The sequence below is a fragment of the Silurus aristotelis genome (assembly GCF_946808225.1).
Source record: "Silurus aristotelis genome assembly, chromosome: 15".
Lineage (NCBI taxonomy): Eukaryota > Metazoa > Chordata > Actinopteri > Siluriformes > Siluridae > Silurus > Silurus aristotelis.
In genome coordinates, this window is record NC_139588.1 from 4,324,375 (window position 1) to 4,396,463 (window position 72,089).

Genomic DNA, 72,089 nt, shown 5'->3' on the forward strand with positions numbered 1-72,089 from the left:
TTAAGTTCGTTGACACGACCGTGGTGGGTCTCATCAGCAAGAATGATGAGTCAGCATACAGAGAGGAGGTGCAATGGTTAACAGCCTGGTGTGGAGCGAACAACCTGTCTCTGAACGTTGACAAAACTAAAGAGATGGTTGTTAACTTCAGGAGAACACAGAGTGCCCATTCTCCCCTGAACATCGATGGATCCTCCATGGAGATCGTCAAGAGCACCAAATTCCTTGGTGTTCACTTGGTGGATAATCTCACCTGGTCACTCAACACCAGCTCTATCACCAAAAAAAGCCCAGCAGCGTCTCTACTTTTTGAGAAGGCTGAGAAAAGCCCATCTCCCTCCCCCCATCCTGACCAGGTTCTACAGAGGGACCATTGAGAGCATCTTGAGCAGCTGCATCATCTCGGATTGCAAGACCATGCAGAGGATAGTGAGTCTCTCTCCCCTCTATCATGCACATTTACACCACACGCTCCATGCAACTGTGTAACTGATCTGTACAACCCAGACTCAACACACACCCGTACTCACTTCGCACACCCATGACTTCAGTACCACTCACATTACATTACTTCATTACCATAAACTTTTTAAATGCTTTTTTTGCACATCTTTTCTGAACTGCTTGTTGCAATATTGCTCTTTTGCACAACTTTTTTTTTTTACATTTTGGCTACTGTTCAATTTTGTTCACTTTGTCTTGTCACAACAGGTTTACTGGTGGAGCTATTTACTACATAGTAAGGTGTTTCTGTGATTGTTGTTTAATGTAGCATCAGGGTTCTGGAGGAATGTTGTTTCATTTCACTGTGTACTGCGTTATCTATATATGGTTGAAATGACAATAAGAGCTTCTTGACTCTTGACTTGGTAAAGTTTGTGTTCCACAAGGATCTGTCTTAAGCCCACTGCTTTTCTCTTTATATATGCTGCCTCTGGGTGAAGTTAAACATAAACATGGTATTCACTTCCATTGCTATGCTGATAATACACAGTTGTATATTTCAGCAAAGCCTGTGACATTAAACAGTAGATGCTTGATAACTTCCTTCTGCTCAACTCGGAAAAGACGGAAGTACTTTTACTAGGACATGCAGCTAGAAGTAAACTCTCCGATTATGTAGTACCCCTGGATGGGGTTTCTGTTTTAGTATGTACAGCAGTCAAAAACCTTTGTGTAATTATTGACTCTAGTCTTTCGTTTGAGGCTCATGTGAATAATATTACCAGAATCGCCTTCTTCTTGCTAAAATTAAAAAAATTGTTACAGGATGCAGAAAAACTAGTTCATGCTTTTGTTACATCTAGATTAGCAGCAGATCTGGAGGGATCATGTGTTCGATGAACTTGGATATTTGTATGCTGTCACCCCCTCCATCTCACACCTTTACTCAGGTTTGTTGATGGTGGTGTGGTGGCATCTCTTATCAAGTCTGTGTTACCTTCTGGTTCTCCCTTTTAGTTATGCTGCCATAACGAGTCTTGCTGGAGTCCCCAACTGTGCTGTGTAACTTTTATACAACAATAAGGAGACATAGTAATCCATGTCCTTCTCTCCCTGTCACCCCTCTTCTCTCTCTCTCTCTCTCTCTCTCTCTCTCTCTCTCTCTCTCTCTCTCTCTCTCTCTCTCTCTCTCTCTCTCTCTCTCTTTCCCCCTCTCTCTCTCTCTCTGTGTCGAGTTAAACATGCTCCTGAGGTTTCAGTGACCACTGTTCCTTCCCCTCTCCTCCTTTCGGATCTGCTCACTTCGTCCTGGCCTGCCTCTGGATGGTGTTCTCTTCGATTGGAGGCCACTCTGTGCAGCTGAGGATAGTTACTTATCAATGGCCTGGAGATCCATCAAATTCCGGAGTAAGAACAGGAGTTTTGAGGATTTGGATTATAGTCCATTATCCAATAGTCTGTGACACTGACACAGGACTACAGTTTAAATCTGATCACCATCACTGCACCTCAACATTGTTTATCTGTAATAAATGGACATTCGGTACCAGATGGTGGTAGAATACCTATTTTAAAAGGAAGGAGGAGCATAGAGTGACATATAAGAGTGGGGGTTGTTCCCACAAGTGGACTATGTTATATGCAGGAGATGCAACCTTAAAGAGATTGGAGACTATAACGTGTTAGCAAGGGACAGTGTAGCTAGACAGCATTGGATGGTGGTCTGTATAGTGGCATTGGAGGTGAAGAAGAAGAGGAGGAGCGTGAGGACTGAAAGAAGAATAAGATGGTGAAAACTGAAAGAGGAAGACTGTAGTGTGAGATTGTGGTGGTGAAGAGCTGCTGTATGATTGGGCAACTACAGAAGTGATAAGGGAGACAGCCAGGAAGATACTTGGCATGGCATGTGGAAAGAGAAAGGAAGACAAAGGAAAGCATAAGAAGAAAGAGGTTTGTGAAACAGAATTTAAAGATTAGAAAAGTATGAAGGAGTACATGGAGATGCAGCAACAGTTGAAGAAGGATGTGGCAAAAGCAAAGTAATAGGCATATGAAGAGATGTATGAGAAGTTGGACACCAAGGAAGGAGAAAAGGATTTGTAGTGATTGGCTAGACAGAGGGACCATGTCAGAAACAAGATGCAAGGCCAGATTATATTGTCAGAAACATGAGTAATTGGGCCCAAATGCAGCACACAACTAGGATATAATTAAGCAGTATTTAATGAAAGTAGCAAGCAGCAAAAACAAATTACAAATACAGTTCCAGGGTCAGAGCCGACCAACAGAGCAATGTGGGCAAAGGCAAAAACACAATCCGATAAACAGTCCTCAGTCCAAATACCAGGAAATCAGAGCAATGCAGACAAAAATTTGAGAAACCAAAAACAGTCTAAAGGTCAGTCATGACAAAGAAAGCAATACAAGCAGAGCAAAAACACAAACCAAAAACAAGTCCATAGTCGAAACCAGTAATCAGGATTGTTAGAGCAGGAACAGGGATCAGAGGCACGGTTGCAGGAATAACAAGATTCTAGAAGGTGTGAGGATGCCTGAGGAATGGAGAAGGAGTGTGCTGGAACCGATCTTTAAGAATAAGGGAAATGTGCAGACCTGCAGTAACCTCAGTGGAATAAAGTTGATCAGTCACACCATGAAGTTATGAGAAATAGTAGTGGAAGCCAGGCTGAGAGCAGAGGTGACCATTTGTGAGCAACAATATGGTTTCATGCTGAGGAAGAGCACTACAGATGCAATATTTGCTTTGAGAATGTTGATGGAAAAGTATAGAGAAGGTCAGAAGGAGTTGCATTGTGTGTTTGTGGATTTAGAGAAAGCGTACGACAGGGTGGAGAGGAGTTGTGGTATTGTGTAAAGAAGTCAGGTGTGTCTGAAAGCCTGCAATGACCAACTCTGTGTTCACAGAGATATTCAACCTTTCCCTGGAACAGCCTTTTGTCCCCTCGTGCAACAGTCCACCTTTGCTTGTGTCCCAAAGAAGCCCCAGCCTGCCTGCCTTAATGACTATCACCCTGTAGCCCTTACCTCAGTAGTAATAAAGTGCTTTGAAAGACTGGTCAGAGACTTCATTACTGCATCACTACCAAACACACTGGATCATCTACAGTTCACCTACCGCCAGAACCGCACTACTGAGGATGCCATTGCTCATCATCTTTACACAGTGATGAGCCACCTGGACTACAGAAAAGGGAATTATGCAAAAATGCTGTTTGTGGACTATAGTTCAGCATTCAACACCATAATTTTCCCCACACTCACATCTAAGTTGGAGGTCCTGGGACTCCTGGGACACCTGCGGCTATGTCAATGGATCTTTAACTTCCTGACAGACAGACCACAGACCGTACGAAGGGGCAAACACACCTAATCCACCATCACCCTCAACACTGGAGCTCTCCATGGTTGTGTTCTGAGCCCCCTGCTGTACTCACTGTACACATATGATTTTGTGGCCACAGGTGTGGCAGTGTCTGTACCATCTGAGATGCTTACGGGACTTTAAACTACCCTTTTAGGTGCTAAGGACCTTTTACATTTACATTGAATTTTTCCTCTTTAGCTCGAAGGACCATATAAGGATTTTCACTATCTGGTGTGCGCTGATCAGGGGATTGTACTCGCCCCAGCGTGTCAGTCAAAACAAGGTACAGGATTCAGAACACTCAACTTTACTGGGTATAGAATTGATCGTATATGAGGTGATTCTTGCTATCTTCTATTAGTTGCTGTTCGGTAGGTTGCGTGATGCAGAATGCATGCTGCTGCTCAGTGTTCTGGCCGTTTATACTCTTGATGGGGGATGGTGCACTGTGATGTCATAGGTAACTTGTCATTGCTTGGTAAACTGTATGACTGCCTCTAGTGGTAAATTGTGGAAATACAACTAATTAGGAATCCTTTCTAACACTGCTGCCCCCAAATATGCATAGCATATTTGCTCCTAAATCTTAGTTAATAGTCTGCCGGTTTGATCTTGGTGTCTTCCTCATCTGCTATCTCTGGTAAATTAATGAGAAGGGTAACTGGCCATGTGTATAATTGACCTTTAACATTGACCTCTGCAGACCTTCCTTGTCTATCTGCTCCAGGGAATGTCCTTAACACTCTCCCAAACAACCAAAGAGCTCGAGGTAACTGGGGATCAACAATCATAACAACAGACCCAACTGCAAGGGTTTTAGTCTCTGCATGCCATTTGTGTTGTAGATGGAGATTTGGTAAGTAGTGTCTCACAAAGCTTGACCAAAAATGATCAGTGAGAACTTGACTTTGTCTTCATCTACGTCGTCCTATGGATTCATCGGCAGGATGTCTGGCCGCCTCATGAAAGTTTTATATGACTTTTTTTTATTACAAAATGATAATTCTATAAATATAGTTTTTTATATTCATATTAACAATTTCATTAAAAACCATTAAAAAGTGCATTTCTTTAAAACGTAACAAAAATGTACACGACAAATCGTGTTTACAACAATATTACTTTTTACATCAAAATATTATAGCTTTCTAAAAATATGAATTTTTTAATTCATAAACATCATTTAATTAAAACCTGTTAAAAAGTGAAATACATGAAGGAAAAGGTGACAAGACAAATCATATTTTCACAAAACAATCGATTTTTTTTCACCCAACAAATATTTTTTATTATAAATTTTTATTTTCAAAACTTTCCTTAAAAACAATTAAAAGGTGCATTTATTAAAAATGAAAACAGTAACATGAAAAATCAACTTTTTATATTACAATAACAAATCATTTTAAAAAATATTCATTTTTATATTCATATGCATAATTTCTTTTAAAATCGTGTAAAAGTGCAATTCTTTCAAACAAAAAAAAAAAGATAATCATGACATGCCAAATTATTTTATTATTTTATTATTTTAATTATGTATATTATTTTACATAAAAATAATACTGTTTTCCAAACATAATTTGGCATGTCACGATTATCGTTTTTTTTTGTTTGAAAGAATTGCACTTTTACAATTTTTATAAAAAAAAAAAAAAATTATTATTATTTATACGGTTTTAATTATTTATACATTTAAACGTTTTTTTGTGAAATTATTTTTATGAATATGAAATATAATTATCTTTTAATTATTATATTTCATATTCATAAATATAATTTCACTAAAAAACGTTTAAATGTGCCAAACATGAAGGAAATACTGACAAGACAAATCATTTTCTCTCAAGAAAATAAGCTTCAAAATGTTTTTTATGAATAATAAAAAAAAAAAAAGTTTTTTAATATTACTTCTTTCATAAAATATTTATATATTTTGAAAATATTAATTTTCATACTCGTACATGTGTGGGGGAAAAATTGAACATGTGCGAACAAAAGGAAAATGGTTTTTCGAACTAACACTTATTTGCACATACAGCATGCAATTGACCACGATTCTTTTACATGTTTATAATGAAATATCATTATAAATCAAGTTTTGACAAAAATATAACTTTTTCTCAAAATATTTACAGTTATAATGAAAATATAATTTTTTTATAAATTTTTTTTTAATTTTTTAAAATTTCTTTTAAATTAAAAATTACTTTCTAAAGGCATTTTTATTCACTTTTTAGTGTTTTTAACAATTTTCCATGAAATTATGGTTATAATTTCATGGAAAATTGTTAAAAACACTAAAAAGTGAATAAAAATGCCTTTAGAAAGTAATTTTTAATTTAAAAGATATCAACAGCTTATGTTTGGCAAGGTCGTGTAAGTGCTGTCAAGAGTGAGCTTCTTAGGTGCTGAAATGCGATTCCGCAAGAACTAACGATTATTTGCACATACAGCATACAATTGACATGATTCTTTTACATGTTTATGATGAAATATGTCATAACAAATCATACATTTTATATACAAAAACAGTTTTAAGGTGCAACAAGTAAACGAAAAAAAGGTGAAATGACAAATTATTTTTAGTTATTATAAAATTATGAATTTTTTTTCTTAATCATAATTTCATGGAAAACGAAACGATGTTTTGTCAAATCATGTTTTGACAAAAATATAACTTTTTTGATAAAAAAAAAAAAGATTCTGAAAATATAAATTTGTCTATTCATTAGCATCATTTGCTGAATAAATGTAAACAGAGAAGTGACATTACAAATCAGGTTTTGACAAAAAATATAACCACAAAAAGACTTGATAGCTAATATAAAAATAGTAATTTAATAAAAAAAAAAAAAAAAAAAAAAGTTTTATAGGTGCAACAAGTAAATGAAAAAAATAAAAATTCCCCAACAGATTTGCTCTCCTCAGTGAAGCACCCGCTGAGAAACCTGAAAGAGCTATGGTTATAGGAGACTCTATTCTGAGGGACGTAAAATTAGCTAGACCTTTAGGGGCATCAGCAGCACAGGTTATGTGTATACCGGGAGCCAGGGTGCCGGACATAGCAGGTCAGCTTAGGTTTTTAGGAAAGCACAGGTTCTCTAAGATAGTTTTTCACACAGGAGCTAATGATATATGCCTTCGACAGTCAAAAGTTCCTAAGAGTAATATTATAGAGGTATGTAAATTATCGAAGGCAATGTCCGATGCAGTAACATGCTCTGGCCCCATTCCAATTCGACGTGGCGATGTAGCCTACAGCAGGATATGGTCGCTTAACTGCTGGATACATGGATAGATTTTCTGACCAATTTATGACATTTTTAATATAAATATTATAGTTATTTCAAAATATTCATTTTCATGTTCATAATCATAAATAAAAAAAATTGGCAAAAAGTGAATGAAAATGGCTTAGAAAGTCATAATTAATCATAAAACCAAAAAAAAAAAAGCCTTGTACGTGCTGTCAATAATGAGTTTCTTAGACACTGAAAATGCTAATGCGCAAGTCTCAGGCTTCTAGGACAAAGAGAAAGCGTTTTTTCGAACCAAGCGAATTTGCACAAACAGCATGCACTTGCCCATGATCATTTAACATGTTTATGATGAGATATGATATAACAAAACATTTTATGACCAAATTGACATTTTTCATATACATTTTATATTCCTTTCAAAAATAATAATAATTTCATAAAAACTGCAAAAAGTAAATGAAAATGGCTTATAAAGTCATAATTATCCCGGATAAATGGGAAAGGTTGCGTTAGAAAGGGCATCCAGTGTAAAAACATTTGACAAGTCAAACATGCGGATGGCGACCCCAAATGGCCGAAAAAGCCAAAAAAATTTTTATTGTGAAAATACAAATTTTCATATTCATAAGCACCTTTAAATATAAAACCGTTAAAAGTTTAAAAATTCAATGAGAAACGTGAAATGACCAAGTTTTTACAAGTTATTGTGAAAATATGAATTTTCATATTCATAAGCATCATTTCACTAAGAATCGTTAAATTGCAATCAATAAACGAAAAAGGTTTCATGATTAAACCATGTTTTGACTTAAAAATTTATTTTTAGGTAAATAGGTAAAACATGAATTTTTATATTCAAAGGAATAATTTAATGAAAACTAAAAAAAAGTGCAAAAATTCAATGAAATATGTGTTATGACAAATCAAGTTTAGTGAAATTGTGACTTTTCATATTCATAAGCATTATTAACTAAAAACCATTGAAAGTGCAAATATTCATTGCAAAATGGGATGAAAGAAATCTGCCTTTCTTTTATAATTTTGTTAATTGTTTTATTAAAATATTAAATTTTATACTCATAACCCTAATTTCACTAAGAAATACTGGAAGGCTGTACAGTCTGCTTCAGCTTTTGGTCTTCTGAATTATACTAAGCCTTTTCATCTTTATTTGCACGAACGTGGTGGTACGGCTGCAGAGATTCTAGCCCAGGAACACGGTGACAGATTCCGCCCTGTTGCGTATCTTTCCAAATCTTTAGACAACATAGCACAAGGGTTGCCCTCATGCTTGCGTGCAGTGGCTGCTGCGGCTGTCACATCCTTTGATACTGTACACCTCACATCAGGTAACAGCTATTTTACATAACCTTAACACACCTCAAGATATGACAGCACGAAGTAGATCTGGTTATGAAATCACGCTCTTGGCAACAGAAAGCGTAACCATTAAGCCTTCTTCTCAGAAGCATTCAGCTGTAGTAGCGCTGCATGATCTGCTAGACTTTTATTGACTTAGATGGTTTTGATGACGCACACGATTGCCTTAAACACACAGAACAAGAGACCTCTTGTAGGCCCGATCTTTTAGATATCGCCCTGGTATAGGGGGATTGCCTACATGTAGATAGATTACCTGATGAAATAGGTAAAGCTAAACCATTACCATACACCGAAACATGGAAGTGTTGCCGGTCTACTGGTAACCGCTGCTACTTTGGTCTGCTTTGTGTTCAAGAAAGGCTCAGGACACTTTCATTCAGTTTACCAGAGATCATTAGGTATCATTAGAGATGTAAATGGAAAAATGGCTCTGCCTAAACTAGCATTAATAGTGAAGCATTACCATGGTGAATCATTACCATGGAATGTCACACATTAGCATAGCTAAAGTCACACAGGCTATAAACTCATCAAACTGTATTGCTGATGTGTGATTTGCTGTGAAAACTAACATACATTGACCTGTACGACATGATGCGTGTACTTATCCTGAGCAACCTTTCCAACACCTTCAGATAGATTTCACACATATGCAACCTGTAGGAAATTTGAGATACCTGTTGGTTATAGTTGACAGATTCAGTCAGTGACCAGAAGCATTTGCATGCGTGACAGAGAATGCTAAAACAGTTGTAAAAATATAAACGAAAGAGATCATCTCTAGGTTTGGTATTCCTAGTGTGATTGAAAGTGATAACGGCACACCTTTTGCTTCTAAAGTAACACAACTTTTGCTAAAAGCTTATCAATTGATTGACATTTTAATATTCCCTATCACCCACATTCAGCTGGAGTGGTAGAGAGAACGAACAGAACCATTAGGGAACGTGTTACTAAAGCCTGCATTGAAACATGCTGAAATTGGACTGTTGTTCTCCCGGCAGTACTTTTGTCTGTTCAGTGTCTATAGAATATTTACGATGTTAGTATGTAAGGTAAACAGGGAGTCTTATCTGGGTTCACACATCTCCGGCTAGTATATCCTTTTGTCTAAACAGCAAACACTGACTCTAGGTCAGCTTTCTTTTCTCTGTGTATATATATATATATACGTTCTGCTGCCTGCAATTAACTGAAGAAGAAGCATTTGCTGTGTGCAGTGTGATTCTTCCCTGAATTCAGAAAGGCCTACGGGCATCGCAGGTCATATGGGAAAACTCTCCAAGAATTAAGTTTCGTTTGGGCATGATAAAAATCTAACAGTGATGGTGGATGACTACGTTTCTGCCCTAGTTAAAAAATTTAATTCTATTAGTGCTGATGTCTTACTAACTCTTCCTCTGCCTACAGAAAACCCAACACGCCATTTTGTGCCTAATCAGCATGTCCTGATATGAAGTCTGAAGCCTACCAAGGTCGGTGAGCTGAAGTATCTAGGTCCAGCGACTGTTCTAGCTGTAACCAGAACTAGAGTTCTGACTGATTATCACCCACAGTGTATACACGCAAGCAGGATCAAAACAGCAGCCTCTTAATCTGTGCACTAATTGGTCTGTTGGCCTAAGAAACCTGCCTAAGTGAGTATTCAGGGCTGAAATATTTGAGAGCACACGGAAAGATGATTTCTTTATAGCAGAAAGGGGGCCACCTCCGGGGTGAAGCTCTGACGCACTCGACTGTTTTGTTCAGCTTACCCTGATACCTAGGTCTAAATTCTATAACAATATGTGCATAGTTGAAATTACACTCCGAATTTTCCTTATTCTCTTTGAACACATCATTCAGAGAGAATAAACTGCTACGTATACCTAATAATACTGCTTATAGACATATTGAACAAGCACTGAGAAACAATTGTCTCATGATGTCTTGGAGAACGTGAAATAACTGCTGACAAAGTTTTTTGAGAAGATTAAGAATTTATTCATGAGTGTTGAACACTTCTTTGTTTTAGGATTGATTCTTGTATTGATTGTTCCGGATTCGCGTTTTCACCGCTTAAGAATCTCAATCTTGACAGCACTTATGTCTGGCAAGGGCCAAACATAAGATAATGATACGTTTTTAATGAAAAATTATTTTCTAAAGATTTTCTAAACTTTTTATAGTTTTTGACAGATTTTCATGAAATTATGATTATGAATATGAAAATTTATATTTTCATAATTACTACAAATATTTTGGGAAAAAGTAATATTTTTGTCAAAACATGATTTGTTATTGTTTTTTTGGTAAAAAGTGATTTGTTGTCACATTTTTCCCTTCAGTCATTGCACCTTATAGTTTTTCATAAAATTATGATCTGGAAAATTTAAATTCATATTTTTATAATAATTCATAATAATTTGTCATTTCACCTTTTATTTATTTCGTTTACTTTTTGCACCTATAAAACTGTTTTTATATATAAAATGTATATTTTTATATTAGCTATCATGTCTTTTTGTGCTTATATATTTTGTCAAAACCTGATTTGTAATGTCACTTCTCTGTTTACATTTATTCAGGAAATTATGCTAATGAATAGACAATTTTTTTTTGTTTTTCATTTACTTGTTGTACCTTGAAATTGTTTTATTATATAAAATTAATATTTTCATATTAGCTATCTTAGCTATCATGTCTTTTTGTGGTCATATTTATATTTAATAATTTTAATGAATATGAAAATTAATATTTTTGAAATAACAATTGTCATGAAAAATGTCATAATTTGGTAAGAAAATGGTTTGTAATATCATATCTGTAATATCAGTTTTTTATGAAATTATGATTTTAAATATGAAATTTTATTTCCATGGAATAACCAAAATATTTATTTACAAAATGCCATATTATTGTCAGAAAATGTTCTGTTATATCTAATTATAAACCTAAAATTATTATAGACAGGTTGATTAATGATTATAATTGAAATATTATTTATAATATAATCATATATTATAATATAATTATATAAAAATCTTTATATATTATTTTATTATATTATAATTTGATTATAATATAATCAAATATTATTAAGCACCCAAGAAGCTCATTGTTGACAGCAACTGTTTTATATAAAAAAAACCCTATGCTTATTAATATGATAAATCAATAACTGTTAAAACTCATAGCTTTATTTATGAAAAATATGTCGAAAAATAATTGTTCGTGTCAGTTTATTGTTTTTGTTTACTTATTGCAATATTTCATGATTTTCAATTAAATGATGCTTCTTTTCTTTTTATGAAAAATTTTCTTAATTTTGGCAAAACATGCTTGTTAGGTTTATATTTTTCTTTTGTGTAATAACGTTTTACGTTAATTCTTTAAACGATGCTTATGAATATACATTTTTTTAAATGAAAAAAAGGCATATTTTTGTCCAACCATAATGTCATGAAACCTGATTTAAAATTTTACCAATTAATTTAATATTTTTAATTAAAAAAAGTTCTATTTTTCTCAGACAATGGTTTTTCATGAAAGTTTTTCGCTTAGATATTGCACTTTTAAATTGTTTTCTATTAAATGATGCTTATAAATATGGTTATGTACCTAAATCCTTCAAACTAGCAGTTATCCACCCCCTAATTAAGAAACCTGACCTTGACCCATGTCAGCTGTCCAACTACAGGCCAATATCAAATCTCCCCTTTATATCCAAAATTTTAAAAAAAGGTTGTGGCACCGCAGTTCTGCTCACATCTACTTATGAATAACATTTTTGAAATGTATCAGTCAGGATTTTGGCCTCATCATAGCACAGAGACGGCGCTAGTTAAGGTGGTAAATGACCTGTTATTGGCCTCTGAACAGGGTTTTGTCTCTTTACTTGTTTTGCTCGACCTTAGTGCAGCTTTTGACACCATTGATCACACTATACTGCTTGCTAGACTTGAGAACGTTGTTGGAATAAAGGGAACAGCTCTCTCTTGGCTCAGGTCTTATTTGACTGATCGCTATCAGTTTGTTGATGTAAATGGTGAGTTCTCCACACTCTCTGTGGTAAAGTTTGGTGTTCCTCAAGGATCTGTCTTAGGCCCACTGCTTTTCTCTTTATATATGCTGCCTCTTGGTGAAATCATTCATAAACATGGTATTCGCTTCCATTGCTATGCTGATGATACACAGTTGTATATTTCAGCAAAGCCAGATGAGAGAGATCAGCTTAACAATGTTGAGAGGTGTGTAAAGGAGATTAGACAGTGGATGCTTGATAACTTTTTTCTGCTCAACTCAGATAAGATGGAAGTACTTTTACTAGCACCACATGCAGCTAGAAGCAAACTTTCCGATTACGTAGCATCTCTGGATGGTGTTTCTGTTTCAGTGACAGTGTACGGCTGTCAAATACCTTGGTGTTATTATTGACCCTAGTCTTTCCTTTGAGGCTCACATGAATAATATCACCAGGATTGCCTTCTTTCACCTAAGAAATATGGCTAAAATTAGAAATATGATGTCGTTACAGGATGCAGAAAAACTAGTTCATGCTTTTGTTACTTCTTTATTAAACTACTGTAACGCTTTACTGTCTGAGTGTGCGAGTGAGTGCATAAATAAGCTTCAGTTAGTCCAGAATGCAGCAGCAAGAGTCCTCACTAGATCTAGGAAATATGACCAATCACTCCTGATTTAATCAGTCTACACTGGCTCCAAATCAAATCTTGCATTGATTATAAAATACTACTACTGACGTATAAAGCACTTAACAGTCTTGCACCGCAGTATCTGAGTGAACTTCTGTACCAGTATGATCCTCCATGCCTACTTAGACCTTACACCTGGTACAGTGTTTTGTCTCCTCTAGTAGAGCAGGAGACATTGCGGTGAAATTTTGGATCTCAGATCTTAGGTTGGACTGGTTGAAATCTCCAGCAACAACGATAGCTCCTTCGGGATGTGCAGACTGCTGTTTGCTGATAGCTGCGTGCAGTTCCTCCATAGCTAGTTTCGCATTAGCATCCGGCGGAATGTACAACTCAGTCACAACAACGGCTAAGAATTCTCTCTGTAAATAAAAGGGTCCTGATGAACGAATGGTGCTCCAAAAACAACGTGGGCTTCATAAATTTTGGAGCAATTTTGAGGGCAAGGCTGGACTGTTAAGACGGGACGGTATCCATCCCACTCGGGAAGGTGCTGCTCTTATTTCTTGTAGTATAGGTCATAGTCTCAGAACAGTGACTGTCCAGAGCCAAGGCCAGGGAGCAGACAGACAGGCTAAACAGACCGTCTGCTAGCTACACAGAGTCATCACTCAGGATCCACCAAATTGAGACTGTGTCTGTCCCCTGAGCGAAACCAAAATGTAGGAATTCTCAGAAAGTTTCTGTTTCAGCGTGTACGGGTGTCAAAGACCTCGGTGTTATTATTGACCCTAGTCTTTCCTTTGAGGCTCACGTGAATAATATTACCAGGATTACCTTCTTTCACCTTAGAAATATTGCTAAAATAAAAAAATATGTCATTACAGTATGCAAAAATACTAGTTCAATCTTTTGTTACATCTTGATTAGACTACTTTACCGCTCTACTTTATGGGTGTTTAAGTAAGTGCATAAAAAGGCTTTAGAATGCAGCAGCAAGAGTTGTCACTAGATCTAGAAAATATGACCACATCACCCCTGTTTTAATCAGTCTACACTGGCTCCCAATCAAATCTTATATTAATTATAAAATGCTACTACTGATGTATAAAGCACTTAACGGTCTCTCAACGCAGTATCTGAGTGAACTTCTGTATCAGTATGATCCTCCAGGCCTGCATAGATCAAATGGTGCAGGCTATCTGTTGGTTCCTCAAATAACGAAGACTACAGCAGAGGGGGAGATCTTTCTCTTATAAAGCCCCACAGTTATGGAACAGCCTTCCATCAGTGTTCGGGACTCAGACACAGTCTCAGTGTTCAAGTCGAGGTTGAAAACACATTTATTTAGTCAAGCCTTTGATCAGTAGATTCTTTCTTAGGTAAAGGCGCAGATCTGGAGAGATCATGGATATAGAAAGGTTGGTGAACTGGGATATTTGTATGCTGTCATCCCCTCACATTTACATGTTCACTCAAGTTCGTTGACAGTGGTGTGCTGGGTCGTCTCTTATCCCAGAGATCCTCATGTCTGTGTTACCTTCTGGTTCTTCCTTGTAGTTATGCTGCCATAGCGAGTCCAAACTGCACAGTGATATTAATTAACTTTCATACAACAATAAGGACACTTAATAATCGATATTCTTCTCATTCTGTCACCCTCTTCTCTCTCTCTCTCTCTCTCTCTCTCTCTGTCTCGGTCGAGTTAAACATGCTCCTGAGGCTCCAGTGACCACTGTTCCTGCCCATCTCCCCTCCGTGGATCTTCCCACTTCGTCCAGGCCTGCCTCTGGATAGTGTTCTCTTTGACTGGCGGCCACTCTGTGCAGCTTGGGACGGTTTCTCATCAATACCTTGGGTGGTTCCATAAAATTCCGGTGTAAGAACGGGCACTTTGAGGATGGATTGGACTGTAGTTAATGTCAACAGTCTCCTACACTGACTCAGGACTACTTTTCGCTTCTGATCATCATCACTGCACCCCGCAACATCGTATATCTGCTAAAAATGGACATTTAGTGCAAGCCAGATGAGGATGGGTTCCCTCTTGAGTCTGGTTCCTCTCAAGGTTTCTTCCTTATGCTATCTAGGGGAGTTTTTCCTTGCCACAGTTGCCACCGGCTTGCTCATCAGGGACAAACTTACTTATTTATAACATATTCACTTTTAATCACCACATTATCTGTGTAAAGCTGCTTTAAGACAATGTTTATTGTTAAAAGGGATATACAAATAAAAATTAATTGAACTGAATTCATATTTTCACAATATTAAATTATTTTATGAAAAAGTCATATTTTTGTCAAAACACATATTTTCACAGTTACTCATATTTTTATGGTAAAGCTTAAAGTGTTTTTTTATGAAAATATGATTATGAATAGAAAATTATATATTTTACTAATTAATTGCATGTTTATGAAAAAACTTCATAATTATCTCAAAAAACGGTTTGTCATGTGAAAGTTTTACGTTTATGTATTACGCTTTTTAATGGTTTTTAATGAAATTATACTAATGGATATATTACATTTATATGAAAATTTAACTTTTTTAAAATTAAATTTTGGATATGAATATGAAATGTAATATTTTAATAAAAACAATAAATTTTTTATAAAAGAAAGTCAGATTTGTTTCAAACCATTGTTGCCATATCACTTTTTGCAATTAATATTTGCACTTTCAACGGTTTTTAGTTAGATGATGCTTATGAATATGAAAAGTTATAATTTCACTATAACTTGTAAAAACTTGATTTGTCATATGTTTTGATTTGTCATGTTTTTCTTTCAATTTTTGCACTTTTTTATAAAGTTTTTCAATAAATTATTCCTTTCAATATGAAAATGAATATTTTACCAATTAATTTCATATTTATATGAGAAAAGTCATATTTATGTCAAAACATGGTATTTCATATTTTCACAATAACTTGTTAAAACATGATTTGTCATGTCACGTTTTTCATAGAATTTTTGCACTTTTTAACAGTTTTTCATGAAATTATTCTAATAAATATGAGACTTTATATTTTCCCATTTAATTTCATATATTTATTTTTTTTAAGTTATTTTTCTCAGACCATGGTTTTTACTGTAAGTTTTTTTTTGCTTGCATATTGCACTTTTTAATGTTTTTTTCTTTAAATGATGCTTATAAATATGAAAATTCATATTTTCACAATAACGATTACATTTTTGTCAAAATATTTATATATATATATATATATATATATATATATATATATATATATATATATATATTCTTTTACAGTTTTCATGAAATTATTCCTTTGAATATAAAAATTCATATTTTAGCTATTAATTTAATATTTATAAGAAAAAAAGTAATTTTTGTGTAAAAACATGGTATATCATGAAACCTTTTTTGTTCATTGATTTTTACATCAATTTACCGATTCTTAGTGAAATGATGCTTATGAATATGAAAATTCATATTTTCACAATAACTTGTAAAAACTTGGTCATTTCACAGTACTCATTGAATTTTTGCACTTTTAACGGTTTTATATTAAAAGGTGCTTATGAATATAAAAATTCATATTTTCACAATAACTATCTACATTTTTTTATGAAAGTCATATTTTTTGTCAAAGCGTGATTTGTACTTTTTTGTTTTTCTCAAGACACTTTTTTGAAGGTTTTCCATGATCATATGCTTTATATTTTTACAATTTCTCATATTTTCATGGTAAAGGTTAACATATTTTTTTTTATTAAATTATGAACATATTTTTCTAAAAACTCTAATGTTTAAATGAAAATGTCATATAGCAAATCATTTTATAACTAGAATATCATATTTCATTATAAAAATGTAAAATTGTCATAGGCAAGTGCATGCTTTATGTGAAAATACGCTTGGTTCGAAAAACCGCTTTCTCCTTTTCCTAGAAGCCTGAGATTTGCAAAATCATTTTCAGTGCCTTAGAAGCTCATTCTTGACAGCATGTAGAATGCTTTGCCAAATATGTGTTGTTGGTTCGTTTTTGAATAACTAGGACTTTCTAACCCATTTTTTTTTTTATTAAATATTTATATGCAAAATGTAATATTTTGGTTGTTTTCTTTTACGTATTGTTTTCTTTTGATAACTCTCATGAAATTACACTTAATTATGAAAATATTAATTTTCATATCACATTTTTAATTTATTAAAACAGAACAGGGCTCAAGGACAGGATCCAGAACAGGCAGGATGATCAGGATCTGAACCAGGAACTAGAGCAGGCAGGACGGCAAGAATAATCTCAGGGGCTAGGAAGCCGGTAAAATAATCTGGCCCAGAACTAAACTCTTGATTGTCCTTACATACACCGGGAGGCGCGGGAAAAAAACGGCAAGAGGGCCGCCGACCCGGAAGTGTTAATTGAGGAACCGGAAGTGCGTGCCGCGCAACCGGAAGTGCATGCGGCGAAACCGGAAATGCACGCAGTGTGCCCGGGAGATCCTGACATAAACACCTTTTACACTTGTTTCGAGGCTGCAGCTAGCCACGCTAGCGGCGCTAGCGGCACAAACAGCGTGCATGAACACGTTCGCATGACGTGAGGAGGGCATTCAAGAGAAGGAAGGCAGCAGGACCAGATGGCATCACAGGTCGGGTTCTGAAAGCCTGCGCTAACCAGCTAGCACCGGTGTTCACTGAGATATTCAACCTCTCACTGGAACAGTCTGTGCCATCTGTCCCCTCATGTTTCAAACAGTCCACCATTGTTCCTGTCCCGAAGAATCCCCAGCCTTAACGACTACTGCCCTGTAGCCCTGACCTCAGTATAATAAAGTGCTTTGAAAGACTGGTCAGAGACTTCATCACTGCATCACTACCAGACACACTGGGCCCACTACAGTTCGTGTACTGTCAGAACCGTTCCATTGAGGACGCCATTGCTCATCTCCTCCACACAACATGAGACACCTGGACCAAAGAAATGGGAATTATACAAAGATGCTGTTTGTGGACTACAGTTCAGCATTTAACACCATAATTCCCTCCACACTCACCTCTAAGTTGGAGGGCCTGGGATTATATATCAAATCATGTTTTGATTTCCTGCATCCTATACTTTCTGTTGTCTCCGTTTTGTCTCGTTTTGCTTTCGGAAGAGAGCTTTATTCCCTGTTCGAGGGTTCGAAAGCAGTACGTGGAGACCATTCCATGTTTAGTCAGTCTTTCTCCGTTAGCGATAATTTTATATGTAAGAAGTATGAGCTAGTTTGCTATTTGACGGAGAAAATCTTCGCATTAGAGGAGCGTATCCAGAGTCTAGAAAGAAGTAGTGAGTGCGAGAGCTGTCTGCAGTTCTGCAGGGGAAAGTCTGAATGCCCTAGGTGTTAGCATTCCCTATTCCACTATGGTGGGTGACTGCTTAGCGGCATACTCGCAAAGCCAAAGCTAACGCTAAGGCTCGCCCATGGGAGCACCATTCCCCAACAGATTTGCTCTCCTCAGTGAAGCACCCGCTGAGAAACCTGAAAGAGCTATGGTTATAGGAGACTCTATTCTGAGGGACGTAAAATTAGCTAGACCTTTAGGGGCATCAGCAGCACAGGTTATGTGTATACCGGGAGCCAGGGTGCCGGACATAGCAGGTCAGCTTAGGTTTTTAGGAAAGCACAGATTCTCTAAGTTTTTCACACAGGAGCTAATGATATACACCTTCGACAGTCAAAAGTTCCTAAGAGTAATATTATAGAGGTATGTAAATTATCGAAGGCAATGTCCGATGCAGTAACATGCTCTGGCCCCCTTCCAATTTGACGTGGTGATGTAGCCTACAGCAGGATATGGTCGCTTAACTGCTGGATACATGGATGGATTTTCTGACCAATTTATGACATCTTTCATAGAAATATTATAGTTATTTAAAAAATATTCATTTTCATGTTCATAATCATAAATTTATTAAATTGGCAAAAAGTTAATGAAAATGGCTTAGAAAGTCATAATCATAAAACAAAACAGCAGCACATTTATTTATTTATTTTGAACCCCATTAGCTTCCACGAGTGGTCGCTAATCTTCCTGGGGTCCATTTTACAAAATCAAAACATATTATATACAATCACACTACACTTTTTACAATATGTTATTAAAAAAATAAATACAATTCAATTTGAGTCATTACACCTAATTTTCATTACAAATCATAAATTTTTTCACCATCTTTTTTAAATAATATCTGTTACTTATTTGTCTTTTACACATTGACAGTTGATTCCAAGCTACCGAGGCTCTAAATAGTACAGTTCTCCTCATACAATTTGACTGTGCAAAAGGAACAACTAAATCACCAGAGCTGACCTGCCGAGTAATATGTTGGTGGCAATACCCACTGTACACCAATTTATCCACAAAAAATCTGGGATTATTTTTATAGATGTCATTATGCATATAGCACAAAAGACTTATCTTTACCTTATCCTGTACCTTCAGCCATACTAATATAGTGTGCATCTCATTCACACTGGTCCTGTACGAACAGCCAAGAGCTATCCTGGCAGCTCTATTCTGTGCAAGTTGAAGTTTTTTCAAGTGCTCCTGTGTAGCACTGGACCAAATAACTGAGCAGTACTCCAGGTGTGACAAGACCAGAGACCGGACAACTGTTCTCATGACTGAGGGTGGACAAAACGGCACACACTTCCTAGACAAAGCAATGCCTCTGCCCATCCTGGAAACAATATGATTTATCTGATCAGTCCATGAGAGCTGATTATCCAGCTTGACACCCAAGAGTTTAATTTTAGTAAACTGCTCAACCAAAATTGTTTCAATAGTCAAATTTAGGTTACAAGGTTTATTTAACAAATGTTTAGTACCAAAAACGATACATTTGGTTTTGAAAATATTTTAAACTAATTTGTTCAAATTAACCAAGTTGATAATCAAATTTAATTGGTTTTGAAGGTTCAGACTTAAATTAGTGATTGAAGGAGATGCACAAAATAAACTTGCATCATCTGCATACAGTACAACTTCTGCATTTCTAACAACATGGGGCAAATCATTCACAAAAATTGAAATAAAAGTGGACCCAAACAGCTGCCCTGTGGAATACCGCATGATATACATTTACTGTCAGAAAAACTACCATTAAAAAATACTTGCTGAGTTCTGCCATTAAGATAACTCCTTATCAGTGAAACAGACAGTTGTGAGAACCCATAATACTTGAGCTTTGACAACAGAATATCATGGTCAATTACATCAAATGCAGCTGTAAAATCTAAAAGTACTGCACCAACAAGTCTTTTATCCTCCATATATGTAAGCCACTAAACAACCATATGCACTAATGCAGTGTTAGTTGAATGGCCTGGTCTATAGGCATGCTGTGAACTAGTGAGCAATTCATTTAATGTAAAGTACTCTAACTTACTAATAATGTCACCATCACTAGTCTTCATATACATATTCAAATTATTTGGCTTTTCACACATCAATTCCTGTAATACTTTCCACAATTGTTTGCTATCATTCATAGTATTGGAGATTTTTTGTCCATAATATGCTTTCTTTTTTATTATTTGTTATTTAATTTTGTACTTTTGTTTCTCAACTTGAGATAATGTGCTCTGTCTACATCACATTTTGATTTTAAGGCCAGATCTTTGACATTGTCCCTTTGCCTCATGAGGGACATTAGCTCTTCATCTAACCATGGAGCGCTGTTGATTTTTATAGATCTTTTCCGGAGAGGTGCATGTTTATCAACTATTTTACTAAAAGTGTCCATAAAAATGTTAAGAGAAGCATTTACATCCTCCTCCTGAAGAACTGCCGACCAATTTGAATTATTGATCTCATCAACGAACAGGCTGGGATTAAAGTTTTTATACGATCTACGATACGTGATCCTTCCACCAGATTTAGGAATTTTCATCATTATTGAAATTGCTATCAGGTTATGATCACTGCATCCTACCCCCACAGAAACTGCTCGTGAACATAAATCAGGAACATTAGTAAAAATATGATCTATACATGTTGATTTAGACGTATTATCCATAGCAATTCTTGTGGGTTGTGTCACCACCTGTTTGAGATTGCATACATTAGCCATTGTGATCAACATTTTATGTAATGAGCACTTTTTTGAAAACCAATCAATATTAAAATCCCCAAGCAGAAAGATATCCATATTTTCACATATTTTTTGTAAGTACTCTACATTTGAGTTTGGAGGTCTATAACAGCAACCAACCAGAAATGGCTTATTGAATGGAAGATTAATCTGTAACCATATTATTTCAATATCTCTGCACATTAAATCTGATTTAATTGTAGCAACAATATTCTCCTTTATATAAAACGCAACTCCCCCACCATTTTGATTTCTATCTCTTCTATATAATTTGTACTCATCAATAGTTAGCTGTGAGTTCTCAAAACTGTCATCTAGATGTGTTTCAGATAAGGCTAAAACATGAATATTTTCTGTTGAACAGATTCTTGTAATTTCATGAATCTTGTTTCGAAGACTACATATGTTTAAATGAGCTAAAAGTAAACCCTTCTTTGACAAATTTACAAATAAAGATGACATTTACAAAAGAAAAAAAACATCAATGAGACACAATTTAAGTTGGATAGTAAACATAGTTAGTTATTCTCTTTGTCCAATTGCAGGCCAAATAATGAGTTTATCATACCTTAGACTGGCTCTTTCACCTTTTTTTCTGGCTGCTATCAGTTTAGGCAGCAATTCCCTTCTTCTTTGCACCACATCTGAAAAGTCTTCGTTGATGTAAATATTTTGCCCTTTAATTTCTTCGCAGAAAAAAGGATACGCTGGCGATCTTTAAATCTCAGAAACTTAACAACAATTTTCCTCTGCTTTCTTCCTTCCTGGAACTGGCCCATCCGATATGCTCGCTCAATCTCAATTTTTGTACCATCGAGACCCAAATTCTCAGCTAGCACTTGTTGAATCTTGATTTCTAGACCACTTGCAGTTTCTCCTTTTTCCTCTGCAATCCCATCAATTAGAAGATTGGATCTCCTGTACTGATTATCAATGTAGTCCAACTTATTAAATAAATCATCAATCTCCTGCTTTGACTTTGTAATGCTGCTTTCAAATGATTTGATTTTTACATCAATGTCTATATATCCTTTTTTCATATCTTCCATGATGCCTTGAGTGAATTGTAGGCTTGTTTTCAACTCCTGGACATCTCTGATAACACCATCCAACCTTTTTGTGTTTCCATCCATGATTATTTGAATAAAACTCTTAAAGTTTTCTTGTTGCTGTTGTAACATGTCCTTGTAGAATTCTTTCTGCTGATCCAGTAACTGGGTCTGATGATGCTGTTGTGACCATGAGTACACTGTCATGGTCACAAAAGCATTATCATCAGGCATTGCTTTAGATTTAGGAGGCATGATTACTTACTCTTACCACGATGTACCAAGTTGGATGTTAATGTGAGGATATCTCTTCAGGCCTAACAAGGCCAGAAGCCTCCAAAGCGCAGTACAAAATGTTGCAAATTACAAAGTTCTTTACAACTCGATGTTCTCAAAATCCACTGTATATGATCAAAGTGCATATATTGAGCAAATCTCAAACTTGATGCAATGGTCCTTAATGCGATTAAGTAGATTTTTAATAGATTGTAAGCATCCAAAAACTCAGAGAAAAGGCATGGCAGCCATCTTGTGTTGAGGTCAAAAGCTACATATTTGGCAAAGCCTTGTACATGTTGTCAATGATGAGTTTCGTAGACCCTGAAAAAGCGATTCCGCAAGTCTCAGGCTTCTAGGACAAAGAGAAAGCGTTTTTTCGAACCAAGCGAATTTGCATAAACATCATGCACTTGCCCATGATCATTTTACATGTTTATGATGAGATATCATCATATCATCAGACTTTTTCTGACAAAATTATCAAATTTTTTATATAAATTTTATATTCCTTTCAAAAATATAAATTTTCATATTTAAAAATCATAATTTCATAAAAACTGCAAAAAGTGAATGAAAATGGCTTAGAAAGTCATAATTAGCCCGGATCAATGGGGAGGGTTGCGTTAGGAAGGGCATCCATACGGTGGCCGAGGAGTGCAAAACACATTAACAAATCCGAAAACAAATTAACAAATCCAAAAACAAAACAACAAATCCAAAAACAAAACAACAAATCCAAAAACAAATTACCAAATCCAAAAACAAATTAACAAACCCAAAAACAAATTAACAAATCCAAAAACAAATTAACAAACCCAAAAACAAATTAACAAATCCATAAACAAATTAACAAATCCAAAAACAAAACAATAAATCCGAAAACAAATTAACAAATTAAAACACAAAACAACAAATCCAAAAACACACTAACAAATCCGAAAACAAATTAACAAATTAGAAAACACTTACAAATCCAAAAACAAAATAACAAATCCGAAAACAAATTAACAAATTCAAAAACAAATGAACAAATCCGAAAACAAATTAACAAACTCAAAAACACATTAACAAATCCAAAAAACACAACGACAAGCCAGACAAACCGGAAAAGGTAGGTATAGTTTGCGAATGGAAACGTACAGATCATTGGACAAGACACCTGTCAGTCAAGATATACAGGTGAGTGACAGGTGTCTCGTCTAATGATCTGTAAGTTTCCATTCGCAAACTATACCTACCTTTTCCGGTTTGTCTGGCTTGTCGTTGTGTTTTTTGGATTTGTTAATGTGTTTCGTGCAAAGATTCAGACAAACAGGAAAAGGTAGGTAGTTTGTAAATGGAAACTTACAGATCATTGGAGGAGACACCTGTCATTCACCTATATATCTTGACTGACAGGTGTCTTGTCCAATGATCTGTAAGTTTACGTTCACAAACTATACCTACCTTTTCCGGTTTGTCTGAATCGGTGCACGAAACACATTAACAAATCCAAAAAACACAACGACAAGTCAGACAAACCGGAAAAGGTAGGTATAGTTTGCGAATGGAAACTTACAGATCATTAGACGAGACACCTGTCATTCAAAATATACAGGAAGTACAACTTTTTTTCCCCTTTTATTTATTTATTTATTTATTTATTTATTTATTTATTGATTGATTGATTGATTGATTTATGTTTTTATTAAGCAATTAACCATATACAAGCAACTTGGCAATAACGTACAATTTACATTACAATACACAGAACAGGTGCATAAAAATACAAATATATACACATACATAAATACAATTTATAATAATAATCATCAAATTAAAGTAAAAAAAAGGGTAAAAATAAACAGGGCTATGGTTTATTCTGTAAATCATATGTTTCTATAAAGGACAAAAGATTCATTGCATTTTTCTTTCTAATCACTTTTAGGTCTGTTGTGAAAGAAATAAACTCATTATAAAATGCAAAAAAAAAACAAAAAACCTTGGTTTCAAGTATTTCGATTTTGTATATAAAATTTTTTAATCAGAAGTAGAGTGAGGAAAATAAGTATTTGAACACCCTGCTATTTTGCAAGTTCTCCCACTTAGAAATCATGGAGGGGTCTGAAATTGTCATCGTAGGTGCATTTCCACTGTGAGAGACATAATCTAAAAACAAAAATCCAGAAATCACAATATATGATTTTTAAACTATTTATTTGTATGATACAGCTGCAAATAAGTATTTGAACACCTGTCTATCAGCTAGAATTCTGACCCTCAAAGACCTGTTAGTCTGCCATTAAAATGTCCACCTCCACTACATTTATTATCCTAAATTAGATGCACGTGTTAGAGGTCGTTAGCTGCATAAAGACACCTTTCCACCCCATACAATCAGTAAGAATCCAACCATTGACATGGCCAAGACCAAAGAGCTGTCCAAAGACACTAGAGACAAAATTGTACACCTCCACAAGGCTGGAAAGGGCTACGGGGAAACTGCAAAGCAGCTTGGTGAAAAAAGGTCCTCTGTTGGAGCAATCATTAGAAAATGGAAGAAGCTAAACATGACTGTCAATCTCCCTCGGACTGGGGATCCATGCAAGATCTCACCTCGTGGGGTTTCAATGATCCTAAGGAAGGTGATAAATCAGCCCAGAACTACATGGGTGGACCTGGTCAATGACCTGAAAAGAGCTGGGACCACTGTTTCCAAGGTTACTGTTGGGAATACATTAAGATGTCATGGTTTGAAATCATGCATGGCACGGAAGGTTCCCCTGCTTAAACCAGCACATGTCCAGGCACGTCTTAAGTTTGCCAATGACCATTTGGATGATCCAGAGGAGACATGGGAGAAAGTCATGTGGTCAGATGAGACCAAAATAGAACTTTTGGGTCATAATTCCACTCAACGTGTTTGGAGGAAGAAGAATGATGAGTACCTTCCCAAGAACACCATCCCTAATGTAAAGCATGGGGGGTGGTAGCATCATGTTTTGAGGGTGTTTTTCTGCACATGGGACAGGGTGACTGCACTGTATTAAGGAGAGGATGACCGGGGCCATGTATTGCGAGATTTTGAGGAACAACCTCCTTCCCTCAGTTAGAGCATTGAAGATGGGTCGAGGCTGGGTCTTCCAACATGACAATGACCCGAAGTATACAGCCAGGATAACCAAGGAGTGGCTCTGTAAGAAGCATATCAAGGTTCTGGCATGGCCTAGCCAGTCTCCAGACCTAAACCCAATAGAGAATCTTTGGAGGGAGCTTAAACTCCGTGTTTCTCAGCGACAGGCCAGAAACCTGACTGATCTAGAGAAGATCTGTGTGGAGGAGTGGGCCAAAATCCCTCCTGTAGTGTGTGCAAACCTGGTGAAAAACTACATGAAATGTTTGACCTCTGTAATTGCAAACAAAGGCTACTGTACCAAATATTAACATTGACTTTCTCAGGTGTTCAAATACTTATTTGCAGCTGTATCATACAAATAAATAGTTAAAAAATCATACATTGTGATTTCTAGATTTTTTTTTTATATTATGTCTCTCACAGTGGACATGCACCTACGATGACAATTTCAGACCCCTCCATGATTTCTAAGTGGGAGAACTTGCAAAATAGCAGGGTGTTCAAATACTTATTTTCCTCACTGTATATTATTAACAAGAAAGTCGTCTCTGTTATTGTTTATCACAGCTTAGATTCCTTGGTGGTCTAGTGGTTAGAATTTGGTGCTCTAACCGCCGTGGCCCAGGTTCGATTCCCGGTCAGGGAACCAAACCCAGCCATTAGAGTTGCACAAACAGTGCCAGTCCCAAGCCCGGATAAATGGGGAGGGCTGCGTTAGGAAGGTCATCCATCGTAAAACATGTGCCAAACCGTAAAATTTCTTAGATCTTTTTGTCGTGATATACTGCAGCATCTTCAACATCACTGCATATGAATTTCCTTCCTCAAAGTATCTTTGGATTAATTCCAGTGTCTCCTTGCTTGCCAATGTTTATTTCTCTTATTTTTTATATTTAAAGGTGCACTAATCCAAATAATATAAAAAAGTTTAAAGTAAACGGACAATTTTACACATGTACAAGAAACAAATTTATAAGATTTTTATACTTCCTGTATATTTTGAATGACAGGTGTCTCGTCCAATCATCGGTAAGTTTCCATTCACAAACTATACCTACCTTTTCCTGTTTGTCTGGCTTGTCGTTGTGTTTTTTGGATTTGTTAATGTGTTTCGTGCACCGATTCAGACAAACCGGAAAAGGTAGGTATAGTTTGTGAATGGAAACTTACAGATCATTGGACGAGATACCTGTCACTCACCTGTATATTTTGACTGACAGGTGTCTTGTCCAATGATCTGTAAGTTTCCATTCGCAAACTATACCTACCTTTTCCGGTTTGTCTGGCTTGTCGTTGTGTTTTTTGGATTTGTTAATGTGTTTTTGAATTTGTTAATTTGTTTTCGGATTTGTTCATTTGTTTTTGAATTTGTTAATTTGTTTTCAGATTTGTTAATTTGTTTTTGAATTTGTTAATTTGTTTTTGGATTTGTTAATTTGTTTTTGGATTTGTTAGTGTTTTCTAATTTGTTAATTTGTTTTCGGATTTGTTTATGTGTTTTTGGATTTGTTGTTTTGTTTTTGAATTTGTTAATTTGTTTTTGGATTTGTTGATTTGTTTTTGGATTTGTTGATTTGTTTTTGGATTTGTTAATTTGTTTTTGGATTTGTTAATTTGTTTTTGGATTTGTTAATTTGGTTTTGAATTTGGTAATTTGTTTTCGGATTTGTTAATTTGTTTTCGGATTTGTGAATGTGTTTTGCACTTCTCGGCCACCGTACATCCAGCGTGAAAACACGTGCCAAGTCAAATATGCGAAAAATTTTATTGTGAAAATACAAATTTTCATATTCATAAGCACCTTTAAATATAAAACCGTTAAAAGTTTAAAAATTCAATGAGAAACGTGAAAGGACCAAGTTTTTACAAGTTATTGTGAAAATATGAATTTTCATAATCAAAAGCATCGTTTCACTAAGAATCGTTAAATTGCAATCAATGAACGAAAAAGGTTTCATGATTATACCATGTTTTGACATAAAAATTACTTATTTGTTTATAGAAAATAGGTAAAACGTGAATTTTTATATTCAAAGGAATAATTTCATGAATTCAAAAATTTAATGAAATATGTGTTATGACAAATCAAGTTTAGTGAAATTGTGACTTTTTATATTCATAAGCATTATTAACTAAAAACCATTTTAAACAAGTGCAAATATTTATTGCAAAATGGGATGAAAGAAATCTGACTTTCTTTTATAATTTTGTTTATTGTTTTATTAAAATATTACATTTTATACTCATAACCCTAATTTCACTAAGAAATACTGGAAGGCTGTACAGTCTGCTCCAGCTTTTGGTCTTCTGAATTATACTAAGCCTTTTCACCTTTATTGCACCTTTATTGCAGAGATTCTAGCCCAGGAACACGGTGACAGATTCCGCCCTGTTGCGTATCTTTCCAAATCTTTAGACAACATAGCACAAGGGTTGCCCTCATGCTTGGTTGCAGTGGCTGCTGTGACTGTGACATCCTTTGATACTCTACACCTCACATCAGGTAACAGCTATTTTACATAACCTTAACACACCTCAAGATATGACAGCACGACGTAGATCTGGTTATGAAATCACGCTCTTGGCAACAGAAAGCTTAACCATTAAGCCTTCTTCTCAGAAGTATTCAGCTGTAGTAGCGCTGCGTGATCTGCTAGACTTTTATTGACTTAGATGGTTTTGAAGACGCACACGATTGCCTTAAACACACAGAACAAGAGACCTCTTGTAGGCCCGATCTTTTAGATATGGCCCTGGTACAGGGGGATTGCCTACATGTACATAGATCGTGTTCAAAACCCTCTGATGTGTATTTATGTGGATATGCGGTTGTAAGATTACCTGATGAATTAGTTGAAGCTAAACTATTACCATACACATCTGCACAAGCTGCAGAGTTGGTCGCACTTACAAGACCATTTCAGTTGTCTGAAGGTAAAGTAGTGACTATATACACTGATTCTAAGTATGCTTATGATGTTGTGCATGATTTTGCCGAAACATGGAAGTGTTGCCGGTCTACTGGTAACCGTTGTTACTCTCGTCTGCGTTGTGTTCAAGAAAGGCTCAGGACACTTTCATTCAGTTCACCAGAGATCATTAGAGATGTAGATGGAAAAATGGCTCTGCCTAAACTAGCGTTAATAGCGAAGCATTACGATTGTGAAGCATTACCATGGGATGTCACACATTAGCATAGCTAAAGTCACAAGGGCTATAAACTCATCAAACTGTATTGCTGATGTGTGATGTGCTGTGGAAACTAACATACATTGACCTGTATGACATGATGCGCTTACTTATCCTGAGCAACCTTTCCGACACCATGAGATAGATTTCACACATATGCAACCTGTAGGAAATTTGAGATACCTGTTGGTTATAGTTGACAGATTCAGTCAGTGACCAGAAGCATTCGCATGCGTGACAGAGAATGCTAAAACAGTTGTAAAAATATAAACGAAAGAGATCATCTCTAGGTTTGGTATTCCTAGTGTGATTGAAAGTGATAACGGCACACCCTTTGCTTCTAAAGTAACATAACTTTTTTGCTAAATGCTTAACAATTGATTGACATTTTAATATTCCCTATCACACACAGTCAGCTGGAGTGGTAGAGAGAACGAACAGAACCATTAGGGAACGTGTTACTAAAGCCTGCATTCAAACAGGCTGAAATTGGACTGTTGTTCTCCCGGCAGTACTCACAGAAATGAAAATGACCCCTTCTTCAACTACTAAAATGTCACCTTTTGAAATTCTAATGGGTCGGCCTTTCCTGACCTAATGGGTCAGGCGACGCACTGCCATTTCTTCCTTAGGTAACCTGGTAGTAATGGTGGACCACTACGTTTCTGCCCTAGTTAAAAAATTGAATTCTATTAGTGCTGATGTCTCACTAACTCTTCCTCTGCCTACAGAAAACCCAACACGCCATTTTGTGCCTAATCAGCATGTCCTGATATGAAGTATGAAGCCTACCAAGGTCGGTGAGCTGAAGTATCTGGGTCCAGCGATTGTTCTAGCTGTAACCAGAACTGGAGTTCTGACTGATTATCACCCACAATGTATACACGCAAGCAGGATCAAAACAGCAGCCTCTTAATCTGTGCACTAATTGGTCTGTTGGCCTAAGATTTCAGGAATGATGATGATAAAATTACATAATTTTCAAGACAAGGCACGCATTCTGCAAGCAGCGAGGGCCGCGGGTCACCTGGTCTACAAACACCACAATATCTCTGTCTTTGAAAACTTCTCTGCGGCCATCGTTAGGAAAAGACAAGCCTTTGGAAATGTGAAGAAATGACTCCGCGAACGAGGAATTCGCTTTGCCATGACATATCCAGCGACCCTTCGAGTACAGCACAACGGTGGCGAAAAATTCTTCAAACAGCTGACAGAGGCAGAGTCTTTTCTGGCAGCCTGCCTGAACCACCAACCATCACTTCGTCAGGGCCGAATCGCCTCGGAGAGGCTGAATGACACGGTAACAGACTGCTCAGGTTTTTGTGACATACTTCTACGGATGTTTTGTACATATTTTTAGAAGTTTAGTGACTTAATCTTGGGACACAACAACTAAGCAATATTTGTAAGTTTGTATTGTTCAGAGTCTGGGGGTAGACGATTAAGGGGAAAAACACAAGGTCAATATGATGGTATAATTTAAAGACTAAACTAATATAATGTTAATATACAGAAGGCTGTTGCCACAGCGGACTGAAATCATATCAAAGTTTTTGGATTTTGCGGTGCTCTTTTTGAATACCGCGCTTTTTCTGTTTGTTCTATCTAAGCTTCGGTCATGTAATGTTTCCAAGGAGACAGAGTGGAAACTGTTGCTCTCAAATGCGAAACTGACCAGCGTCAGACTTCCCTTGCCTTCTTTTAAATATGTTTGTAAAATGTTTGTCATTTGGTTTGACATGCAGGGCAATGTCAAATTTTATTATTATTTATCTATACATGGTATCACCGCCCATTCAACTTCCATGGGATTATCTTTCATATCTATCAGAGTTAAACAGTCCACTTGTTGTTTATGCCAGTGAATAAATCAATATTAAACATATGTAGCTGGGGGTTCAAAATCCAGTAAAAAGAAAAAAGATTCTAAACGTGAGCATATTAAATTAAAGAGGGATTGGGTGGGACAAGTATATGGCTCATCATTCACCAGCAAAAGTAGGGGAGTTGTCATTCTTGTAAACAAATATATACCACTAACAGATATTAATACATATTCTGATAAATCAGGACGGTTTATCCTGCTTAAAGCTACACTAGCTGGACAACCCATTATCCTTATGAATGTTTATATCCCCCCTATCGAATCTAATGAATTAATTACACAGGTTTTCTCTAAGTTCGCAAAATGGCAGTGTGAACACAGCATAATCGCTGGTGATTTTAACTGTACACTGCTACCAAAGCTGGATAAATCTTTATCATCGAATGATAGGCCTTCCAATAGAGCACAAGCTCTGTATGAGACATGTGAAGAAACTCTCCATTCCAGAGACAGAGAATACACTTTTTTTTCTGAAGTCCATAAAACTGGAAGCAGAATAGACTATTTTTTCTCTCCCAAATCCTCACTTCAAAATGTAATAGATTGCAACATTGGGAACAATTTCAGATCATGCTCCCGTTTTTCTTAGACTAGGCTTATTCAACCAAATATTTTTCCCAACTTCTTGGAAATTCAAACCGTGGCTCATCCATGATCCAAATTTTGAATCTTTCCTTAAAGAACAAGTTAAACTATTTCTTATGGTCAATAAAACCCCAGACTTGTCTCCCAATTTGCTTTGGGACACTGCAAAAGCTTACATTAGGGGAATAATTATCTCCTATGTAGCCAATCAGAAAAAAAAGCAGCTGGCAGAAAAGAGAAAATTAGAAATTATCCTCCACGACTTACAAATAAAATATAATGCGCGTCCCTCAGATACACTTCTAGCTGAGATATAAACAGTTAAAACCTCTCTCGAAGCAGTTCTCACTAATAAAGCGGAAAAGTCTGTATTCTTTGCTAGACAGCGGTTGTATGAGTTTGCTAATAAACCTAACAAATATCTAGCAAACCTATTGCGTAACCGGTCTCAAGCGCAGGTCATATCCAGCATCAAAGATAAAGAAGGTAGGTGCCACCACGACAATAAAACAATTAACCAAATTTTCAGGGCCTTTTATAAGAGGCTTTACACATCCCAATCGGGCCTTTCTTCTGGTGGTGATAACAATAAATTCCTTTCAAACCTAAATCTACGGGATGTAACTGAGGAGCAAAGACAGACGTTAAACACACCAATTGAACTCAGTGAAATTTTGAATTGTATTAATACTCTTTCCAAAGGAAAAGCACCAGGGCCCGATGGGTTTACAGTGGAATTTTTTCAGAAATTAAAAATAGAATTAGCAAGTTTAATGCATGAAATGATACAGCATTCATTTGATACCAATAAGCTTCCTGGCTCCATGACAGAAGCCAATATTTGTGTTTTCCTAAAAAAAGGTAAGTGCCCTGAGGAGTGCGGATCATATCGTTCTATCTCTCTGCTTAACGTGGATACAAAAATTTTAGCGAAGATATTAGAGATCCGGCTTGAATCAATCCTCCCCACAATAATCTATCCTGACCAGACAGGCTTTGTTAAAGGCAGATCCTCGGCTCATAATGTTAGAAGGCTTCCTAATATAATTCAGTATTTAAATAATCGCACAAATTCAGGGCTAGTCATTTCATTAGACGCTGAGAAGGCATTCGACAGGGTCGAATGGCCATATTTATTTTCATTGCGCTCTAAATTTAACTTGGGTGAGGTATTTATTTAATGGGTAAGGATTCTTTATTCCTCCCCCACAGCAAGAGTTATTACTAACGGTCCTAAATCCCCAGAATTTACACTAGCACGTGGTACAAGACAAGGATGTCCAATGTCACCACTGCTGTTTAAGCTGGCTATTGAACCGCTAGCTGCAGCGATTAGAGATGACCCATCTATTGAAGGGTTTAGATTAGATAAGAGAACGTATAAAATCTCACTTTATGCTGATGACATTTTAATTTACCTCAACTCTCCACAACAATCAATTCCACATCTAATTGATACAATTTCCAATTTTGGCTTCTTCTCAGGGTATAAAATAAATCTTGTGGCATTATTTCCTTTATCTGGCGAAAAAAAAGACCTAGACTAAGATATAGCCTTCTAACACGATCGAGCAGATGTGGAGGCCTAGCAGCCCCGGACATTAAACAATACCAGCTTTCTGCCCATCTTCGTTTTATACTGGAATGGCACTTAAATGATCCAAACTCAACTTGGATGAGCGCAGAAGCCATATCTCTCGGGCCAGTTCCTCTACGGAACTTACTATATCTTTCACCCAAAAAACTGAGAATTCTAACTAAAAATTTTATTCTTAAGAATAGGACTAAAATATGGAGATTAGTTTGCAAAATAGAAGGGCTTGACTCCTACCTTTTACTTCTCACACCCTTACATAACAACCCAGATTTCCCCCCGGGGATGAATGATGGTTTAATACATTTGAGAGACAAAGAAATACATGTTATAGGTGATCTGATAGAGAATTAACAGTTAATGACCTTTGAACAATTCACTGCAAAATTTTAACTCAATAAGAAGTTCTTCTTGATATACCATCAGATCCGCAGCTTTATAACAAAAAATCTCAGAGTTTGTTCAAGTGGATTCTGCGTTTCCATAATAGAGGAACAGTTGAATAAAATGACTTCACCTCGATCTGAATCCAAAATCTTCTATAATATTTTGATAAGGGCCAATACAGATAGCTCAGATAAAACTAGGATGTTATGGGAAAAGGACTTTGGAGAAGAAATTCAGATGACTGATTGGGAAACCATATGTGAGATGCCTTCCTATCTTACCAGCAACTCTGCCTGGGAAATGCAGTATAAAATCGTTCATCGTCTGCATATTACTCCTGTCCAAAGACATAAAGTGAATCAAAAACTCTCCAACCTCTGCAATAAATGTAAAATTCTAGAAGGAACTCTTATCCAGTTCTCTTTCATCATCTCGTGTTCGAGATCCACCTATGGGAAGGGCATCCGTACCTGACCTCTGCAGAAGCATCCAATTGCACCAAGTCTGGCTTGACAGACAGGAGCGCGTGCCAATGGCAGGTAAGGCAACGCCCCTTACCCGAGTGCATAAGGCACCTGCACGCGCTACCTCTCCCCAGTTAACATTCGCTTCTCGCGACTTCTGCAATTTTTTCCTCACAGCTTCCTGGTTTTCTGGACTGCACTTTTTTTTTGTCTTCAGGAGGACATATCGTCTGATCAGCCTCCGCCGGACGTGCCCGTCCTCAGCCAGGTTAGCTTCGCGAGCCGCCCACGCTTGCATTCCTTTTTTTTAATTTTTTCTTCATGGCGCTTTCTAAAGCAGCACTGGCTACTCCGGTGGACAACCTATCGCGGGCCTGCCCAACCGCGTGCGGCGCACTCATCGCCGCGAGGGATTCCCATCCCTTCTGTGTTGTCTGCATGGGTCTCAAGCATGCGCAAGAAGCTATTGACCTCCCGGAGAACTGTAGCCATTGCCTGGCGCTCCCAAAAAAGCTCCTGCGTCGCAGACTCAAAACGCCCGCTTCGCAGTGTGTCGATTTTGAGCTCTCCGACTCGGAGGGGGAAAAAGGCGACGCCGCTGCGCACCTGGGGGCCTCCCGCGGTGCGATTTCCTCTGACTGGGCCGACTTGTGTCCTTCCCCGTTTGAGGATTTACTACCGGTCGACAACCGTCTCCCCGAAGGACCGACAGGTTCCGGGGATGAGATTGAGGTGGACCTTCTCGACGGCTCGGATGACGAGGTCGCCATCCCATCCTCCGTGGCCCCTCAGGCTCCCCCCGCCCCATCTCAATCGGTTTTGCTGGAGCTTTGTGAACGCGCTGCTGCGCGGCTCGGCATCGAATGGCCGGCTCTCCTGAATGCTTCGGATCAGGAGAGGGACGTATATGACGGGAAGCTTCTGGGACCTCCTTCCGGCCCGAGAAAGCAGCTGCTTCCCGTCCTCCCTGCATGTGCTAAACACATGAGATATTGCTGGGGAGATCCGCTCGACCTGAAACACGGTCTTGCTGGGTTGGAAGTTAAGGATATGGCGAGTCTCGGCATGGGCGATCCCCCGGTTATCGAGCCTTCCATCGCCAGACACCTCAACCCATCTCAGGGCGGGCTGCTCGCCCGTCCTCCCGGGTAAAATGGATCGCTTCTCCGCATCGATTCATCAGGCATCGTACAAAGCCTCAGCTCTCGCTATACGAGCTCTTAATGTCTCCTCGCTGTTGGCCGCGTATCAGGCCAAACTCCTGATCGATTTGGGTCAACAACTGGAGAAAGGGTCACCATCGCCCGATCTCTGGAAGGAGGTTGTCTCGGTCAATGAAGTAACCTATTGTTTTGGAGCTGCTCGAAAATACAACAAATCTGGATGGGCGTCGTAAAAGAACTTGAGAAAATTTTCCACTGCTCATTAGAAATAGGACCAAAGACTTGTTTGCTTGGCATGAACCAGGAACTCCCTTCCAGATTTCAAGGGACCCATCTTCTTCAAATTTTACTCCACTGTGCCCGCAAATGCATACTTGTATGCTGGATAACAGACCAAGTCCCGTCAATAGCACAATGGATTAACACAATCAAAGGTCTTATTCCATATGAAGCTTTTTCTACAGCATTAAAAGACAAACCTTTAAAATTCTATAAAGTATGGGACCCCTTTTTTATTTATCTTGGCGCTGGAGAGAGACATCTATTAGCACTGTGAATACAGAACTTGGCATGGAAAGAATGAATAGTAATGTAACAGTGATACAATTTTATTCATTCTTATTTTAAATGTATTTAATTTTTTATTATGAATGACAACCTGTTTAAACTGTAAAAGCTCAGATGTGTTTACTATATTTAAACCCTGTAAATGTGAAAAGTTTCAATGGAAAGAAAAGAAAAGAAAAAAAAAAAATTAAATAAATAAATAAATAAAATTCTAACAGCTTTGCAATTAAAAAAAAAAAAAAAGAAAAAAAAAAGAAATATGATGTCGTTACAGGATGCAGAAAAACTAGTTCATGCTTTTGTTACTTCTTTATTAAACTACTGTAACGCTTTTCTGTCTGGGTGTGCGAGTTAGTGCATAAATAAGCTTCAGTGAGTTCAGAATGCAGCAGCAAGAGTCCTCACTAGATCTAGGAAATATGACCACATCACCCCTGTATTAATCAGTCTACACTGGCTCCCAATCAAATCTCACATTGATTATAAAATACTACTACTGACGTATAAAGCACTTAACGGTCTCGCACCGCAGTATCTGAGTGAACTTCTGTACCAGTATGATCCTCCATGCCTACTTGGATCACATGGTGCAGGCTATCTGTTGGTTCCTCAAATAACGAAGACTACAGCAGGGGGATGATGATCTTTCTCTTATAAAGCCCCACAGTTATGGAACAGCCTTCCAACCAGTGTTCGGGACTCAGACACAGTCTCAGTGTTCAAGTCGAGGTTGAAAACACATTTATTTAGTCAAGCCTTTGATCAGTAGATTCTTTCTTAGGTAAAGGTGCAGATCTGGAGGGAACATGGATATAGAGTGTTTGGTGAACTGGGATGTATGTATGCTGTCGTCCCCTCACATTCACACGTTCACTCAGGTTCGTTGACGGTGGTGTGGTGGGTCGTCTCTTATCCAAGAGATTCCTCATGTCTGTGTTACCTTCTGGTTCTCCCTTGTAGTTATGCTGCCAGAGCGAGTCCAAACTGCACAGTGATATTAATTAACTTTCATACAACAATAAGGACACTTAATAATCCAAATCCTTCTCTTCCTGTCACCCTCTTCTCTCTCTCTCTCTCTCTCTCCCTCTCTCTCTCTTTCTCTCTCACTCTCTCTCTTTCTTTCTCTCGCTCTCTCTCGGTCGAGTTAAACATGCTCCTGAGGCTCCAGTGACCACTGTTCCTGCCCCTCTCCCCTTCGTGGATCTTCCCACTTCGTCCAGGCCTGCCTCTGGATAGTGTTCTCTTTGACTGGCGGCCACTCTGTGCAGCTTGGGACGGTTTCTTATCAATACCTTGGGTGGTTCTATGAAATTCCGGAGTAAGAACGGGAGCTTTGAGGATGGATTGGACTGTAGTTAATGTCAACAGTCTCCTACACTGACTCAGGACTACTTTTCGCTTCTGATCATCATCACTGTACCCCGCAACATCGTTTATCTGCTACAAATGGACATTCAGTGCAACCCAGATGAGGATGGGTTCCCTCTTGAGTCTGGTTCCTCTCAAGGTTTCTTCCTTATGCCATCTCGGGGAGTTTTTCCCTGCCACAGTCGCCACCGGATTGTTCTTCAGGGACAAACTTACTTATAAATAACATATTCACTTTTATTCACCACATTATCTGTGTAAAGCTGCTTTGAGACAATTTTCATTGTTAAAAGGGATATAAAAAAAAAATTAATTGAATTGAATTGAATTAAACATTCATATTTTCACAATATCAAATTTTTTATGAAAAAAGTCATATTTTTGTCAAAACACTTTTTTGTTTTGCATTGACTTTTTTTTTTAAAGGTTTTCCATATGATTTATAGTTTCACAGTTGCTCATATTTTTATGGTTAAGGTTAACATGTTTTTTTTATGAAAATATGATTATGAATAGAAAATTATATATTTTAGTAATTAATTGCATGTTTATTCATGCAATCTATTCATAAAGTGAAATTATAATTGAAAAAATTATTCATGAAATTATTCCTTTCAATATGAAAATGTATATTTGACCAATTCATTTCATATTTATATGAGAAAAGTCATATTTATGTCAAAACATGGTATTTCATGAAAATAAATATGACCATTCATATTTTCACAATACCTTGTTAAAACATGATTCATTTTTGCACTTTTTAACAGTTTTTCATGAAATAATTCTAATGAATATAAGAATTTATAATTTCCCAATTAATTTCATATATTTTTTTTTTTTTTAAGTTATATTTTTCTCAGACCATGGTTTTTACTGTAAGTTTTTTCGCTTGCATATTGCACTTTTTAATGTTTTTTTCTTTAAATGATGCTTATAAATATGAAAATTCATATTTTCACAATAACGATTACATTTTCAATGAAAATGACATTTTTGACAAAATATTATATATATATATATATATTCTTTTACAGTTTCCATGAAATTATTAATTCGAATATAAAAATTCACATTTTAGCTATTAATTTCATATTTATAAGAAAAAAGTAATTTTTATGTCAAAACATGGTATATCATGAAACCTTTTTTGTTCATTGATTGCAATTGAACGATCCTTAGTGAAATGATGCTTATGAATATGAAAATTCTCAATTTTTTTTATGAAAAAGTCATATTTTTGTCAAAACCTGATTTGTACTTTTTTGTTTTTGTCTAGGCACTTTTTTGAAGGTTTTCCATGATCCTATGCTTTATATTTTTACAATTATTCATATTTGCATGGTAAAGGTTAACATATTTTTTTTATTATTAAATTATAATTATGAACATATTTTTCTAAAAACTCTAATGTTTAAATGAAAATGTCATATTCTGGTCATAAAATGATTTGCTATATCATATTTCATTTTAAACATGTAAAATTGTCATAGGCAAGTGCATGCTTTATGTGAAAATACACTTGGTTCGAAAAACCGCTTTCTCCTTTTCCTAGAAGCCTGAGATTTGCAAAATCGCATTTTCAGTGCCTAAGAAGCTCATTCTTGACAGCATGTAGAATGCTTTGCCAAATATGTGTTGTTGGTTCGTTGTTGAATAACTAGGACTTTCTAACCCATATTTTTTTTTTTGCCATAACTAAAATATGCAAAATTTAATATTTTGGTTGTTATCTTTTATGTATTGTTTTTTTTTTTAGAACTTTTCATGAAATTACACTTATATGAAAATTTCTATTTTCATAATTATAAAAATGTTTTATATATAAAAGCATATTTTTGACAAAACATGATTTGTCATGTCATGTCAAAACACGGGGCTCACCACCGAGGACATGGATGAGTACAAGGCTGCGTCTTAAAGTGTTTGCAGAGCGGTGAAGGAAGCAAAGCGGCGCTACGGGAGGAAACTAGAGTCACAGTTCCAACATGGTGGCTCTAGGAGCCTGTGGCAGGGACTAAGAACAATCACGAACTATAGAACACCATCTTCTAGAATCGTGAATGCGGACAGTTCTCTGGCAGATGAGCTAAACACCTTTTACACTTGTTTCGAGGCTGCAGCTAACCACGCTAGCGGCACTAACAGCGTGCATGCCGAGAGAGCCGGAGAGGTGAACACGTTCGCCATCTCGGAGCATGACGTGAAGAGGGCATTCAAAAGAGTGAATAACAGGAAGGCAGCAGGACCAGATGGCATCACAGGTCGGGTTGTGAAAGCCTCGATGACCAGCTAGCACCGGTGTTCACTGAGATATTCAACCTCTCACTGGAACAGTCTGTCCCATCTGTCCCCTCATGTTTCAAACAGTCCACCATTGTTCCTGTCACGAAGAATCCTCAGCCCACCTGCCTTAATGACTACCGCCCTGTAGCCCTGACCTTAGAAGTGATAAAGTGCTTTGAAAGACTGGTCAGAGACTTCAACACTGCATCACTACCAGACACACTGGGCCCACTACAGTTCGCGTACTGTCAGAACCGTTCCAGTGAGGACGCCATTGCTCATCTCCTCCACACAATGATAAGCCACCTGGACCAAAGAAATGGGAATTATACAAAGATGCTGTTTGTGGACTACAGTTCAGCATTTAACACCATAATTCCCTCCACACTCACCTCTAAGTTGGAGGTCCTGGGATTATATATCAAATCATGTTTTGATTTCCTGCATCCTATACTTTCCGTTGTCTCTGTTTTGTCTCTTTTTGCTTTCGGAAAAAAGCTTTATTCCCTGTTCGAGGTGGGTCAAAAGCAGTACGTGGAGACCATTCAATGTTTCGTCAGTCTTTTTCCGTTGTTAGCAATAATTTTATCTGTGAGAAGTATAAGCTAGTTTGCTCTTTGATGGAGAAAATCTTCGCATTAGAGGAGCGCATCCAGAGTATAGAAAGAAGTAGTGAGTGCGAGAGCTGTCTGTGGTTCTGCAGGGGAAAGTCTGAATGCCCTAGGTGGAGTTAGCATTCCCTATTTCACTATGGTGGGTAAATGCTTAGCGGCATACTCGCAAAGCCAAAGCTAACGCTAAGGCTTGCCCATGGGAGCACTATTCCCCAACAGATTTGCTCTCCTCAGTGAAGCACCCGCTGAGAAACCTGAAAGAGCTATGGTTATAGGAGACTCTATTCTGAGGCACGTGAAATTAGCTAGACCTTTAGGGGCACCAGAAGCACAGGTTATGTGTATACCCGGAGCCAGGGTGCCGGACATAGCAGGTCAGCTTAGGTTTTTAGGAAAGCACAGGTTCTCTAAGTTTTTCACACTGGAGCTAATGATATACACCTTCGACAGTCAGAGGTTATTAAGAGTAATATAATAGAGGTGTGTAAATTATCGAAGGCAAAGTCCGATACAGTAACGTGCCCATTAACCGATGTAGCCTACAGCAGGTTATGGTCGCTGAACTGCTAGATAGATAGATAAAGAGATAAATGATAGATAGATACAGCATTGAAGAGGAATGTGAAGAAGTGAACGTTACAAGATTATGGCATTTAAGAAGTTAACAAGCTGAATAAACAGTCTACTATATATATATATATATATATATATATATATATATATATATATATATATATATATATATATATATATACGTTATATACACATAAATGAATGTGAAATGTTGGGCAGAATGTACAGTAATGATATAAAGATCCATATAGATAAAAAATAGTGCAGATGTAATGAGGAGTAAAAAAGATAAAGATATAGATTTAAAGGCCGCATCTCTTGCTTTCAACAAGAGACGGACTTCAGAGTTTATCCACGGCTTCTGATTAAGAAAGCATTTCACGTGTTTGACAGTAGTGACCTTGTCAATGCACGTGTTAATATGATCCAAAACAGATGAAGTATAAATGTTCGTGTGAGAGTCCAGTGTGGCCCGTGAGGCAAACATGTTCCAGTCAGCATCCTGAAACTGTTGCTGTAGAGAAGAAATGGCCCCCTCTGGCCATACCTTTACTGTCCTCACAGCTGATTTCACCCGTTTGATCAGTGGTGTGTATTTTGGTAGCATGAACAAAGAGAGGTTATCCGACTGACCCAAGTGGGGGAGGGGAATGGCTGTGTATACCCCAGGTATGTTTGTGTACACCTCGTACAGTGTTTTGTCTCCTCTGGTAGAGCAGGAGACATTGCGGTGAAATTTTGGATCTCAGATCTCAGGTTGGATTGGTTGAAATCTCCAGCAACAATGATAGCTCCTTCAGGATGTGCAGACTGCTGTTTGCTGATCCTGTTCCTCCATAGCTAGTTTCGCATTAGCATCCGGCGGAATGTACACCTCAGTCACAACAACGGCTGAGAATTTTCTCTGTAAATAAAAGGGTCCGGATGAACGAATGGTGCTCCAAAAACAACGTGGGCTTCATAAATTTTGGAGCAATTTTGAGGGCAAGGCTGGACTGTTAAGGCGGGACGGTATCCATCTCACTCGGGAAGGTGCTGCTCTTATTTCTTGTAGTATAGGTCATAGTCTAAGAACAGTGCTACATGCTACAAGGCCAGGGAGCAGACAGACAGGCTAAACAGACCGTCTGCTAGCTGCAAAGAGTCGTCACTCAGGATCAACCAAATTGATACTGTGTCTGTCCCCTGAGCGAAACTAAAATGTAGGAATTCTCAGAAAGTTTCTGTTTCAGCGTGTACGGGTGTCAAAGACCTCGGTGTTATTATTGACCCTAGTCTTTCCTTTTGAGGCTCACGTGAATAATATTACCAGGATCACCTTTTTTCACCTTAGAAATATTGCTAAAATGTAAAAATATGATGTCGTTACAATCTGCAAGAAAAACTAGATCAATCTTTTGTTACATCTTGATTAGACTACTGTAACGCTTTACTGTATGGGTGATTAGGTAAGTGCATAAAAAGGCTTCAGAATGCAGCAGCAAGAGTTGTCACTAGATTTAGAAAATATGACCATATCACCCCTGTTTTAATCAGTCTACACTGGCTCCCAATCAAATCTTACATGAATTATAAAATGCTACTACTGATGTATAAAGCACTTAACGGTCTCTCACCGCAGTATCTGAGTGAACTTCTGTACCAGTATGATCCTCCAGGCCTACGTTGATCAAAAGGTGCAGACTATCTGTTGGTACCTCAACTAATAATGACTACAGGGGGCAGATCTTTCTCTTATAAAGCCCCACAGTTATGGAACAACCTTTCAATCAGTGTTCAAGATTTAGACACAGTCTAAGTGTTCAAGTTGAGTTTAAAAACTTATTTATTTAGACAAGCCTTTTATCAGTAGATTTTTTACTTAGGAAAAGGTGAACATATTTGTATGCTGTCGTCCCCTCACTTTCACACGTTTACTCAGGTTTGCTGACGGTGGTGTGGTGGGTCGTCTCTTATCCCAGAAATCCCTCATGTCAGTGTTACCTTCTAGTTTCTTCCTTTTAACTGTGCTGCCATAGCGAGTCTTGCCAGAGTCCAAACTGCACAGTGACATTAACTTTCATACAACAGTAAAGACACATAATAATCCATATCCTTCTCTTCCTGTCACCACTCTTCTCTCCCACTTTGTCCCACTTCGTCCAGGCCTGCCTCTGGATAGTGTTCTCTTAGACTGGAGGCCACTCTGTGCAGCTTGGGACGGTTTCTCATCAGCGCCTTGGGTGGTTCCATGAAAATCCGGAGTAAGAATGGGTGCTTTGAGGATGGATTGGACTGTAGTTAATGTCAACAGACTGCTACATTGTCTCAGGACTACTTTTCGCTTCTTATCACCATCACTGTACCCCGCAACATCATATATCTGCTATAAATGGACATTCGGTGCAACCCAGATGAGGATGGTTCCCTCTTGAGTCTCGTTCCTCTCAAGGTTTCTTCCTTATGCCATCTCGGAGAGTTTTTCTTTGCCACAGTCGCCACCGGCTCGCTCATCAGGGACAAACTTACATATAAAGAACAATATTCACTTTTAATCAAAATATTATCTGTGTAAAGCTGCTTTGAGACAATGTTAATTGTTAAAAGTGCTATACAAATAAAAATTAATTGAATTGAGATATTCTTAAAATATGAATTTTCATATTCAAAAGCATCATTATTTAAAAACCATTAAAAAGTGCATTAAAAATGCATTAAAATAAACAGTGACATGACAAATCATGTTTTAATATCGTAAAAAAAAAAAACTTTATTACAAAATAATTTTATAAATATAGATTTTTATATTCATATTAGGCATTTCATTAAAAACTGTTTAAACGTGCAATTCACTACAAATCATGTGTTTACAACAAAATTACTTTTTAAATAAAAATATATTTAAAATATGAATTTTCATAATCGAAAGCTTAATTTAATTATAGAACATTAAAAAGTTAAATGCACGAAGGAAAAACGTTACAAGACAAACAAAAAAAGAATTCATTTTTTCCACCAAAAAATACTTTTTAAACTATTAATTAATATTATTAATCAGAATTTGTGCAATTCTTTAAAATTTTTTTTTTTTTCAAAAAACACTTTTTCAATATGGGTTTTTTATATTCATACACAGAATTTCCTTAAAAACCACAAATTATAACATTAGAGCAATTCAGAAAATTTTTAAACGAAAACAGTAACGACAAGTTTTTGATATTTTTATTACAAAATAATAATTCTATAAATATAGTTTTTTATATTCATATTAACAATTTCATTAAAAACCATTAAAAAGTGCATTTCTTTAAAACGTAACAAAAAATTTACACGACAAATCGTGTTTACAACAATATTACTTTTTACATAAAAATATTATAGCTTTCTAAAAATATGAATTTTCAAATTCATAAACATCATTTAACTAAAACCTGTTAAAAAGTGAAATACATGAAGGAAAAGGTGACAAGACAAATCATATTTTCACAAAACAATCGATTTGTTTTCACTCAACAAATATTTTTTAATATAAATTTTTATTTTCAAAAGTTTCCTTAAAAACAATCAAAAGGTGCATTTAATAAAAATGAAAACATTAACATGAAAAATCAACTTTTGATATTACAATAACAAATCATTTTATAAGCATAAGCATAATTTCTTTAAAAATCGTGTAAAAGTGCAATTCTTTCAAACAAACAAACAAAAACGTTAATAGTGACATGCCAAATTATGTTTGGAGAACAGTATTATTTTTATATAAAATATATTTATTCTTAAAATATGAGCTTTCATTATCATTACCATAATTTCATTAAAAACCATCAAAAAGTGCCTTTCATTAAAATGAAAATCTAAAAAAGTGACGTTTTGATCATATTACTTTTTATTAAAAAATATATTTATTTTTTAATTATTATATTTTATATTAATATATATAATTTCACTAAAAACCGTTTAAATGTGCCAAACATGAAGGAAATAGTGACAAATCATATTCTCTCAAGAAAATAAGCTTTATCATCAAAAATATATTTTTTATATAGAATTTTTTTTATTTCAAAAATATTACTTCTTTTATAAAATATTTATATAGTTTAAAAATATTAATTTTCATATTCATACATGTGCGAAAGAAAGGAAAATGTTTTTTCGAACTAACACTTATTTGCACATACAGCATGCAATTGACCACGATTTATTTACATGTTTATAATGAAATATGTCATAACAAATCATGTTTTGCGAAAAATATAACTTTTTTCCCAAAATATTTAGTTATTTTTAAAATAATTTATTGGTATATATAATATATATATATATATATATATATATATATATATATATATATATATATATATATATATATATATATATATATATATATAAAGTTTTAACATTTTTTTCATGAAATTATGGTTATGTATATATATATATATATATATATATATATATATATATATATATATATATATATATATATATATATATATATATAAATTGTTAAAAACTTTGAGAAGTTTAATGAGCTGTTTTTCGAACTAACGCTTGTTTGCACATACAGCATGCAATTGACCACGATTTATTTACATGTTTATGATGAAATATGTCATAACAAATCATGTTTGACAAAAATATTACTTTTTTCTCACAATATTTATATTTATTACGACAATATTAATTTTCATATTCATAAAAATACATTCAATATAAATATGACTACAAAAAGACATGATAGCTAATATGAAAATATTAATTTTATATACAAAAACAGTTTTAAGGTGCAACAAGTAAACGAAAAAAAGGTGAAATGACAAATTATTTTTTATTATAAAATTATGAATTTTTTTTTCTTAATCATAATTTCATGGAAAACGAAACGATGTTTTTTCAAATCATGTTTTGACAAAAATATAACTTTTTTGATTTTAAAAAAAGATTATGAAAATATAAATTTGTTTATTTATTAGCATCATTTTCTGAATAAATGTAAACAGAGAAGTGACATTACAAATCAGGTTTTGACCAAAAATATAACCACAAAAAGAAATGATAGCTAATATAAAAAATATTCATTTTATATATATATATATATATATATATATATATAAAAAAAAAAAGATTTTTAGGTGCAACAAAAAAAATTTCCCCAACAGGTTTGATCTCCTCAGTGAAGCACCCGCTGAGAAACCTGAAAGAGCTATGGTTATAGGAGACTCTATTCGGGGCATCAGCAGCACAGGTTATGTGTATACCGGGAGCCAGGGTGCCGGACATAGCATAGGTTTTTAGGAAAGCACAGGTTCTCTAAGATAGTTTTTCACACAGGAGCTAATGATATACGCCTTCGACAGTCAAAAGTTCCTAAGAGTAATATTATAGAGGTATGTAAATTATCGAAGGCAATGTAACATGCTCTGGCCCCATTCCAATTCGACGTGGCGATGTAGCCTACAGCAGGATATAATCGCTTAACTGCTGGATAGATGGATGGATTTTCTGACCAAATTATGACATTTCATATAAATATTATAGTTATTTAAAAAATATTAATTTTCATGTTCATAATCATAAAGTCATAAAATTGGAAAAAAGCGAATGAAAATGGCTTATAAAGTCATAATTAATCAAAAACAAAACAACAGCACATATTTGGCAAAGCCTTCTAAGTGTTGACAATAATGAGTTTCGTAGACACTAAAAAAGCGATTCCGCAAGTCTCAGGCTTCTAGGACAAAGAGAAAGCGGTTTTTCGAACCAAGCGAATTTGCACAACCATCATGAACTTACCCATGATAATTTCACATGTTTATGATGAGATATGATATGACAAAACATATTCTGATCAAATTATTAAATTTTTCATATAAATATCATAGTTATTTCAAAAATAATTATTTTCATATTCATAATCATAAATTCATAAAAACTGCAAAAAGTGAATGAAAATGGCTTAGAAAGTCATAATTAGCCCGGATCAACGGGAAGGGTTGCGGTAGGAAGGGCATCCAGGGTAAAAACATGTGCCAAGTCAAACATGCGGTTGGCGACCCCTAATGGCGACCCCTAATGGGAGAAATATAAAACCGTTAAAAGTGTAAAAATTCAAAGGGAAACGTGAAATGAACAAGTTTTTACAAGTTATTGTGAAAATATGAATTTTCATAATCATAAGCATCGTTTCATTAAGAATCGTTAAATTGCAATCAATGAACGAAAACGGTTTCATGATTATACCATGTTTTGACATAAAAATTACTTATTTTCTTATATGTAAATAGGTAAAACATGAATTTTTATATTCAAAGGAATAATTTCATTCATTCATTCATTCATTTTCTCCCGCTTATCCGTAATTCGGGTCGCGGGGGCAGCAATCTAAGCAGACCCCCGCCTTCGACTGCTGCCCAATCCTCAGAGCACCGTCCCTTACGGTCCCTCCTGCAGGTGGTGAGCCCACGGGAAGGGAATAATTTCATGAAAACTAAAAAAAAATGCAAAAATTCAATGAAATATGTGTTATGACAAATCAAGTTTAGTGAAATTGTGACTTTTTATATTCATAAGCATTATTAAGTAAAAACCATTGAAAGTGCAAATATTCATAGCAAAACGGGATGAAAGAAATCTGACTTTCTTTTTATAATTTTGTTTATTGTTTTATTAAAATATTAAATTTTATACTCATAACCCTAATTTCACTAAGAAATACTGGAAGGCTATACAGTCTGCTCCAGCTTTTGGTCTTCTGATTTATGCTAAGCCGTACCACCTTTATTTGCACGATACGTGGTGGTACGGCTGGTGGTACGGCTGCAGGGAACACGGTGACAGATTCCTCCCTGTTGCGTATCTTTCCAAATCTTTAGACAACATAGCACAAGGGTTGCCCTCATGCTTGCGTGCAGTGGCTGCTGCGGCTGTCACATCCTTTGATACTGTACGCCTCACATCAGGTAACAGCTATTTTACATAACCTTAACACACCTCAAGATATGACAGCACGAAGTAGATTTGGTTATGAAATCACGCTCTTGGCAACAAAAGGCGTAACCATTAAGCCTTCGTCTCTGAAGTATTCAGCTGTAGTAGCGCTGCATGATCTGCTAGACTTTTATTGACTTAGATGGTTTTGACGACGCACACGATTGCCTTAAACACACAGAACAAGAGACCTCTTGTAGGCCCGATCTTTTAGATATAGCCCTGTTATAGGGGGATTGCCTATATGTAGATAGATCATGTTCAAAACCCTCTGATGTGTATTTATGTGGATATGCGGTTGTAAGATTACCTGATGAATTAGTTGAAGCTAAACTATTACCATACACATCTGCACAAGCTGCAGAGTTGGTCGCACTTACAAGAGCATGTCAGTTGTCTGAAGGTAAAGTAGTGACTATATACACTGATTCTAAGTTTGCTTATGATGTTGTGCATGATTTTGCCGAAACATGGAAGTGTTGCCGGTCTACTGGTAACCGCTGCTACTCTCGTCTGCGTTGTGTTCAAGAAAGGATCAGGACACTTTCATTCAGTTCACCAGAGATCATTAGGTATCATTAGAGATGTAGATGGAAAAATGTCTCTGCCTAAAATAGCTTTAATAGTGAAGCATTACCATGGTGAATCATTACCATGGGATGTCACACATTAGCATAGCTAAAGTCACACAGGCTATACTCATCAAACTGTATTGCTGATGTGTGATTTGCTGTGAAAACTAACATACATTGACCTGTACGACATGATGCGCGTACTTATCCTGAGCAACCTTTCCAACACCATCAGATGGATTTCCTGTAGGAAATTTGAGATACCTGTTGGTTATAGTTGACAGATTCAGTCAGACGGCACACCTTTTGCTTCTAAAGTAACACAAGTTTTTGCTAAAAGCTTATCAATTGATTGACATTTTAATATTCCCTATCACCCACATTCAGCTGGAGTGGTAAAGAGAACGAACAGAACCATTAGGGAACGTGTTACTAAAGCCTGCATTGAAACAGGCTGAAATTGGACTGTTGTTCTCCCGGCAGTACTCACAGAAATGAAAATGACCCCTTCTTCAACTACTAAACTGTCACCTTTTGAAATTCTAATGGGCCGGCCTTTCCTGACCCCATGGGTCAGGCGATGCACTGCCATTTCCTCCTTAGGTAACCTGGTAGTAATGGTGGACCACTACGTTTCTGCCCTAGTTAAAAAATTGAATTCTATTAGTGCTGATGTCTTACTAACTCTTCCTCTGCCTACAGAAAACCCAACACGCCATTTTGTGCCTAATCAGCATGTCCTGATATGAAGTCTAAGGTCGGTGAGCTGAAGTATCTAGGTCCAGCGACTGTTCTAGCTAAAACCAGAACTGGAGTTCTGACTGATTATCACCCACAATGTATACACGCAAGCAGGATCAAAACAGCAGCCTCTTAATCTGTGCACTAATTGGTCTGTTGGCCTAAGAAACCTGCCTAAGTGAGTATTCAGGGCTGAAATATTTGAGAGCACACGGAAAGATGATTTCTTTATAGTAGAAAGGGGGCCACCTCCGGGGTGAAGCTCTGACGCACTCGACTGTTTTGTTCAGCTTACCCTGATACCTAGGTCTAAATTCTATAACAATATGTGCATAGTTGAAATTACACTCCGAATTTTCCTTATTCTCTTTGAACACATCATTCAGAGAGAATAAACTGCTACGTATACCTAATAATACTGCTTATAGACATATTGAACAAGCACTGAGAAACAATTGTCTCATGATGTCTTGGAGAACGTGAAATAACTGCTGACAAAGTGTTTTGAGAAGATTAAGAATTTATTCATGAGTGTTGAACACTACTTTGTTTTAGGATTGATTCTTGTATTGATTGTTGCGGATTCGCGGTTTCAGCGCTTAAAAAGCTCAATCTTGACAGCACTTATGTCTGGCAAGGGCCAAACATAAGATAATGATACGTTTTTAATGAAAAATTATTTTCTAAAGATTTTCTAAACTTTTTATAGTTTTTAACAGTTTTTCGTGAAATTATGATTATGAATATGAAAATTAATATTTTCATAATTACTTTAAATATTTTGGGAAAAAGTAATATTTTTGTCAAAACATGATATGGTATTGTTTTTTTGGTAAAAAGTGATTTGTTGTCACATTTTTCCCTACAGTCATTGCACCTTATAGTTTTAAAATTAAAATTATGATCTGGAAAATTAAAATTCATATTTTTATAATAAGTTGTCATATTACCTTTTATTTATTCGTTTACTTTTTGCACCTATAAAACTGTTTTTTTTTTATATATATAAAAATAATATTTTTATATTAGCTATCATGTTTTTATTTTTGGTTATATATTTTGTCAAAACCTGATTTGTAATGTCACTTCTCTGTTTACATTTAGACAGGAAATTATGCTAATTAATACACACATTTATATTTCCATAATCATTTTTTTTTTTTTTTTATCAAAAAGTTTTATTTTTGTCAAAACGATTTAAAAAAACATTTGTGGGGGAGTGGTGGCTCCAGCGGTTAAGGCACTGGGTACCGATCGGAAGGTCGGGAGTTCAAGCCCCGGTATCGACCAAAGCTGCCACTGCAAGGCCCTTAACCCTCTATGCTTCAGGGGACTCTTACGAGAAAAATAAATCAAGGACCGTGACGTCGGAGCGACGTGGGGCCGCCTTCCCGTGGGCTCACCACCTGCAGGAGGGACCGTAAGGGACCGGTGCCGAGAGGATTGGGCAGCAGTCGAAGGCGGGGGCCTTGACAGCCCGATCCTTGGACACGGAGAAGTGTCTGGGGAATCTGCTTAGACTGCTGCCCCCGCGACTCGAATTACGGATAAGCGGGAGAAGATGGATGGATGGATAGATGGAATAACCAAAATATTTATTTACAAAATGGCATATTTTTGTCAGAAAATGTTTTGTTATATCTCATTATAAACCTAAAATTATCATAGGCAGGTTGATTAATGATTATAATTAAAATATTATTTATAATATAATAATAATAATAATCTCTATATATTATTTAATTATATTATAATTTGATTATAATATAATCAAATATTATTAAGCACCCAAGAAGCTCATTGTTGACAGCAACTGTTTAATATAAAAAAAACCTATGCTTATTAATATGATAAATCAATAACTGTTAAAACTCTTTATTTATGAAAAATATGTCGAAAAATAATTGTTTGTGTCAGGTTATTGTTTTTCGTTTACTTATTGCAATATTGAATGATTTTTAATTAAATGATGCTTCTAAATATCAATATCAAGTCTTAATTTTGTCAAAACATGCTTGTTAGGTTTATTTTTTTCTTTTGTGTAATAACGTTTTATGTTAATTCTTTAAACGATGCTTATGAATATACATTTTTTTTTAATGAAAAAAAGGCATATTTTTGTCCAACCATAATTTGTCATTAAACTTTTTTCGTTTACTTATTGCAGATTTGAATGTTTTTAATGAAAATGTGCTTATAAATATGAAAATTCATATTTTCCCAATAATATATTCGTTTCAAAAAAAGACATTGTTTTCAAACCACCGTTTGTCATGTAACATTTTTCGTTTACGTCTTGCACTTTTTATTGTTTTTGACAATAAATTATGCTTACAAATCTGAAAATTCATATTTTTACAACTAATTGTTTATGATAAATGTTAAACAATTTTTTGTATAAAATTATGATTATGAATATTAAATGTAATATTTTTTTTATATTTTTCATAAAAAATACTTTTTTTTAAAACGTTATCACATTTTGTGTTGCCAATTGATAAACCTTTAACGTTTTTAGTTGATGATGCTTATGAATTTGAAAGGTCAAATGTTTTACAATAATTAGATTTGTCATATATCGTTATTCATTAACTTTTTAACAGTTTTTCATAAAATTATTAGTATGAATATGAAAATTTTACCAATTAATTTCATATTTTTAATAAAAAAAAGTTATATTTTTCTCAGACAATGGTTTTTCATGAAAGTTTTTCACTTACATATTGCACTTTTTAATTGTTTTTTTATTAAATGATGCTTATAAATATGGTTATGTACCTAAATCCTTCAAACTAGCAGTTATCCACCCCCTAATTAAGAAACCTGACCTTGACCCATGTCAGCTGTCCAACTACAGGCCAATATCAAATCTCCCCTTTATATCCAAAATTTCAGAAAAGGTTGTGGCACAGCAGTTCTGCTCACATCTACTTATGAATAACATTTTCGAAATGTATCAGTCAGGATTTTGGCCTCATCATAGCACAGAGACGGCGTTAGTTAAGGTGGTAAATGACCTGTTATTGGCCTCTGATCAGGGTTTTGTTTTTTTACTTGTTTTGCTCGACCTTAGTGCAGCTTTTGACACCATTGATCACACTATACTGCTTGCTAGACTTGAGAACGTTGTTGGAATAAAGGGAACAGCTCTCTCTTGGCTCAGGTCTTATTTGACTGATCGCTATCAGTTTGTTGATGTAAATGGTGAGTTCTCCACACTCTCTGAGGTAAAGTTTGGTGTTCCTCAAGGATCTGTCTTAGGCCCACTGCTTTTCTCTTTATATATGCTGCCTCTTGGTGAAATTATACATAAACATGGTATTCGCTTCCATTGCTATGCTGATGATAAACAGTTGTATATTTCAGCAAAGCCAGATGAGAGAGATCAGCTTAGCAATGTTGAGAGGTGTGTAAAGGACAATAGACAGTGGATGCTTGATAACTTTCTACTGCTCAACTCAGATAAGACGGAAGTACTTTTACCAGCACCACATGCAGCTAGAAGCAACTTTCCGATTATGTAGCATCTCTGGATGGTGTTTCTGTTTCAGTGTGTACGGCTGTCAAAGACCTTGGTGTTATTATTGACCCTAGTCTTTCCTTTGAGGCTCACGTGAATAATATCACCAGGATTGCCTTCTTTCACCTTAGAAATATTGCTAAAATTAGAAATATGATGTTGTTACAGGATGCAGAAAAACTAGTTCATGCTTTTGTTACTTCTTTATTAAACTACTGTAACGCTTTACTGTCTGGGTGTGCGAGTTAGTTCAGAATGCAGCAGCAAGAGTCTAGATCTAGGAAATATGACCAATCACTCCTGATTTAATCAGTCTACACTGGCTCCCAATCAAATCTTGCATTGATTATAAAATACTGCTACTGACGTATAAAGCACTTAACGATCTTGCACCGCAGTATCTGAGTGAACTTCTGTACCAGTATGATCCTTTTATTTATGATACATTATGATACATTTATTTAGTCAAGCCTTTGATCAGTAGATTCTTTCTTAGGTAAAGGCTGGCATATTTGTATGCTGTCGTTCCCCTCACATTCACACGTTCACACAGGTTTGTTGACGGTGGTGTGCTGGGTCGTCTCTTATCCCAGAGATCCCTCATGTCTGTGTTACCTTCTTGTCCTCCCTTGTAGTTATGCTGCCAAAGCGAGTCCAAACTGCACAGTGATATTAATTAACTTTCATACAACAATAAGGACACATAATAATCCATATCCTTCTCTTCCTGTCACCCTCTTCTCTGTCGCTCTCTGTCGCTCTCTCTCTCTCTCTCTCTCTCTCTCTCTCTCACACACACACACACACTCTCTCTCTCTCTCTCTCTCTCTCTCTCTCTCTCTCACTCTCTCTCTCTCTCTCTCTCTCTCTCTCTCACTCTCTCTCTCACACACACTCTCTCTCTCTCTCTCTCTCTCTCACACACACACTCTCTCTCTCTCTCTCTCTCTCTCTCTCTCTCTCTCACTCTCTCTTGGTCGAGTTAAACATGCTCCTGAGGCTCCAGTGACCACTGTTCCTGCCCCTCTCCCCTCCGTGGATTTTCCCACTTCGTCCAGGCCTGCCTCTGGATAGTGTTCTCTTGGACTGGAGGCCACTCTGTGCAGCTTGGGACGGTTTTTCATCAATACCTTGGGTGGTTCCATGAAATTCCGGTGTAAGAACGGGCGCTTTGAGGATGGATTGGACTGTAGTTAATGTCAACAGTCTCCTACACTGACTCAGGACTACTTTTCGCTTCTGATCATCATCACTGTACCCCGCAACATCGTATATCTGCTACAAATGGACATTCAGTGCAACCCAGATGAGGATGGGTTCAGTCTTGAATCTGGTTCCTCTCAAGGTTTCTTCCTTATGCCATCTCGGGGAGTTTTTCCCTGCCACAGTTGCCACCGGATTGTTCTTCAGGGACAAACTTACTTATAAATAACATATTCACTTTTAATCACCACATTATCTGTGTAAAGCTGCTTTGAGACAATGTTCATTGTTAAAAGGGATATACAAATAAAAATTAATTGAATTGAATTGAATTGAAATTCATTTTCAGAGGGGGAGTGGTGGCTCCAGCGGTTAAGGCGCTGGGTTGCCGATCGGAAGGTCTGGGGTTCAAGCCCCGGTATCGCCAAGCTGCCACTCTTGGGCCCTTGAGCAAGGCCCTTAACCCTCTATGCTCCGGGGGTCCCTTACGAGGGAAATATCAAGGTCCGTGACGCCGGAGTGACGTGGGGCCGCCTTCCTGTGGGCTCACCACCTGCAGGAGGGACCGTAAGGGACGGTGCTATGAGGATTGGGCAGCAGTCGGAGGCGGGGGCCTGCTTAGACTGCTGCCCCCGCGACCCGAATTACGGATAAGCGGGAGAAAATGGATGGATGGATGGATGGATGGATGAAATTCATTTTTTCACAATATCAAATTTCTTTTTTCATTGACTTTTTTTTAAGGTTTTCCATATGATTTATAGTTTCACAGTTACTCATATTTTTATAGTAAAGGTTAACGTGTTTTTTAAAATGAAAATATGATTATGAATAGGAAATTATATATTTTATTAATTAATTGCATGTCTATAAAAACGTCATTGTTATGTCAAAAAATGGTTTGTCATGTGAAAGTTTTACGTTTATGTATTACACTTTTTAATGGTTTTGAATGAAATTATACTAATGAATATATTACATTTATATGAAAATTTAACTTTTTTCAAATGGAATTTTGGATATGACTATGAAATTTAATATTTTAATTAAAACAATAATATTTTTTTAAAAGAAAGTCAGATTTGTTTCAAACCATTTTCATATCACTTTTTGCAATGAATATTTGCACTTTCAACGGTTTTTAGTTAGATGATGCTTATGAATATGAAAAGTCATAATTTCACTATAACTTTTTTTTACATTTTTGCACTTTTTTATAAAGTTTTTCATGAAATTATTCCTTTTATTATGAAAATTTATCTTTTACCAATTCATTTCATATTTATATGAGAAAAGTCATATTTATGTCAAAACATGGTATTTCATGAAAATAAATATGACCATTCATATTTTTACAATAACTTAAAACATGATGAATTTTTGCACTTTTTAACAGTTTTTCATGAAATAATTCTAATGAATATGAGAATTTATAATTTCCCAATTAATTTCATATATTTATTTTTTTAAAGTTATATTTTTTTCAGACCATATTTTTTACTGTAAGTTTTTTCACTTGCATATTGAACTTTTTAATGGTTTTTTCTTTAAATGATGCTTATAAATATGAAAATTAATATTTTCACAATAACGATTACATTTTCAATGAAAATGACATTTTTTGTCAAAAGATTGAACGATTCTTAGTGAAAATGATGCTTATGAATATGAAAATTCATATTTTCACGATAACTATCTCAATTTTTTTTTATGGAAAAGTCATATTTTTGTCAAAGCGTGATTTGTACTTTTTTGTTTTTCCTCAAGGCACTTTTTTGAAGGTTTTCCATGATCATATGCTTTATATTTTTACAATTACTCATATTTTCATGGTAAAGGTTAACATATCTTTTTTTTTTATTCAATTATTATTACGAAAATATTTTTCTAAAAACTCTAATGTTTAAATGAAAATGTCATATTCTGGACATAAAATTATTTGCTATACATATTTCATTATAAACATGTAAATTTGTCATAGGCAAGTGCATGCTTTATGTAAAAAATACGCTTTGTTCGAAAAACCGCTTTCTCCTTTTCCGAGAAAGCCTGAGATTTGCAAAATCGCATTTTCAGTGCCTAAGAAGCTAATTTTTGACAGCATGTAGAATGCTTTTCCAAATATGTGGTGTTGGTTCGTTTTTGAATAACTAGGACTTTCTAACCCATATTTTTTTTTTTTGCAATAACTAAAATATTTATATGCAAAATGTAATCTTTTGGTTGTTTTCTTTTACGTATTGTTTTTTTTTAAATAACTTTTCATGAAATTACACTTATTTGAAAATTTATATTTTCATAATTAATACATTTTTTTTATATGTAAAAGCATATTTTTGACAAAACATGATTTGTCATGTCATGTCATGTCACAACACGGGGCTCGCCACCGAGGACATGGATGAGTACAAGGCTGCGTCTTACAGTGTTTGCAGAGCGGTGAAGGAAGCAATGCGGTGCTACGGGAGGAAACTAGAGTCACAGTTCCAACATGGTGGCTCTAGGAGCCTGTGGCAGGGACTAAGAACAATCACGGACTATAGAACACCATCTTCTAAAATCGTGAATGCGGACAGTTCCTGGCAGACGAGCTAACCACCTTTTACACTTGTTTCGAGGCTGCAGCTAACCACGCTAGCGGCACTAACAGCGTGCATGCAGAGAGAGCCGGAGAGGTGAACACGTTCGCCATCTCGGAGCATGATGTGAGGAGGGCATTTAAGAGAGTAAATACCAGGAAGGCAGCAGGACCAGATAGCATCACAGGTCGGGTTCTATAAGTCTGCGCTGACCAGCTAGCACCGGTGTTTACTGAGATATTCAACCTCTCACTGGAACAGTCTGTGCCATCTGTCCCCTCATGTTTCAAACAGTCCACCATTGTTCCTGTCCCGAAGAATCCCCAGCCCACCTGCCTTAATGACTACCGCCCTGTAGCCCTGACCTTAGTAGTGATAAAGTGCTTTGAAAGACTGGTCAGAGACTTCATCACTGCATCACTACCAGACACACTGGGCCCACTACAGTTCGCGTACTGTCAGAACCATTTCATTGAGGACGCCATTGCTCATCTCCTCCACACAACGATGAGCCACCTGGACCAAAGAAATGGGAATTATACAAAGATGCTGTTTGTGGACTACAGTTCAGCATTTAACACCGTTATTCCCTCCACACTCACCTCTAAGTTGGAGGTCCTGGGATTATATATCAAATCATGTTTTGATTTTCTGCATCCTATACTTTCCGTTGACTCCGTTTTGTCTCTTTTTGCTTTCAGAAGAGAGCTTTATTCCCTGTTCGAGGGTTCGAAAGCAGTACGTGGAGACCATTCCCACCAGAACCACGAACATACACTACAGTAACCACATTAAGGCGAACATCCAGTTCATTCAGTGCGTGAAGTGTGACATGTTTAGTCACTGTTTCTCCGTTGTTAGCGATAATTTTATCTGTGAGAAGTATAAGCTAGTTTGCTCTTTGACGGAGAAAATCTTCGCATTAGAGGAGCGCATCCAGAGTCTAGAAAGAAGTAATGACTGCGAGAGCTGTCTGCGGTTCTGCAGGGGAAAGTCTGAATGCCCTAGGTGGAGTTAGCATTCCCTATTCCACTATGGTGGGTGACTGCTTAGCGGCATACTCGCAAAGCCAAAGCTAACGCTAAGGCTCGCCCATGGGAGCACCATTCCCCAACATATTTGCTCTCCTCAGTGAAGCACCCACTGAGAAACCTGAAAGAGCTATGGTTATTGGAGACTCTATTCTGAGGCACGTGAAATTAGCTAGATCTTTAGGGGCACCAGAAGCACAGCTTATTTGTATACCGGGAGCCAGGGTGCCGGACATAGCAGGTCAGCTTAGGTTTTTAGGAAAGCACAGGTTCTCTAAGTTTTTCACACAGGAGCTAATGATATACACCTTCGACAGTCAGAGGTTATTAAGAGTAATATAATAGAGGTGTGTAAATTATCGAAGGCAAAGTCCGATGCAGTAACATGCCCATTAACCATCCCAATGCGACGTGGCGATGTAGCCTACAGCAGGTTACGGTCGCTGAACTGCTAGATAGATATATAAAGAGATAAATGATAGATAGATACAGCATTGAAGAGGAATGTGAAGAAGTGAACGTTACAAGATTATGGCATTTAAGAAGTTAACTGCCATAATATATATATATATATATATATATATATATATATATATATATATATATATATATATATATATATATATATATATATATATAGTACAGACCAAAAGTTTGGACACACATTCTCATTCAAAGAGTTTTCTTTATTTTCATGACTATGAAAATTGTAGATTCACACTGAAGGCATCAAAACTATGATTTAACATGTGGAATTATATATGGAATCATATACATAACAAAAAAGTGTAAAACAACTGAAAAATGTCATATTCTAGGTTCTTCAAAGTAGCCACCTTTTGCTTTGATTACTGCTTTGCACACTCTTGCCATTTTCTTGATGAGCTTCAAGAGGTAGTCACCTGAAATGGTCTTCCAACAGTCTTGAAGGAGTTCTCCGAGAGATGCTTGGCACTTGTTGGCCCTTTTGCCTTCACTCTGCGGTCCAGCTTACCCCTAAACCATCGATTGGGTTCAGGTCTGGTGACTGTGGAGGCCAGGTTATCTGGCGCAGCACCCCATCACTCTCCTTCTCGGTCAAATAGCCCTTGATGCCTTCAGTGTGACTTTACAATTTTTATAGTCATGAAAATAAAGAAAACTCATTGAATGAGAAGGTGTGTCCAAACTTTCGGTCTGTACTATATATATATGTATATATATATATATATATATATATATATATATATATATATACATACACACGTTATATACACATAAATGAATGTGAAATGTTGGGCAGAATGTACAGTAATGATATAAAGATCCATATAGATAAAAAATAGTGCAGATGTAATGAGGAGTAAAAAAGATATACTATGTAACAGTACAGTAAAGAGGTTATATACATTGTTTTGTTTTGTGTTTTGTTTTGTGGTGATCTAGCGGTGTAGTGTAGGGTTTAGTAGTGTAATGGTGGATGGAAAAAAGCTGTCCCTGAACCTGCTGGTTCTGGTGAGTAAGTTCCTGTATCTCCTTTTTGATGGAAGGAGGTAAAACAGTCTGTGACTGGAATGTGAAGAGTCCTTGATAATATTGAGAGCTCTGCGCAGACATCTGCTGTAGTGAAGATGTTCAATGGTAGGTAGTTGGGTGCCAGTGATGCGTCGGGTGGTTTTGACCACCCTTTGCAGGGCTTTACGGTCACACACAGTGGAGCCTCCTGACCAACTCCATCACTGTATGGTACATACAGTGATGGAGTTGATCAGGATGCTCATGATGATGCAGCAGTAGAAACTCGTTAAAATCCCTGTGGACAGATGAGATTTCTTGAGACTTCTCAAGAAGTCTCCAGCTTTGGATCAAGTCTCCAGCTTTAAGTTCCTGGGAGTTTACATCTCTGAGGATCTGTCATGGCAGCAGAACACTTCAGCCCTGGTTAAAAAAGCACAACAACGCCTGTAGTTCTTAAAAGGTCTCAAGAAAGTCTCAACACTGGCATCCTGCAGGGCTGCCAGTGTTCAGAATGAGGGTTGAGGATACCTGGTTGTCCAACCTAACAGATTGAGGTCTGTAAAAGAGTTGAGGTGAAATGTCCTGTGCTTTGATCGAAAGAGCCAAAAAGCGACTTAGTTCGTCCGGTTGGAAGGCACTGCTGGTTGGTTGAGCTGTACATTTGTAGTCTGTGTTGGTCTGGATGCCTTTCCACGTGCGTCTGGGGTCAAAGATGTGAATGTCCTCTTCTATGTGGAGTTTAAATATGAGTTTTGCTCTCCTAATGCCTCTTTTCAGGTTGGCCCTGGCTCTGTTGTAGTCCTCTACGTTGCCAGATTTAAAGGCCGCATCTCTTGCTTTCAACAAGAGACGGACTTCAGAGTTTATCCACGGCTTCTGATTAAGAAAGCATTTTATGTGTTTGACGGAAGTGACCTTGTCAATGCACGTGTTGATATGGTCCAAAACAGATGAAGTATAAATGTTCGTGTGAGAGTCCAGTGTGACCTGTGAGGCAAACATGTTCCAGTCAGTATCCTGAAACTGTTGCTGTAGAGAAGAAATGGCCCCCTCTGGCCATACCTTTACAGAAATGGCCCCCTCTGGCCATACCTTTACAACCTTTACAGTGATTTCACCCGTTTGATCAGTGGTGTGTATTTTGGTAGCATGAACAAAGAGAGGTTATCCGACTGACCCAAGTGGGGGAGGGGAATGGCTGTGTATACCCCAGGTATGTTTGTGTACACCTCGTACAGTGTTTTGTCTCCTCTGGTGGAGCAGGAGACATTGCGGTGAAATTTTGGAAAAACAGATCTCAGGTTGGACTGGTTGAAATCTCCAGCAACAACGATAGCTCCTTTGAGATGTGCAGACTGTTGTTTGCTGATAGCTGCGTGCAGTTCCTCCATAGCTAGTTTCGCATTAGCATCCGGTGGACTGTACACCTCAGTCACAACAACGGCTGAGAATTCTCTCTGTAAATAAAAGGGTCCGGATGAATGAATGGTGCTCCAAAAACAACGTGGGCTTCATAAATTTTGGAGCAATTTTGAGGGCAAGGCTGGACTGTTAAGGCGGGACGGTATCCATGCTATTATTTCTTGTTGTATAGGTCATAGTCTCAGAACAGTGACTGTCCAGAGCCAAGGCCAGGGAGCAGACAAACAGGCTAAACAGATTCTTTAAAATGAACAACGATAATATATATATTATAATATATACGATTTTATTATAAAATGAGATATTCTATATATATTCATTTTTATATTCATATTAATCATTTCAATCAAAAACTGTTAAAAAGTGCAATTCTTTAAAACGTCAAAAGCAAGAAATTACACCACAAATCGTGTTTACAAATATATTCCTATTTTACGTTTAAATATGATATTTAAATATGAATTTTCATATTCAATGCATAATTTCAATAAAATCCATTTAAAAGTGAAATACATGAAGGTAAGGTTACAGAACCAATCAAATTTTCCCACAAAAAACTTTTTTTTTTAAAAAAAAACACTTTTTCAATATGGGTTTTTATATTCATACACAGAATTTCCTTAAAAACCACAAATTATAACATTAGAGCAATTCATAAAAATTTAAAACGAAAACAGTGATACGTTTTTTGATATTAAATTTTTATTACAAAATGATAATTCTATAAATATAGTTTTTTATATTCATATTAACAATTTCATTAAAAAGTGCATTTCTTTAAAACGTAACAAAAACTTTACACGACAAATCGTGTTTACAACAATATTACTTTTTACATAAAAATATTATAGCTATTCTAAAAATATGAATTTTCAAATTCATAAACATCATTTAACTAAAACCTGTTAAAAAGTGAAATACATGAAGGAAAAGGTGACAAGACAAATCATATTTTCACAAAACAATCGATTTTTTTTCACTCAACAAATATTTTTTAATATAAATTTTTATTTTCAAAAGTTTCCTTAAAAACAATTAAAAGGTGCATTTATTAAAAATGAAAACATTAACATGAAAAATAGACTTTTGATATTACAATAACAAATCATTTTCAAAAATATTCATTTTTATAGTCATAAGCATAATTTCTTTAAAAATCGTGTAAAAGTGCAATTCTTTAAAAAAAAAAAAAAAAAACGATAATCGTGACATGCCAAATTATGTTTGGAGAACAGTATTATTTTTATATTAAAATATATTTATTCTTAAAATATGAGCTTTCATTATCATTACCATAATTTCATTAAAAACCATCAAAAAGTGCCTTTCATTAAAACGAAAATCTAAAAAAGTGACGTTTTGATCATATTACTTTTTTATAAAAAAATATATTTATTTTTAAATTATTATATTTCATATTAATAAATATAATTTCACTAAAAACCGTTTAAATGTGCCAAACATGAAGGAAATAGTGACAAGACAAATCATATTCTCTCAAGAAAATAAGCTTTATCATCAAAAATATATTTTTTATATATAATTTTTTTTTATTTCAAAAATATTACTTCTTTTATAAAATGTTTATATAGTTTAAAAATATAAATTTTCATATTCATACATGTGCGGAGATGTAACGTGCGAAAGAAAGGAAAATGTTTTTTTGAACTAACACTTATTTGCACATACAGCATGCAATTGACCACGATTTATTTACATGTTTATGATGAAATATGTCATAACAAATCATGTTTTGACAAAAAAATATAACTTTTTTCCCAAAATATTTAGTTATTATGAAAATAATTTTTTGGTATATATAATATATATACCAATATATATATATATATATATATATATATATATATATATATATATATATATATATATATATATATATATATATATATAAAAAACCATAATTTCATGAAAATGTTTAAAAACTTTGAGAAGTGAATAAAAATGCTTTAGAAAGTAATTTTAATTTAAAAAGATTTCAACAGTTTATGTTTGGCATGGTCGTGTGAGTGCTTTCAAGAGTGACCATCTAATGAGCTGTTTTTCGAACTAACGCTTGTTTGCACATACAGCATGCAATTGACCACGATTTATTTACATGTTTATGATGAAATATGTCATAACAAATCATGTTTGACAAAAATATTACTTTTTTCCCACAATATTTATATTTATTACGACAATATTAATTTTCATATTCATAAAAATACATTCAATATAAATATGACTACAAAAAGACATGATAGCTAATATAAAAATATTAATTTTATATACAAAAACAGTTTTAAGGTGTAACAAGTAAACGAAAAAAAGGTGAAATGACAAATTATTTTTAATTATAAAATTATGAATTTTTTTTTTCTTAATCATAATTTCATGGAAAACGAAACGATGTTTTTTCAAATCATGTTTTGACAAAAATATAACTTTTTTGACTTAAAAAAAAAGTTTATGAAAATATAAATTTGTTTATTTATTAGCATCATTTTCTGAATAAATGTAAACAGAGAAGTGACATTACAAATCAGGTTTTGACAAAAAATATAACCACAAAAAGAAATGATAGCTAATATAAAAAATATTCATTTTATATATATATATATATATATATATATATATATATATATATATATATATATATATATATATATATATATATATAAAAAAAAAAAGATTTTTAGGTGCAACAAAAAAAATTCCCCAACAGGTTTGATCTCCTCAGTGAAGCACCCGCTGAGAAACCTGAAAGAGCTATGGTTATAGGAGACTCTATTCGGGGCATCAGCAGCACAGGTTATGTGTATACCGGGAGCCAGGGTGCCGGACATAGCATAGGTTTTTAGGAAAGCACAGGTTCTCTAAGATAGTTTTTCACACAGGAGCTAATGATATACGCCTTCGACAGTCAAAAGTTCCTAAGAGTAATATTATAGAGGTATGTAAATTATCGAAGGCAATGTAACATGCCCTGGCCCCATTCCAATTCGACGTGGCGATGTAGCCTACAGCAGGATATAATTGCTTAACTGCTGGATAGATGGATGGATTTTCTGACCAAATTATGACATTTCATATAAATATTATAGTTATTTAAAAAATATTAATTTTCATGTTCATAATCATGAAGTCATAAAATTGGAAAAAAGCGAATGAAAATGGCTTATAAAGTCATAATTAATCAAAAACAAAACAACAGCACATATTTGGCAAAGCCTTCTAAGTGTTGACAATAATGAGTTTCGTAGACCCTGAAAAAGCGATTCCGCAAGTCTCAGGCTTCTAGGACAAAGAGAAAGCGGTTTTTCGAACAAATCGAATTTGCACAAACAGCATGCACTTGTCCATGATCATTTAACATTTTTATGATGAGATGATATTATACAACATTTTCTGACCAAATAATGACATTATTCATATAAATTTTATATTACTTTCAAAAATATTAATTTTCATATTCAAAAGTTATTATTTCATTAAAACTATTTAAAACTGAAAAAAGTAAATGAAAATGGCTTAGAAAGTCATATATAATCAAAAACAAAACAACAGCACATATTTGGCAAAGCCTTCTAAGTGTTGTCAATAATGAGTTTCGTAGACCCTGAAAAAGCGATTCCGCAAGTCTCAGGCATCTAGGACAAAGAGATAGCGGTTTTTCGAACCAAGCGAATTTGCACAAACATCATGCACTTACCCATGATAATTTCACATGTTTATGATGAGATATGATATAACAAAACATTTTCTGGTCAAATAATTACATTTTTCATATAAATAAGATAGTTATTTCAAAAATATTTATTTTCTTATTCATAATCATAAATTCATTAAAACTGCAAAAAGTAAATGAAAATAGCTTAAAAAGTCATAAATCATCAAAAACAAAACAACAGCACATATTTGGCAAAGCCTTGTACGTGTTGTCAATAATGAGTTTCGCAGACCCTGAAAAAGCGATTCAGCAAGTCTCAGGCTTCTAGGACAAAGAGAAAGCGTTTTTTCGAACCAACCAAGCGAATTTGCACAAACATCATACACTTACCCATGATAATTTCACATGTTTATTGATGAGATATGATATAACAAAACATTTTCTAATCAAATTATTACATTTTTCATTCAAATATCATAGTTATTTCAAAAATATTAATTTTCATATTAATTATCATAAATTCATTAAAATGGCTTAGAAAGTCATATTTAATCAAAACCAAAACAACAACACATATTTGGCAAAGCCTTCTAAGTGTTGTCAATAATGAGTTTCGTAGACCCTGAAAAAGCGATTCCGCAAGTCTCAGGCTTCTAGGACAAAGAGATAGCGGTTTTTCGAACCAAGCGAATCTGCACAAACATCATACACTTACCCATGATAATTTCACATGTTTATGAGGAGATATGATATAAGAAAACATTTTCTAATCAAATTATTACATTTTTCATTCAAATATCAGTTATTTCAAAAATATTAATTTTCATATTCATAATCATAAATTCATTAAAAGTGATTGAAAATGGCTTAGAAAGTCATATATAATTAAAAACAAAAGAGCACATATTTGGCAAGGCCTTCTAAGTGTTGTCAATAATGAGTTTCGTAGACCCTGAAAAGGCGATTCCGCAAGTCTCAGGCTTCTAGGACAAAGAGAAAGCGGTTTTTCGAACCAAGCGAATTTGCACAACCATCATGCACTTACCCATGATAATTTCACATGTTTATGTTGTGATATGATATAACAAAACATTTCCTAATCAAATTATTACATTTTTTCATTCAAATATCATAGTTATTTCAAAAATATTAATTTTCATATTCATTATCATAAATTCATTAAAAGTGAATGAAAATGGCTTAGAAAGTCATATATAATCAAAAACAAAACAACAACACATATTTGGCAAAGCCTTCTAAGTGTTGTCAATAATGAGTTTCATAGACCCTAAAAAAGCGATTCCGCAAGTCTCAGGCTTCTAGGACAAAGAGATAGCGGTTTTTCGAACCAAGCGAATTTGCACAACCATCATGCACTTACCCATGATAATTTGACATGTTTATGATGAGATATGATATAACAAAACATTTTCTAATCAAATTATTACATTTTTCATTCAAATATCATAGATATTTAAAAAATATTAATTTTTATATTCATAATCATAAATTCATTTAAAGTGATTGAAAATGGCTTAGAAAGTCATATATAATCAAAAACAAAACAACAGCACATATTTGGCAAAGCCTTCTAAGTGTTGTCAATAATGAGTTTCTTAGACCCTGAAAAAGCGATTCCGCAAGTCTCAGGCTTCTAGGACAAAGAGAAAGCGGTTTTTCGAACCAAGCGAATCTGCACAAACATCATACACTTACCCATGATAATTTCACATGTTTATGATGAGATATGATATGACAAAACATATTCTGATCAAATTATTAAATTTTTTATAAAAATATCATAGTTATTTCAAAAATAATTATTTTCATATTCATAATCATAAATTCATAAAAACTGCAAAAAGTGAATGAAAATTATTTAGAAAGTCATAATTAGCCCGGATCAATGGGAAGGGTTGTGGTAGGAAGGGCATCCAGGGTAAAAACATGTGCCAAGTCAAACATGCGGATGGCGTCCCCTAAAGGCGTCCCCTAATTGTGAAAATACGAATTTTCATAATCATAAGCACCTTTAAATATAAAACCGTTAAAAGTGTAAAAATTTAAAGGGAAACGTGAAATGACCAAGTTTTTACAACTTATAGTGAAAATATGAATTTTCATAATCATAAGCATCTTTTCATTAAGAATCGTTAAATGGCAATCAATGAACGAAAAAGGTTTCATGATTATACCATGTTTTGACATAAAAATTACTTATTTTCTTATATGTAAATAGGTAAAACATGTATTTTTATATTCAAAAGAATAATTTCATTCATTCATTTATTCATTTATTTTCTCCCTCTTATCCGTAATTCGGGTCTAAGCAGGCCCCCGCCTTCGACTGCTGCCCAATCCTCAGAGCACTTACGGTCCCTCCTGCAGGTGGTGAGCCCACGGGAAGGGAATAATTTCATGAAAACTAAAAAAAAGTGCAAAAATTCAATGAAATATGTGTTATGACATTAAGTTGAGTGAAATTGTGACTTTTTATATTCATAAGCATTATTAAGAAAAAACCATTGAAAGTGCAAATATTCATAGCAAAATGGGATGAAAGAAATTTGTGTCGCGGGGGCAGCAATCTAAGCAGGTCCCCGCCTTCGACTGCTGCCCAATCCTCACAGCACCGTCCCTTACAGTCCCTCCTGCAGGTGGTGAGCCCACGGGAAGGGAATAATTTCATGAAAACTAAAAAAAGTGCAAAAATTCAATGAAATATGTGTTATGACAAATCAAGTTTAGTGAAATTGTGACTTTTTAAATTCATAAGCATTATTAAGTAAAAACCATTGAAAGTGCAAATATTCATAGCAAAACGTGATGAAAGAATTCTGACTTTCTTTTTATAATTTTGTTTATTGTTTTATTAAAATATTACATTTTATACTCATAACCCTAATTTCACTAAGAAATACTGGAAGGCTATACAGTCTGCTCCAGCTTTTGGTCTTCTGATTTATGCTAAGCCGTACCACCTTAATTTGCACGACCGTGGCGGTACGGCTGCAGGGAACACGGTGAGAGATTCCTCCCTGTTGCGCAACAAGGGTTGCCCTCATGCTTGCGTGCAGTGGCTGCTGCGGCTGTCACATCCTTTGATACTGTACGCCTCACATCAGGTAACAGCTATTTTACATAACCTTAACACTCCTCAAGATATGACAGCACGAAGTAGATTTGGTTATGAAATCACGCTCTTGGCAACAAAAGGCGTAACCATTAAGCCTTCGTCTCAGAAGCATTCAGCTGTAGTAGGGCTGCTAGACATTTATTGTCTTAGATGGTTTTGACGACGCACACGATTGCCTTAAACACACAGAACAAGAGACCTCTTGTAGGCCCGATCTTTTAGATATAGCCCTGTTATAGGGGGATTGCCTATATGTAGATAGATCATGTTCAAAACCCTCTGATGTGTATTTATTTGGATATGCGGTTGTAAGATTACCTGATGAATTAGTTGAAGCTAAACTATTACCATACACATCTGCACAAGCTGCAGAGTTGGTCACACTTACAAGATCATTCAGTTGTCTGAAGGTAAAGTAGTGACTATATACACTGATTCTAAGTTTGCTTATGATGTTGTGCATGATTTTGCCGAACCATGGAAGTGTTGCCGGTCTACTGGTAACCGCTGCTACTCTCGTCTGCGTTGTGTTCAAGAAAGGATCAGGACACTTTCATTCAGTTCACCAGAGATCATTAGGTACCATTAGAGATGTAGATGGAAAAATGTCTCTGCCTAAAATAGCTTTAATAGTGAAGCATTACCATGGTGAATCATTACCATGGGATGTCACACATTAGCATAGCTAAAGTCACACAGGCTATAAACTCATCAAACTGTATTGCTGATGTGTGATTTGCTGTGAAAACTAACATACATTGACCTGTACGACATGATGCGCGTACTTATCCTGAGCAACCTTTCCGACACCATCAGATGGATTTCCTGTAGGAAATTTGAGATACCTGTTGGTTATAGTTGACAGATTCAGTCAGTGACCAGAAGCCTTTGCATGCGTGACAGAGAATGCTAAAACAGTTGAAAAAATATTAACGAAAGAGATCATCTATAGGTTTGGTATTCCTAGTGTGATTGAAAGTGATAACGGCACACCTTTTGCTTCTAAAGTAACACAACTTTTTGCTAAAAGCTTATCAATTGATTGACATTTTAATATTCCCTATCACCCACATTTAACTGGAGTGGTAGAGAGAACGAACAGAACCATTTAGGAACGTGTTACTAAATTGAATTTGGAATTGGACTGTTGTTCTCCCGGCAGTACTCACAGAAATGAAAATGACCCCTTCTTCAACTACTAAACTGTCACCTTTTGAAATTCTAATGGGCCGGCCTTTCCTGACCCCATGGGTCAGGCGATGCACTGCCATTTCCTCCTTAGGTAACCTGGTAGTAATGGTGGACCACTACGTTTCTGCCCTAGTTAAAAAATTGAATTCTATTAGTGCTGATGTCTCACTAACTCTTCCTCTGCCTACAGAAAACCCAACAAGCCATTTTGTGCCTAATCAGCATGTCCTGATATGAAGTCCAAGGTCGGTGAGCTGAAGTATCTAGGTCCAGCGACTGTTCTAGCTAAAACCAGAACTGGAGTTCTGACTGATTATCACCCACAATGTATACACGCAAGCAGGATCAAAACAGCAGCCTCTTAATCTGTGCACTAATTGGTCTGTTGGCCTAAGAAACCTGCCTAAGTGAGTATTCAGGGCTGAAATATTTGAGAGCACACGGAAAGATGATTTCTTTATAGTAGAAAGGGGGCCACCTCCGGGGTGAAGCTCTGACGCACTCGACTGTTTTGTTCAGCTTACCCTGATACCTAGGTCTAAGTTCTATAACAATATGTGCATAGTTGAAATTACACTCCGAATTTTCCTTTTTCTCTTTGAACACATCATTCAGAGAGAATAAACTGCTACGTATACCTAATAATACTGCTTATAGACATATTGAACAAGCACTGAGAAACAATTGTCTCATGATGTCTTGGAGAACGTGAAATAACTGCTGACAAAGTTTTTTGAGAAGATTAAGAATTCAATCATGAGTGTTGAACACTACTTTGTTTTAGGATTGATTCTTGTATTGATTGTTGCGGATTCGCGGTTTCAGCGCTTAAGAAGTTCAATCTTGACAGCACTTATGTTTGGCAAGGGCCAAACATAAGATGTTGATACGTTTTTAATGAAAAATTATTTTCTAAAGATTTTCTAAACTTTGTATAGTTTTTAACAGTTTTTCGTGAAATTATGATTATGAATATGAAAATTAATATTTTCATAATTACTTTAAATATTTTGGGAAAAAGTAATATTTTTGTCAAAACATGATTTGTTATTGTTTTTTTGGTAAAATGTGATTTGTTGTCACATTTTTCCCTTTAATCATTGCACCTTATAGTTTTTCATAAAATTATGATCTGGAAAATTTAAATTCATATTTTTATAATAAGTTGTCATATTACCTTTTATTTATTCGTTTACTTTTTGCACCTATAAAACTGTTTTTTTTTTTATATAAAAATATTATTTTTATATTAGCTATCATGTTTTTATTTTTGGTTATATATTTTGTCAAAACCTGATTTGTAATGTCACTTCTCTGTTTACATTTAGTCAGGAAATTATGCTAATGAATACACACATTTATATTTCCATAATCATTTTTTATTTTTTTTTTTATCAAAAAGTTATATTTTTGTCAAAACGATTTAAAAAAACATTTGTGGGGGAGTGGTGGATCCAGCGGTTAAGGCACTGGGTTACCGATCGGAAGGTCGGGAGTTCAAGCCCCGGTATCGCCAAGCTGCCACTGCAAGGCCCTTGAGCAAGGCCTTTAACCCTCTATGCTCCAGGGGACTCTTACCTATGCTTATTAATATGATAAATCAATAACTGTTAAAACTCTTTATTTATGAAAAATATGTCGAAAAATAATTGTTTGTGTCAGGTTATTGTTTTTCGTTTACTTATTGCAATATTTAATGATTTTCAATTAAATGATGCTTCTAAATATCAAAATTCTTTTTTTCATGAAAAATTGTCTTAATTTTGTCAAAACATGCTTGTTAGGTTTATTTTTTTCTTTTGTGGAATAACGTTTTATGTTAATTCTTTAAACGATGCTTATGAATATACATTTTTTTTACATGAAAAAAAGGCATATTTTTGTCCAACCATAATTTGTCATTAAACTGTTTTCGTTTACTTATTGCAGATTTGAACGTTTTTTAATGAAAATGTGCTTATAAATATGAAAATTCATATTTTCCCAATAATATATTTGTTTCAAAAAAAGACATTGTTTTCAAACCACCGTTTGTCATGTAACATTTTTTGTTTACGTCTTGCACTTTTTATTGTTTTTGACAATAAATTATGCTTACAAATCTGAAAATTCATATTTTTACAACTAATTGTTTATGATAAATGTTAACGAATTTTTTGTATAAAATTATGATTATGAATATTAAATGTAATATTTTTTTTATATTTTTCATAAAAAATACTTTTTTTTAAACGTTATCACATTTTGTGTTGCCAATTGATAAACCTTTAACGTTTTTAGTTGATGATGCTTATGAATTTGAAAGGTAAAATTTTTTACAATAATTTGATTTGTCATATATCGTTATTCATTAACTTTTTAACAGTTTTTCATGAAATTATTAGTATGAATATGAAAATTTGACCAATTAATTTCATATTTTTAATTAAAAAAAGTTCTATTTTTCTCAGACAATGGTTTTTCATGAAAGTTTTTCGCTTACATATTGCACTTTTTAATTGTTTTTTTTATTAAATGATGCTTATAAATATGGTTATGTACCTAAATCCTTCAAACTGGCAGTTATCCACCCCCTAATTAAGAAACCTGACCTTGACCCATGTCAGCTGTCCAACTACAGGCCAATATCAAATCTCCCCTTTATATCCAAAATTTCAGAAAAGGTTGTGGCACAGCAGTTCTGCTCACATCTACTTATGAATAACATTTTTGAAATGTATCAGTCAGGATTTTGGCCTCATCATAGCCCAGAGACGGCGCTAGTTAAGGTGGTAAATGACCTGTTATTGGCCTCTGATCAGGGTTTTGTTTTTTTACTTGTTTTGCTCGACCTTAGTGCAGCTTTTGACACCATTGATCACACTATACTGCTTGCTAGACTTGAGAACGTTGTTGGAATAAAGGGAACAGCTCTCTCTTGGCTCAGGTCTTATTTGACTGATCGCTATCAGTTTGTTGATGTAAATGGTGAGTTCTCCACACTCTCTGAGGTAAAGTTTGGATCTGTCTTAGGCCCACTGCTTTTCTCTTTATATATGCTGCCTCTTGGTGAAATTATACATAAACATGGTATTCGCTTCCATTGCTATGCTGATGATACACAGTTGTATATTTCAGCAAAGCCAGATGAGAGAGATCAGCTTAGCAATGTTGAGAGGTGTGTAAAGGACATTAGACAGTGGATGCTTGATAACTTTCTTCTGCTCAACTCAGCTAAGACGGAAGTACTTTTACTAGCACCACATGCAGCTAGAAGCAAACTTTCCGATTATGTAGCATCTCTGGATGGTGTTTCTGTTTCAGTGTGTACGGCTGTCAAAGACCTTGGTGTTATTATTGACCCTAGTCTTTCCTTTGAGGCTCACGTGAATAATATCACCAGGATTGCCTTCTTTCACCTTAGAAATATTGCTAAAATTAGAAATATGATGTCGTTACAGGATGCAGAAAAACTAGTTCATAATTTTGTTACTTCTTTATTAAACTACTGTAACGCTTTACTGTCTGGGTGTGCGAGTTAGTTCAGAATGCAGCAGCAAGAGTCTAGATCTAGGAAATATGACCAATCACTCCTGATTTAATCAGTCTACACTGGCTCCCAATCAAATCTTGCATTGATTATAAAATACTGCTACTGACGTATAAAGCACTTAACGATCTTGCACCGCAGTATCTGAGTGAACTTCTGTACCAGTATGATCCTTTTATTTATGATACATTATGATACATTTATTTAGTCAAGCCTTTGATTAGTAGATTCTTTCTTAGGTAAAGGCTGGCATATTTGTATGCTGTCGTTCCCCTCACATTCACACGTTCACACAGGTTTGTTGACAGTGGTATGCTGGGTCGTCTCTTATCCCAGAGATCTCTCATGTCTGTGTTACCTTCTTGTCCTCCCTTGTAGTTATGCTGCCAAAGCGAGTCCAAACTGCACAGTGATATTAATTAACTTTCATACAACAATAAGGACACATAATAATCCATATCCTTCTCTTCCTGTCAACCTCTTCTCTCTCTCTCTCTCTCTCTCTCTCTCTCTCTCTCTCTCTCTCTCTCTCTCTCTCTCTCTCTCTCACACACACACACACACACACACACACACACTCTCTCTCTCTCTCTCTCTCTCTCTCTCTCTCTCACTCTCTCTCTCACACACACACTCTCTCTCTCTCTCTCTCTCTCTCTCACACACACACACACTCTCTCTCTCTCTCTCTCTCTCTC